The sequence below is a fragment of the Mercenaria mercenaria genome, chromosome 9 (assembly GCF_021730395.1).
Source record: "Mercenaria mercenaria strain notata chromosome 9, MADL_Memer_1, whole genome shotgun sequence".
NCBI lineage: Eukaryota > Metazoa > Mollusca > Bivalvia > Venerida > Veneridae > Mercenaria > Mercenaria mercenaria.
In genome coordinates, this window is record NC_069369.1 from 12,564,069 (window position 1) to 12,625,851 (window position 61,783).

General features: G+C 36.1%; 3 protein-coding genes across 4 annotated transcripts; 2 read left to right on the forward strand and 1 right to left on the reverse strand.

Annotated features, from left to right (window-relative positions):
• Window positions 1–5,388: 5,388 nt before the first annotated feature.
• Window positions 5,389–12,269, forward strand: LOC123546483 (uncharacterized). The gene is made up of 2 exons (XM_045332784.2): window positions 5,389–6,821; window positions 8,488–12,269. Exon 1 carries the CDS (start codon window positions 5,677–5,679, stop codon window positions 6,814–6,816), a length of 1,140 nt encoding a protein of 379 aa, XP_045188719.2. The 5' UTR covers window positions 5,389–5,676; the 3' UTR covers window positions 6,817–6,821; window positions 8,488–12,269.
• On the forward strand, window positions 7,656–9,663 carry LOC123525594 (uncharacterized). Its single transcript, XM_053550410.1, has 3 exons — window positions 7,656–8,148; window positions 8,238–8,380; window positions 8,488–9,663. The coding sequence occupies exons 1-3, from the start codon at window positions 7,656–7,658 to the stop codon at window positions 9,661–9,663; spliced, it is 1,812 nt and encodes a 603-aa protein (XP_053406385.1).
• On the reverse strand, window positions 12,073–58,865 carry LOC123546484 (probable ATP-dependent RNA helicase DDX41). 2 transcript variants are annotated; one of them, XM_045332785.2, is made up of 15 exons: window positions 58,786–58,865; window positions 58,085–58,118; window positions 55,497–55,589; window positions 48,258–48,438; window positions 44,407–44,481; window positions 39,163–39,223; window positions 36,099–36,308; window positions 31,832–31,985; window positions 30,991–31,127; window positions 26,834–26,996; window positions 16,862–17,065; window positions 16,438–16,534; window positions 14,415–14,564; window positions 13,529–13,711; window positions 12,073–13,241 (listed from the first exon to the last, which is right to left on the reverse strand). In XM_045332785.2, exons 2-15 carry the CDS (start codon window positions 58,100–58,102, stop codon window positions 13,105–13,107), a joined length of 1,863 nt encoding a protein of 620 aa, XP_045188720.1. In that variant the 5' UTR covers window positions 58,103–58,118; window positions 58,786–58,865; the 3' UTR covers window positions 12,073–13,104. The 2 variants fall into 2 exon arrangements, with proteins under 2 accessions (XP_045188720.1, XP_053406796.1); XM_053550821.1 differs by lacking the exon at window positions 58,786–58,865 and adding an exon at window positions 58,483–58,616 and having other exon boundaries at window positions 58,085–58,209.
• Between the last annotated feature and the right edge of the window lie 2,918 nt (window positions 58,866–61,783).

Consider the following 61,783-nt stretch of genomic DNA (forward strand, 5'->3'; position numbering starts at 1 on the left):
AAAGTTTATATAAGTTTATGTAAACCATGTGACTCCCAGGAAGGGGCCATATTTGACCCTAGGGGAATAATTTGAAAAACCTTGTTAGAGGACCACTAGATGATGCTACATACCAAATATAAAAGCCCTATGACCTGTGGTTTTGGACAAGAAGACTTTTAAAGTTTTTCATTTCGGTTGCCATGGCAACCAGAGTTCTATATGGAATTGAATTCTTTGAACAAATTTTAAAGAAGACCATCCAAAGAACATCCCTGTGAAGTTTCATCAAAATTGGCTTGATGGTTTAGGAGGAGATGTTGTTTAAAGGAAAGTGTGGATAGACGGACGGGCGGATGCCGGACGGTGAGCGATCACAATAGCTCACCCCTGAGCCTTTGGCTCAGGTGAGCTACAAGAGCTGTCACAGGAGACAGCAAGCTCGACTATTTCGATGCTGAATAGTGAAACTGGGCACATCTGAGGAAACTAGAGCTGTCACTGGAGTGTTTAATGACTCCAATTGCGGATGAAGATATTGCACAATAGCCTGAGTATATGTCAAAAATATTAACTTAAAGTAATAAGAGAGGTAAAGATAAAATGTATCAAAACACTATGTAAGTATATCCTAAGCAAAAAGGGGCATAATTCATTAAATATTGGTGCCAGAGTTATGCAGCTTGTGTCATATAGTGTGGGTGATGATGTTAAACAACTATTTTAAGTTTGAATCAAATCCATTCAGTAATAACAGAGACAGAGTGAAAGTGCATCAAAACTTTAACCTAAAATTCTAAGTAAAAAGGGGGAATAATTAATGAAAAATTGATGCCAGAGTTATGCACCTTGCGTCATATGGTGTGGGTGATGATGTTGAACAACTATTTTAAGTTTGAATCAAATCCATTCAGTAATAACAGAGACAGAGTGAAAGTGCATCAAAACTTTAACCTAAAATTCTAAGTAAAAAGGGGAAATAATTCATGAAAAATTGGTCCCAGAGTTATGCACCTTGTGTCATATGATAAGGGTAATGATGTTGAACAAATGTTTAAGTTTGAATCAGATCCATTCAGTAATAACAGAGATAGAGTGAAAGTGCATAAAACTTTAACCTAAAATTCTAAGTAAAAAGGGGAATAATTCAAGAAAAATTGTGCCAGAGTTATGCATCTTGTGTCATATGATGTGGGTGATGATCCTGAACAACTATTTTAAGTTTGAATCAAATCCATTCAGTAATAACAGAGGTAGAGTGAAAGTGCACCAAAACTTTAACCTGAAATTCTAAGTAAAAAGGGGAAATAATTCATGAAAAAATGGTGCCAGAGTTATGCACCTTGTGTCATATGATGTGGGTGATGATGCTGAACAACTATTTTAAGTTTGAATCAAATCCATTCAGTAATAACAGAGATAGAGTGAAAGTGCATCAAAACTTTAACCTGAAAATCTAAGTGAAAAGGGGGGATAATTCATGAAATATTGGTGCCAGAGTTATGGCCCTTATGTCAGATGATGTGGATGATGATGAGGAATAAGTATTTCAAGTTTGAATCAAATCCATCAAGTAATTACAGAGATAAGTTGAAAAAAGAGAAAGTGCACCAAAACTTTAACCAAGGTAGGGACGCGGAAAGATGCCGACGCCGGGGCGAGTAGAATAGCTCTCCTTATACTTCGTATAGTTGAGCTAAAAAACTGTATGTAAATACTCCATTTTATGATTATTTGTTTATTGTAAAATGAATATATGGTTTTTGGCAACTGGCTAGGTGACTGTTCTTTCTCGTTGATAACAGACTGGTAGATTTGGCAATACCTCTGTATACAGAATGAACAAAAATAATAAAGGGAGTTAAAAAATATGGATAATGCCGTAGATTTTTCAGTATCAGTGATGACTGGGACGATGATGATGATGATGATGGTGGTGGTGGTGGCCTTTTTTATCACAAATCAGGAGTATTCTGTAAAATAAGTAAATTTAAATTTGACATGAACCCTCCTGAGTAATTAAGTCATCTGTTTGACTGTCAAAGGTAAACATGTTAAATTTCCATGCCTTATAGAATACTCAATGGTTGCCTATTGACATGCTGTTTACCTGATAATTCTGTCCTATGTTTTGTTATAAAACAGTTTAAATTGATCTGAAACTCTTAAGAAGTATTTCTACATAGAGAGACATCTTTCAGTCAAAACACAGGCTTTTATATCTAAAATGAAAATGTAGTTATCCGTTGACTTAGGTATTTCAAATATTCACAAGAACACAGCCGTTTTTTAACAAGAATATTTAATGAACAGTGCGAGTTATTCTACTCACATTGACATCAATGTCATTGTCACACCTCAAAGTTTTGCATGCAAGGCTACTGTATAGATCAAAGTAATGGACTGAAACTTCACAAAAGGCTTTTCAGACATCAACCCTATCAAATAAACAAGTTAGATAACTCTTGGTAGAATCATGTTTTCAAATATCATGGGAGATAAATTGTTTTTGCCTTCACCATTTTCATTTAGCTAATCAACACTACTTCAATCTCAAAAATGTGTTGCGGGACTTCAGTAAAACTTTACAGGAGTGAATCATATAAAGCCTTAAGTTGTGCATATTGTTGTCAACACGCAGACATATTATTTTTTGCAGAGTTATGGCCCTTTAAAGGTTATTTGTACCAAAACTTTAAGTGCATATATTACAGGTTGTACGGTTGAATGATTTTTGAATCGAGTCATTGCTTACTGATTTTTATACATAAAGTCTATGTAGAGACTGCTTCTTCTAAAAAAAAACCTTGGCTGTATTTCAGTGAAAGTTAAGTTCAATTTTAAGCTCAAAATCAGCCAGTCATATGCTTGAGTTTTGGAGTCTTACAACTTTGTATCAAGTGGTCCGAGAGCTCACGGACTTTTATTGCAACAATTGAGGCCAAAAGAGGTTAATACTGTTTTGGAAACAATATTTCATATCCTCCATGAAAACCCATTTCTTAAGTGTCAAAGCCGGGCCTATCTATATTTTGTTCACTTATGTCTGTGATAGGGGAGGTAAAACTCACTTGTAAAAATATTAGGGGGTAGGGTAAAGTTTACGTCTACCAGTTTTTTCACTGTTTAATTACAGTACCTATCTGTTTCAATAAATGTATATATGTCAAACAATGTCAGCAAAAAGAAATTCATCAAAAAGAAATGAAGGTCAAACTTGATATTCAAGGTCAAAGGTCAAATTTATGTAAAAATCACAAAAACTGGCATATTTAAAATTTATTTTTATTCTTAAAAATTAGTTTGCTATCATAACCTTATCGCAAAAAGTCAAGGTCAACTCTGATAATTGAAGGTCAAAGTTCATTTTCATGCAAAAATGTGAAAAATGTTACCTTTACTTTTTGTAATCTGTTTAATATATCTTCACATTATTAGTCGCTGAAGTTAATTCGTTTTAATGTTTGTATGTCAGGCAAAGTCAGCAGTGCAGATGTAACCCCAAAACTGCCAAGGAAAAGCTAATATCAAAGGTCAAATTTGTGTGAAAAATCGCATGAATAGGTTCCTGTTTGAAATATAACAGATATTTTTTATCATTATTATGTCTCCCCCAGGAGACATATTGTTTTTGCCCTGTCCGTCCGTCCGTCCGTCCGTACGTCACACTTCATTTCCGAGCAATAACTGGAGAACCATTTGACCTAGAACCTTCAAACTTCATAGGGTTGTAGGGCTGATGGAGTAGACAACCCCTATTGTTTTTGGGGTCACTCCGTCAAAGGTCAAGGTCACAGGGGCCTGAACATTGAAAACCATTTCCGATCAATAACTAGAGAACCACTTGACCCAGAATGTTGAAACTTCATAGGATGATTGGTCATGAAGAGTAGATGACCCCTATTGATTTTGGGGTCACTCCATCAAAGGTCAAGGTCACAGGGGCCTGAACATGGAAAACCATTTCCGATCAATAACTAGAGAACCACTTGACCCAGAATGTTGAAACTTCATAGGATGATTGTACATGCAAAGTATATGACCCCTATCGATTTTGGGGTCACTCAATCAAAGGTGAAGGTCACAGGGGCCTGAACATTGAAAACCATTTCCGGTCAGTAACTTGAGAACCACTTGACCCAGAATGTTGAAACTTAATAGGATGATTGATCATGCAGAGTAGATGACCACTAACGATTTTGGGGTCACTCTGTGAAAGGTCAAGGTCACAGGGGCCTGAACATTGAAAACCATTTCCGGTCAGTAACTTGAGAACGACTTGACCCAGAATGATGAAACTTCATAGGATGATTGGTCATGCAGAGTAGATGACCCCTACAATTTTAGGGTCACTTTGTTAAAGGTCAAGGCCACAGGGGCCTGAACATGGAAAACCATTTCCAATCAATAACTTGAGAACCTCTCGACCCAGAATGTTGAAACTTCATAGGATGATTGTTCATGCAGAATAAATGACCCCTATTGTTTTTGGGGTCACTTCGTTAAAGGTCAAGGTCACAGAGGCCTGAACATTGATAACCAGTTCCGATCAATAACTTGAGAACCACTTGACCCAGAATGTTGAAACTTCATAGGATGATTGAACATGCAGAGTAGATGACCCCTATTGATTTTGGGGTCAGTCTATTTAAGGTCAAGGTCACAGTGGCCTGTTCATGTAAAATCATTTTTTGGAAATAACTTGAGAACCACTTGACCTACAATGTTGAAACTTAATAGGATGATTGGACATGCAGAGTAGATGACCCCTATTTATTTTGAGGTCACTTGATCAAAGGTCAAGGTCAGAGGAGCCTGAACAGTGACTTGAGAACCACTAGGCCAAGAGTGTTAAAATTTAGCGGGATGACTGGACATGCCAAGTAGATGATCCCTATTGCAGCCAACCATCAGTGTCTCTTTGACTTTCGCTCCTGACCCCTATTGACTTCTTGCCTATAGGACTTTGCATTGGGGGAGACATGCGCTTTTTTACAAAAGCATTTTCTAGTTAGTAATTGTTTGTAATTTATTTTAATGTATATATGTCCCACAACGTCAGTAATAAAGATATCGTCTGAAATGAGTAAAGTTCAAAATTAATGTGAAATTAAGGGTCAAAGGTCATTTTCAAGTAAAAGAATGAAAACAACAGCTCTTGAACTTTTCTCTTTGTTGATAATATCTTGTCGATATTAGTCAATGGTATCAGTTCAGTTTAATGTATAAATGTTAGGCGATGTCTGGTATGCACATATAATTTCAAAACATTCAAGGTCAACCATAATATCAAAGGTCAAAGGTCAAAAAAGTCAGTAAAATGTTGCAATAATATCACCTATTTGTAATAATTTTTATTGTTTAAAGGTATTTGTTTTGTCATTTTAGTAACTGATCATTGTTCATTCTATTTCGTCAAAAACACATTCGGTCTTAAATGAGATTGTACTGCGCATGCGTCGAATCAGTGTGCTGCATGCTGTCGGAATGACAACATGTCGTTTCAGTAGTCTATTTTTGTAAACGAAGTTTACAAGGTTTATTTCAAGGTTTTTAAAGGTATCAAGTATTTCGAGGAAATACAAAATTTGTAAAGTTTATTTTATCGAACGAGGTTCGATTTTCTGTTGTAAGACGTTGTTTATCGGAAAAAATTGTGTTTGTAACACGTGGTGTTGCATTTAGGATAATTTCAATATGGCGGAGAATTTTCCCGACGGTGAGTTAAATTTGAAATTAACTGGAAGTTCGAAAGATAGAAGTTCTGAACGTGGTTCAGAACGGTCAAGCAAAAACTCTAAGGGGTCTAGTGCTCCAAATAAGAAAGTGACTGTGTCGGCGAAAATTGATGATAGGCCGTCGTCGGGGATGTCCTCGGCGGTCGTGGAAACAGGTGACAGAATGTTATCTATTCTACAAGAAATCCAGAATTCCATTAAGGAACAGGATAATAAACTAATGACAGTGACAAGTCGTTTAGATGGTTTGGAACGGAGTTACGATTATGAGGGTGATGAAGACTATTTTGACTACCCTCCTTTCTCGGGAGATATGTGTAGGCAGGACGAAAATGAAAATCAGAGTGTAGCTTCTGCAGGGGGATCAAAACGTAAAAGTGAAAGTAGGTTTTCATCTATGGCAAAACATTTCAAACGACAAGAGGTTTGTGACGAAAGTATCGATGATACTTTGGCCGAAAATGTGCATGACTTGTTTAGAAATGGTATTGAGGAGGAAAGGTATTCAGAACTGGTGAAAGATGAGATAAACTGTAGACCTGAAAATTGTGAGTCTTTGGTTGTTGTGAAAACAAATCCATGCATTTGGGATGGAATCTCCCAAAACAACTCGTACCAATATGATAAAAAATTGCAAAACATAGAAACTTCTGTGGTTAAAGCAGGTACGATCTTGGCAAAGGCAGTAAATAAGATGGCTGTTTTGGAACAAGAACATGAAAAATATGGCGAGTTAATCGAAAATTGCAATGATGTGTTAGCTTTGTTGGGACACTCAAACAAACAGATAAATATGTTCCGTAGGGACTTGATGAAGCCAGAAATAAAATCAGAGTATTCACATTTGTGTAATCATTCACTGCCTTTCACAAAGGAACTTTTTGGGGATGATATTTCGAAAACAACGAAAGAGATTGAGGACTGTGCAAAAATAAGTAATAAAATCCGAGGAGGATTTAGAGGTCGTCCTAGTTTCAGGGGATCTTATAGAGGCAGATTTCCGACAAGGAATTTCAGTCGGGGACGAGGTTTGTTCCACGCACAGGCTGATACAAAAAACTACCCTCGTCGGAGAGGAACAGGGAAAGTTCGAATGTAGATGAGGTAAGACTTGATGTTTTTAGAGCAGGCAGGTTGAGGTACTATATAAATGAATGGAGAAAATTGACTAGTGATGAAATAATTCTAGACATGATTGAACATTGTCATATTGAGTTTAAACCAGAGTTTTACTGGTATAAACAAGAACAGTGCCCTCAATATTGCTTTAACAAAACGGAATCTTGTATTATTCAGAAAGAAATAAATAAATTACTAGATCTTGGAGTTATTAAAAATGTTCAGTATGAAGAAGGGCAGTTCTTATCTCCAATATTTTTGAGGAAAAAGAAAAATGGTGATTATAGAATGATATTAAATCTGAAAAAATTAAACACATTTATCCCTTATTATCATTTTAAAATGGATACGTTTGAAAAAGCATTAACGTTGAAAACAAAGGATATGTATATGGCAACATTAGATTTGCTTCATGCATATTATACAGTACCTCTAGCTGCAGTCGAGCAACAAAAATATTTCAGGTTCATTTTCAAATCTCAGATTTATGCTTACACTGTGTTCCCAAATGGTCTGGCACCGTGTCCTAGGCTTTTTACAAAGCTGTTAAAACCTGTCTATTCCAAGCTACGAACCTTAGGATATATCAGTTCTGGATTTATTGATGTCAGTCTTCTTTGTGGAAAAACAAAGGATGAATGCACTGAAAATGTCAGTGTTACGTACTAGAAATTGGTTTTGCAATATAGGTTTTATGTTAAACATGGAAAAATCTGTCTTTGAACCAACTAAGAAAATTGTTTTCTTGGGAAATATCATTGATTCCGAGCATATGTTAGTTTATTTAACAGAGGAAAAAATGCTCGTAGTAGAAACAGAATGCAGGAAATTATACAGTGCAAAGAAGTTACCATTCGTTATGTAGCCAAGGTCATTGGTATTCTAGTGTCAACTTTTTCTGCGGTAGAGTATGGCAAACTGCATTACAGAAATTTAGAAAATGCCAAAACTAGGGCACTGAAGAAAAATAAGGCTGATTTTGATGCAGAAATGGTAGTTACTACCAGCATGAGGGTAGAACTTCGTTGGTGGTATGTTAACATAAGAAATCAGGTTAGGCATATTAGTCATGGAAATCCAGAATTGACAATACAGACAGACGCGAGCCTTCAGGGTTGGGGCTTTGTGTTGAATGCTTGTAAAAGTGGTGGTAGATGGACAAAAAATGAGTCACAAAAACATATAAATGTGTTAGAACTTTTGGCTATCTATTATACCATTAAAGCTGTAGCAGACAAAATTCTTGGGAAACATATAAAAATTTTGTTGGACAGTTCGACTGCAGTGTGCTACATAAATAACATGGGTGGAAGTAAGTCCACCGAGTGCAGTTCACTTAGTAAGCAAATATGGTATTGGTGCATTCAACACAAAGTCTGGCTCTCAGTGTTCATATAGCAGGTACAGAAAATGAAGCTGATGTATTTTCACGCAGGTTTAATGACCAGTTAGAATGGGAACTTAATACTGATGTGTTCAGAAATATTTGTGAGAAAACCAGGGTTCCAAATATTGATTTGTTTGCATCTCGTCTTAATGCAAAAGTACAAGTTTTTTGTTCTTGGAAGCCTGATCCACAGGCTAAGTATATTGATGCATTTACTTTGGATTGGGGAAAATTTTCACGCTGTTATATTTTTCCCCCTTTCAGTTTGCTGGGACGCTGTATTCAGAAGATAACTATAGACATGGCAAGTTGCATAGTAATTGTTCCACTGTGGCCAACCCAGCCGTGGTTCACACCACTGATGAAATTGTTAGTACAGAAACCGTTGATTCTACCGTCACAAAGGGATCTATTGGCACTCCCGCAAGGAAACAAGGCTCATCCTCTGTGGAGGAAAATGATTCTAATTGCATGTCTTGTGTCAGGAAGATCTTCAGACAGCGAGGCTTTTCTAAGGAAGCAGCCAGAATCTTCATGTGTTCTTGGAAATCAGGAACTAAAAGACAATATCAAATGTATATATCAAGATGGTTACAGTACTGTCGTGGAGAAAAAATTAGTGAAATTTCAATTACTGTAGTGAATGTTATTGAATTTTTAACCATTTTGTTTACAAATGGTTTGGGTTATAGCGCAATAAACACTGCAAGAGGAGCCTTATCAGCTTTTGGATTGGTAGTAGATGGTTATCATGTTGGTTCACATCCTGATGTTACTAGATTTATGAAAGGAATATTTAATTTAAGACCAACAAAACCAAAATATGTTAATACTTGGGATGTTAACCTTGTGTTGAACTATCTGCGGAAATTAAGTCCAGTGAAACACTTGTCATTAAAAGAACTAACATTGAAACTTGTCATGCTTATAGCTATCACGAATGCAGCAAGAGCACAGACAGTGCATTTATTGTCTATAAATAATATGAACAAGTCAAGTTCACAGTTTGTATTTAAATTTGATTCTTTGCTAAAACAGAGCCGGCCAGGAGCTGATTTTTCTGTGTTTGTTCTGAAAGCTTACCCTCCAGACAGGAGGCTTTGTGTATATACAGTGCTAAAAGAATATTTAAAGAGAACTAAAGTAATACGAGATCAACATAAGAAATTATTGATAAGCTATATAAAACCATATGCACCAGTTACCCGTGATACTGTGTCAAGATGGATAAAGACAGTCATGTTTAGGTCAGGCGTTAACACAGATGTTTTTACACCTCATAGTGTTCGAGGAGCATCTTTGTCAAAGGCTAAATTTAACGCAGTTCCTGTACAAGCTATTCTACATAAAGCTGGATGGTCAAATTGTAAAACATTTTCAGAATTCTATGACAGGGAAGTAGCACCAGGCATTTCCTTTGAAGAAGGAGTCCTGAAATAAGGTTTGGTTTATTTTGACATTATTGAGCTTTAAACTTCTCATTTAAGACCGAATGTGTTTTTGACGAAATAGAATTGAAAAATTAAACGAGACTTACCTTGGTTAAGTCGATGTTTGATGGAAATTCTATGAGTCAAATGAACACTTGAGGGATTAAATGCCCTCCACTCCCATCCCATGTATGAGGTGGAATAATGTGTTCATTTTGACTGAAATTGAAATCGAAGATTTCAACCATTTTCAATAATGCCAAAATGGTTACTTTAAAGACTGATTCGACGCATGCGCAGTACAATCTCATTTAATCCCTCAAGTGTTCATTTGACTCATAGAATTTCCATCAAACATCGACTTAACCAAGGTAAGTCTCGTTTAATTTTTCAATTTTACTGTATATATGTCAGATGATGTGAAGCTGCAAATTTTGCATTCATACTAATTTTCATCAAACAATTATCCATTAAATGCCTTTCAGTGGTTGCAAAGTTTACTCACAGCAAATTTTGAATACAATATTCAAGTGGTGCATAAGAAAAAATTATTTAAAGTTGTTGTTTTTTTACATCTTTACCTATGGTGGCCTCTAAAAGGGACCAAGTGGAACCATCTGAACAAAACTGAGAGAGGACTTGTATATGGATGCTACATACCAAGTTTGGTAAAGTCAATCCAGTGGTTCACGAAAGGTTGTTTAAAGGAATTTTTTTTTTTTTTAGCTCTGGCAGCCCCTTAAAGGGGCCAACCAGAAACATATGAACAAACTAGAAAAATTGGTGATCTATCATTGCGGTTCATGAGAAGTTATTCAAATGTTTTCCAATTTTTATCTAGAAGCCAAGCAGGACTGTTTGAACAAATTCAAAAGGACCATAAAAAGCGCCTACAAACCAAGTTTGGAGAAGATCCATCAAGTTATGAGAAAAAGTTGTTTTAATGTATTTTTAGCTTCTGAAAACTTCTTTAAAAGGGGCCAAGAAGAACCATTTGAACAAACTTGAGAGAAGAAGCTATAGGACAAGTATGGTGGAGATCCATCAAGTGGTTCACGAGAAGAATCCATTTAAATGGGTTTTTTTCCTATTTTTAAGTTCTCACAGCCCCTTTTGAAGCCAAACCATTTAAACAGATTTGAGCGAGGTCTTTTTAAGCGTGCTATAGGACAAGTTTGGTGACTATCCATCAAGCAGTTAAAGAGAAGTTTTTTAAAAGGCTTTTTTTTTATTTTTAAATTGGGTAGTCCCTTAAAGTGGCCAAGCAAAACCATCTAAATATATTTGAGGAAGGACCATAATATAAAGATACTACAGACAATTTTGGTGAAGATCCATCTCAAGGTTCATGAGAAAAAGTTATTTGAATATTTTTCTATTTTTAGCACTAGCAGCCCCTAAAAAGGACCAACCCAAACCAACTGTACAAAAGTAGGGAAGTGCACACAAGTACGCAATAGAACAAGTTTGGCGGAGATCCATCAAGTGGTTCCAGAGTTCATACAGGAACAATTTTCAGAACTTTTTATTAATAAGGACTTTTTTCTTATTTTTCAAGACTTCTAGAAGATCTCTGTTGATTTTGGGGCGAGTTGCAAAATAGTCATGGTCACAAGTCGAATTAATTTCTGTCCCAATTTTCAAAGTAATTTGGCAGAATTTCTTTTTATACCTGTTTGTGTTGTAAAACTCTAGTGAGCGATACAGAACCATCATGGTCCTCTAGTTTATCAAAATATCTTTTTCTCACAGTGTAAGAAAATGAGTCAGTCAAAAGTCAAAAAATGAAATAATTCTTGTCTGGGCTTAACTCTGCCATCCATAAAGGGATTTTGAAATAACTTGGCATAAATGTTCACCTAATGTGACGGTACATCATGCGCAAGACCCAGACCCCTAGCTCCAAGGTCAAGGGTTAACAGGGTCTGTTTTGTGTCCGGTTCATAACTGCAATTCATCAAGGGAATTTGAAATTACTTGGCATAAATGTTCCCTATGAGACGATGTGTCATGAGCAAGACCCAGACCCCTAGCTCCAAGGTAAAGGTCACACTTAGAAGTCAAACGTTAACATGGTCTGTTTCTTGTCTGGTCCATAACTCTGTCATTTATCGAGGGATTTTAAAATTACTTGGCACAAATGTTCCCCATAGTGAGTTAATTTATCACGTGCAAGACCCAGACCCCTAGCTCCTTTGGACATTTTTATTATGCCCCCTAACGTGGGCATATGAAAATCGCACTGTCTGTGTGTGTGTGTGCGTCCATGTAAATTCTTGTCGGGGCTGAAACTTCAACATACATAGGATTTGAAAATAATTTGACACAAATATTGAGGTGTGTCGCGCTTATGACCCGGGTCTAGGTCATTCTCAGTAAAATAGACCAAAAGTAAGACTTGCTCAACAGAAGATTAAAGTTCAACTTTTCAAGTTTATTTACAAAATGCTTCAGGCCTTTGGCCTTTACATGTACATTATATGCAATTTCAATATAGTCATCATTTCATACTGCAGAATAAAACTGGAGAGAGGCAAAATAAAATTACTTTGCTTTAAAGTGCTTAGGGTCAGGCACTGCTGTAGATTTTTGAATAAGCTTCCATTATAAGAAAATGACTGTCATATACCGCAAAATTGAGAAATGACAATTAAAATATGATTCTAATAAGTAACATGTCTGACACATCTGAGATATAGAGGCTTAACCAATCCATTTTTTACAATTTCTTATCAAACACGCCTACCCTCTTTGTTGAATAGTATATAGAGGTTAAATGCCAACTGACACCTACTCTACTATTCTAAAGAGACAATAAGAAAGTCATGCATTCATCCACACACTTGTAAAATATTCCAAATTTCAAAGAAAATATTGCATGGATTGATTTTGACACAAATTTACTCTTAAGAGTTTCCCCATACCTTTTTTTCAACCAATCCAAAGCCACGTTTCAGTAACAAATTCTGATCATAGCACTGACCATGATCAAAGAAACTGTCATATTTTTTCTCTTGAAAATGTATCTACATTTATACTATTCATTTACCAGTAGCTTCAGGAAAGTCACTGATTGGTGACTGTTTCACAAATTTCATATGGTCACAACACTGCTGAAGGATTTTTCGTATCTCTGTCACCGTACTACTCTATTCTGTTGAATGTTTAAGTACCCATACTTGTATTATGATCTGTGCACAATAAGCATAACATTTAAAGTAAACAAATATTTTATTGCAAATTAACATCCTGGTACTGAACAAGTATTCATTCAACACAATATGCTGCCCGCAGCATCACACTACTGTCAAGACTAAAATAAAATATGTTTCCAGGCAGTTGATGCTGTTTGTCGGTAGCTGAGGCTGTTTGTCAGCAGCTGATGTTGTTTTCTCATTGACTGACAAATACACATAGCAAAATAGCCGTTATCAACTGATAGTGAAAACTCTCAGTAGTCGGCACTACTGGCAGCTAGGTAGTCACGGCGACCGATACCAGCAACCTGTTTGTTCTGTAAAGCTTCTAACTTGGGACAGTCAGCGATACGATGACCAAGACCACCACAATACATACAACCAGCTTCTCCTGAATTACAAACACATGTAGTAGTACTCAGTAACAAAAGATCTCACTTTATTGCATGTTTTTCAAAGAATTATTGAAATTATTTTGTTAATTCATAGTGAAAAATATCAAATACACAAGCTGGGAACCAATCAATCCTGCCTCTGAGCAGGGTCAGTCGAGTTCAACTCTTCAGTGAAGAAGGTATCAAAAGAAACTAACTAACTTACACAAGAGCTCCCATCTGAAAACCCATTATAAATTGAGAGACATGTCATACAAAATGTCAATACTGCAGGATGACTTACCACCGATGTCAAGATATTTTTCATTATCCGGCTGCATGGACAGCAGGAACGGAGGAACTTTCTGTTTGGCTTCAATGAGTAAATGTTTCAGATCCAGCAGAACAGTCTCATCAACTCCCTTGTTTATAAAAGTTGTTGCCACTCCAGTTTTCCCACATCTGCCTGTACGACCTATCCTATGCACTGAAATATATATAGCAGTATGCCAACATAGTGTCAACACTACGTTTACATGTAACTACATTTAACTTACCAAGTGAACAAGCAAATTTGATAACCTGGGTCTGAACATGTGTTAGAAAAAGACAATAAAAGTTATTTTAACTGTTGCATTGAACGTTTTCACAAGTGTAATAATACTGGTTAATAATTATTAGGTATTTTAGCAATTCACAAGACACACTGCAACATGCCTACTAAAGTCTCTGGGTAAAAACACTGGCAACTTCTTATGTTATCCAAATCAATAATTTTCATATCTGTCAGTAATGGAATAAGAAATTCTCTATTTAATCAACCCCGCCCCCTCATCATTTCACCAATAAGCTCAGTATGGAGAGCATAAGACTATGAACAGAGAGATCAGGAGTTTGATTCCCATGCACAGCATATGTTCTGTGCTGTTTATTGTGCCGATATGACAGAAGGGTGTCTGTTGAGTTTTCCATGAGAAATTCTGTTTACAGTCAAACTTCTGTGTAGCAGCCAGTCAAGGAAGCAAAACAATGTCGCTGTTTAAGTCAGGTGGAAATTAAACAAAATGTCTGTTTGGAAAGTTTTCTGACTGGCTGCTTTAGGCAAGTGGCTGATTAATAAAGGTTGCTGGTAATGCAAGTTTAATAGAAGAGCCACATGTGCACACCATTAGAGATATTTAAGTACTTACCATAATTTTCAATATCGTCAGGCATATCATAATTTAAGACATGTTTGATATCTGGAAAATCGAGACCTTTTGAGGCAACATCTGTGGCGACCAGCACATCCTTCTCCCCTTTCCTGAACTGTTCTATAGACTGGGTCCTCTCTTCCTGATCTGATCAGCAAATAATGACTCACAGTAACTTTGTTATAATAATTTAATGAGAAGAGTTATTTTAACCACACACATAAAACTTCACTGATTGTTAACTTTTAAATTAGCATGTAAGGAATAAGTTAATATTAAAATAAAAACTAAATTCATGTTTATTATAAATGTACAAATTTAGACCTATTTATAGAATGAACTTGCATATGGGAAATGCAGTCTTCATTAGCTGATAATCTGGTATATTTCTCAAGGATTTAAGAAATGGGGCAATAAAAATGAGTTTTAACATAGAGGTCATAAAGACCCTCAGCTGCTCACCTATCTTGACCATCTGACCAAGTCTTATGAAGATCTATACGTTTTTAGCTGTAGCATCCCCTAAGTATAGACAAGCTGAACAATTTGTTCAAATTTAAGAAAGGCTCATGCAAGGATGCTATACACCAAGTTTGGTGAAGATCAATCTTGCAGTTCATGAGAAGAAACTGATTAAAGTTTTTTTTTCTAGTATAATCTCTAGCAGCCTACAAATACAGTCAAGCAGAGACACTGGAACAAACTAAAGAAAATTTAAATCCAGGATGCTACAAATCAAGTTTGGTGAAGATCCATCAAGTGGCCCATAGCAATTCTCTAGCTATGGCGGCCTAAAAGTGCCATCAAGCTGAACCACTGAATATACTTGACGAAAGTCTATCCAAGGATGCTAAAAACCAAGTCTGATAAAAAACCATCAAGCGGTTTATGAGAAAATCATCAAAAGGTTTATATTTTTAACTTGGGTCTATTTAAATCCAGTTAAGCCAAACCATTTGTTTGTTTGTTTTGAATTTAACACCGTTTTTCAACAGTATTTCAGTTATGTAACAGCGGACAGTTAACCTAACCAGTGTTCCTGGCTTCTGTACCAGTACAAACCTGTTCTCCGCAAGTAACTGCCAACTTCCCCACATGAATCAGAGATGGAGGACCAATGATTTCATGTCTTTTATCAAATCCTGACAACGAACATAAGCCAGGGGATTGAACTAATGACCCCGTGATCCGTAGATCTGTGCTCTCCCTATTGAGCTAAAATAGTGGGAACAAACCACCTGAACAAATCTTTTGAGAAAGGACTATCCAAGGATGCTACTGACCAAATTTGGTGAAAATCCTTGTAGTGGTTCACGAGAAGAAATTATTTGAAGGCTTTTCTTGTTTAGCTCTAGTTTCCCTTAAACGCAGTCAAATGGAAGCGCTTTTACAAACTTGAGCAAGGTCCATGGTAGCGTGCTGCAGACCAAGTTTAGTGTGACTGTGACTAGAAGAACATTTCCTCTATGAATAGCCCTCTACCGCCTTCAGTAAGAGACACTGGTGTATCTGATATTTTCCTCTGTGTATGGAAACTGCCTTTTCTCCCTTCATTAATAGATACTGGTTTATCTTACCTTTCCCTCTATGTATTTCACCCGCCAACACCCCTTTAGTGAGAGATTATCGTTTATCTTACTTTTTCGTCCATGTATGGCAACTTCCTCAGCTCCCTTCAGTAAGAGATACTCATGGACCTTGCCTTTTCCCCATGTATGGCAACTGCTTCAACCCCCATTTTAGTAAAAGAAACTGTTGTATCTTACTTTTTCCTCCATGTATGGCAACTGCAGCCACCCCCTTCAGCAAGAGATACTCATGGACCTTGCCTTTTCCCCATGTATGGCAACTGCTTCAACCCCCATTTTAGTAAAAGAAACTGTTGTATCTTACTTTTTCCTCCATATATGGCAACTGCCATCACCCCCTTTGATATGGATAACTTGTGTATCTTACCATTTCCTCCATGTATGGCAACTGCCCTCCAGTCACTTAAGTAAGAGATTTTCCGGCAGCTTACCTTTCCCACCATGTATGGCAACAGCCTCCACCCCCTTCAGTAAGAGATACTCATGGATAGCATCAACATCCTGCTTCTTCTCAGCAAACACCAAAACCTAGAAACACAAATGTATACATATCAGTGTTCTTTCCAATTCCATTCTGAAGACATGAGAAAAGAGATGTTTGCAAAACAATTTAGGTTCACAGCATACTGTTTTTAACTACTAAGCAAACACACTATGCCTTTAATGCGTAAAGTTACCACCAACTTTGTGGACAATCAATGAGAATGAGAATATATATTGGCATGAAAAGTCATTACAGACTGACTAACATAACCTCTTAACACATTAATCTACTGATATAATATTGAAAATAATGTCAATTAATATAGAGGCTGAGAGCGTTCATAAAGACTTCAAACACAATCTATTCCTTACTGGAGGTGCTGTTTTCTGCAGGCATTCAAGGATATACACAATCTTTGCTTCCTGTTTAACATATTCCACTTCCTGTACAACGTCAAGACTAGCTGCACCTGCCCGTCCGACGTTCACCGTAATCGGCTTGACAAGAGCACTACGTGCAAAGTTCTGTATCTTTTTCGGCATAGTGGCAGAAAATAAAAGTGTCTGACGCTGACCCTGTCATCAATAAAATTATTAATATCAAAGAGCATCACAATAATAGGACAATTGCTTAAGTCTGAATGTAACTTAAACTAAATCTAAATGGTTGGTTTTCAATTCATTGAAAGTAACATGTGCATCTTGTACGTAGTATCACATATTACATAGAAAATTGTGAATAAACTCAATATACTGTGTTTTTTTTACTAATTTGTATTAGCTCAAACGTGACAAAACCTGACGCTTATTTGAATCACTCTCTGGTCCACTTCTTGGAAATACCCTTACTGGTGTAAAACAAGGCAGCATAGTCAAGACCCCTGTGGGGCTCTAACCAATCATTTCCGGACTGTGAGGGACTCCTTACCCACTAGACCACCACTCCCCTCTTAACTCAACATTAAGCTGCACAGGTTAGTGGGTATGTACTAATACCGAGAAGAAGGTAAATGGCTGTGTTATGCAGAGAGGAAATATTTGCAGAATTTGGCCCTGAGATTTCAGCCTGAAGGTCATAGACAACCTTTGCTGACTGCAGCTGTTTTATGATAACTTGTCACGTATCCTCAACGTAATTAAAAAAAATCAAGTTGCATTTAAGAGTTTGTTACCAGTCCATAACAACTTGCACGAATAATACAGTCATTAAATAACCCAAACATTTTACCGATGCTTGGATGCATTGAGTGCCTGTTAAAGAGAAGCTGACTGATTTTTAATGCTAAATGGAACATTACATTTTGGACAGACCCATCAAGCAGTAGATACAATCAGCTGGACACAATCACACAGTCCCATTACCTGGTACATTATGTAGTTGTCTGCCTTGTACAGCTCAGTAAAACTTCAGTATATATACTACTTAATGACCTTTTCAGTTTGCAGTGCTTTCAGTGTTAAGTTAGAACTGTTATAAACAAAACTTAACCAGTCAACGTTTTTGCTTCACTTTAGGAGGCATCTACAAGGTCCATAATTTCAAACAATTAACAGTTGTATATATATTCTTAATTCAGTACTTCAAGAACAGACATATTGCCTGTTTCCCAGGAAAATGAACAATATTTGTTTTAGAAACAAGCGGACTATGATGGTCCTGAATCGCTCACCTCTTCCCACAAGACCCAGTTTTGAGTTTGACGTCGTTTTTTCTATTATTTGACATAGTGACCTAGATTTTGAGCTCATGTGACCCAGTTTTGAACTTGACCTAGATATTATCAAGATAAAAATTCTGACCAATTTTCATGAAGATCCATTGAAAAATATGGTCTCTAGAGAGGTCACAAGGTTTTTCTATTATTTGACCTATTGACCTAGTTTTCAAAGGTACGTGACCCTGTTTTGAACTTTATCTAGATATCATCAAGGTCAACATTCTCACTAATTTTCATGAAGATCTCATGAAAAATATGGCCTCTAGAGAGGTCACAAGGTTTTTCTATTTTTATACCTACTGGCCTAGTTTTTGACCGCACGTGACCCAGTTTCGAAACTGACCTAGATATCATCAAGGTGAACATTCAGATCAATTTTCATGAAGATCCATTGAAAAATATGGCCTCTAGAGAGGTCAAAAGATTTTTCTATTTTTAGACCTACTGACCTAGTTTTTGACCGCAGTTGACCCAGTTTCAAATTTGATCTAGATATCATCAAGACGAACATTTAGACCAACTTTCATACAGATACCATGAAAAGTATGGCCTCTAGAGAGGTCACAATGTTTTTGTATTATTTGACCTACTGACCTATTTTTATAAGGCACATGACCCAGTTTCAAACTTGACCTAGATATCATCAAGGTGAACATTCTAACCAATTTTCTCGAAGATCCATTCAAGGGTATGGCCTCTAGAGAGGTCACAAGGTTTTTCTATTTTTAGACCTACTGACCTAGTTTTTGACCGCACGTTACCCAGTTTTGAAACTGACCTAGATATCATCAAGATGAACATTCAGACCAACTTTCATACAGGTCCCATGAAAAATATGGCCTTTACAGAGGTCACAAGGTTTTTTCGATTATTTGACCTACTGACCTAGTTTTTGATGGCACGTGACCCACTTTGGAAACCTGACCTAGATATCATCAAGGTGAATATTCTGACCAATTTTCATGAAGATCTCATGAAATATATGGCCTCTAGAGAGGTCACAAGGTTTTTCTATTTTTAGACCTACTGACCTAGTTTTTGACCGCACTTTACCCAGTTTCGAAACTGACCTAGATATCATCAAGATGAACATTTAAACCAACTTTCATACAGATCCCATGAAAAATAAGGCCTCTAGAGAGGTCACAAGGTTTTTCTATTATTTGACCTACTGACCTAGTTTTTTAAGGCACGTGACCCAGTTTCGAACTTGACCTAGATATCCTCAAGGTGAACATTCTGACCAATTTTCATGAAGATCTTTGAAATATATGGCCTCTAGAGAGGTCACAAGGTTTTTCTATTTTTAGACCTACTGACCTAGTTTTTGAAGGCACGTGACCCAGTTTCGAACTTGACCTAGATATCATCAAGGTGAACATTCTGACCAACTTTCATAAAGATCCCATGAAAAATGTGACCTCTACAGAGGTCACAAGGTTTTTCTATTTTTAGACCTACTGACCTAGTTTTTGAAGGCACGTGACCCAGTTTCGAACTTGACCTAGATATCATCAAGGTGAACATTCTGACCAACTTTCATAAAGATCCCATGAAAAATGTGACCTCTAAAGTGGTCACAAGCAAAAGTTTATGGACGGACGGATGGACGACGGACACCGCGTGATCACAAAAGCTCACCTTGTCACTTTGTGACAGGTGAGCTAAAAAGGGTACTAAATTGTACCCTCGAGTAACCTCAAATCGTGATACCCTTCATTTCGTGATACCGAAAATATTACATGTAGCTCGCGCACTGTTTTGTTTTCTGACGTCATAACCTGGAAGCCAACTTCAGAAACGTCAGGTCATCTTCTGCACCCAAAAAATGCTCCGTGTAGTACTTGGAGGCGGAGAAAACAGTTTTACTTTCCATACTAACGTGAAATAGTATAAATATATTAATGCAATAATTCACCCTACTTCTTCCATTAGATTATATATAATACATCGAGGTTTCCCTAAAATAGCATGTTGCAGCTGATTGTTTACATTTTGTACAAGAAGGTCAAGGCCTCGGAAGACTGGTTCAAAAGCTTTGATTAATTTAACGAAATGGAGAGAAAAGGGTACTTCCTTATATGGCTAGAGACTCGAAAAGACTTTTGTACAGTGTAAACAATCCTGAAGTATTGTTGTTGGTTAATAAGAAGGTCATGCTCATTTGTTTCAATCAAAGCATGTTATCAATACACAGGTAACAGTCATATTCATTGATAGATTGTTCATAATAAACTTCTTTGTAAAATTGCTGTAGGTATATAGAAGCCCACCTCTAGCAAAACGATAATACATGCAGTATTCTCCAACTATCCTCGGCAAGGCCAACGAGTGTTGATTTGTGCATGCAAATTGAATTATAACAGTATATTTGTGTCAAAAGTGACAGAAAACCAATAAATTTCGAATGTTATAGGGTCTCTGTTATTGTAGTACCTTTCATTCCGTTTAATTCAACCATTTCGCAAAGGTAACGAAAACTGTTCTACCAGTCTAAATGAAAGTCAGTTCCGGTTGATGTTTAAAAATGGCAGCGCCGATCAGTTAGCAACATAAAATACGTTTTGAAACTGTGGGGATAAAACAAGGAAAGATTTTCACTTTTTATCTAAGTAAAATAGTTTGAGCTTATACAATTTTTATTCACGAAATTGCGTGCTGTTTCCTAACCATAACGGAAACTGGTTACTCGAGGGTAATATAAGTGAATAAATCACCAATCTTCATCAACTGTTAAAATCTTTATTCCATAAATTAAAAACAAGAGGGCCAAGATGGCCCAAGGTCGCTCACCTAAGAAACACACCATAACAGTGCAAAACATGTTTGACCTAGTGATTTCATGGAAACAAATATTCTGACCAATTTTCATTAAGAGTGGACCAAAATATTAGTCTCTTGTGATAAAACAAGCATTTTCTTAGATTATGATATGACCTAGTTTTTGACCCTAGATGACCCATGTTCAAACTCGACCTAGATTTTATCAAGGCAATCATTCTGACCAAAATTCATGAAGATCAATTGAACAAGAGGGCCAAGATGGCCCTAGGTCGCTCACCTAAGAAACACTCCATAACAGTGTAAAACATGTTTGACCTAGTGATTTCATGGAAACAAATATTCTGACCAATTTTCATTAAGATTGGACCAAAAAATTGGTCTCTTGCGATAAAACAAGCATTTTCTTAGATATGACCTAGTTTTTGACCCTAGATGACCCATGTTCAAACTCGACCTAGATTTTATCAAGGCAATCATTCTGACCAAAATTCATGAAGATCAACTGAAAAATACAGCCTCTATCACATACAGAAGTTTTTTCTTTGATTTGACCAAGTGACCTAGTTTTTGACCTCAGATGACCCATATTCAAATTCGACCTAGATTTCATTAAGGCAATCAACCTGACCAAATTTCATAAAAATCAATTGAAAAAAACAGTCTCTATCGCATACACAAGATTTTTCTTTAATTTGACCTAGTGACCTAGTTTTTGACCTCAGATAACCAATATTCAAAATCGATTTAATAGATTTCATCAAGGCAATCACTCTGACCAAATTTCATGAAGATCATTGAAAAATACATCCTCTATTGCATACACAATGTTTTTCTTCGATTTGACCTAGTGACCTAGTTTTTGACCCCAGATGACCCATTTTTGAACTCGGCCTAGATTTTATCAAGGTAATCATTCTGGCTATATTTCATGAAGATCAGTTGAAAAATACAGCCTCTATTGCATACACAAGGTTTTTCTTTGATTTGACCTTGTGACCTAGTTTTTGACCCCAGATGACCAATTTTCGAACTTGGTCTAAATTTCATCAAGGTTATCATTCTGACCAAAATTCATGAAGATCAATTGAAAAATACAGCCTCTATCGCATACACAAGGTTTTTACGTGATATGACCTAGTGACCTAGTTTTTGACCCCAGATGACCCATTTTTGAACTCGGCCTAGATTCCATCAAAGTAATCATTCTGACCAAAATTCATGAAGATCAATTGAAAAATACCGCCTCTATCGCATACACAAGGTTTTTCTTTGATTTGACCTAGTGACCTAGTTTTTGACCCGAGATGACCCATTTTCGAACTCGGCCTAGATTTCATCAAGGCAATCATTCTGACCAAAATTCATGAAGAAGAATTGAAAAATACAGCCTCTATCGCATACACAAGGTTTTTCTTTGATTTGACCTAGTGACCTAGTTTTTGACCCAAGATGACCCATTTTCGAACTCGGCCTAGATTTCATCAAAATTATCATTCTGACCAATATTCATGAAGATCAATTGAAAAATACAGCCTCTATCGCATACACAAGGTTTTTCTTTTATTTGACCTAGTGACCTAGTTTTTGACCCGAGATGACCCATTTTCGAACTCGGCTTAGATTTCATCAAGGTTATCATTCTGACCAATATTCATGAAGATTAACTGAAAAATACCGCCTCTATCGCATACACAAGGTTTTTCTTTGATTTGACCTAGTGACCTAGTTTTTGACCCGAGATGACCCATTTTCGAACTCGGCCTAGATTTCATCAAAGTTATCATTCTGACCAATATTCATGAAGATTAAATGAAAAATACAGCCTCTATCGTATACACAAGGTTTTTCTTTGATTTGACCTAGTGACCTAGTTTTTGACCCAAGATGACCCATTTTCGAACTCGGCCTAGATTTTATCAAGGTTATCATTCTGACCAATATTCATGAAGATTAATTGAAAAATACAGCCTCTATCGCATACACAAGCTAAATGTTGACAGACGACAGACGACAGACGACAGACGACGGACGACAGACGCCGGACATCGAGCGATCAGAAAAACTCACCTGAGCATTGCTCAGGTGAGCTAAAAATACAGCCTCTATCACATTTACAAGTTTTTTCTTTGATTTCACCAAGTGACCTAGTTTTTGACCTCAGATGACCCATATTCAAATTCGTCCTAGATTTCATTAAGACAATCATCTTGACCAAATTTCATAAAAATCAATTGAAAAACACAGTCTCTATCGCATACACAAGATTTTTCTTTAATTTCACCTAGTGACCTAGTTTTTGACCTCAGATAACCCATATTCAAACTCGACCTAGATTTCATCAAGGCAATCACTCTGACCAAATTTCATGAAGATCAATTGAAAACTACATCCTCTATTGCATACACAATGTTTTTCTTCGATTTGACCTAGTGACCTAGTTTTTGACCCCAGATGACCCATTTTCAAACTCAGCCTAGATTTTATCAAGGTAATCATTCTGGCTAAATTTCATGAAGATCAGTTGAAAAATACAGCCTCTATCGCATACACAAGGTTTTTCCTTGATTTGACCTAGTGACCTAGTTTTTAATCCCAGATGACCCATTTTCGAACTCGGCCTAGATTTCATCAAGGTAATCATTCTGACCAAAATTCATGAAGATCAACTGAAAAATACCGCCTCTATCGCATACACAAGGTTTTTCTTTGATTTGACCTAGTGACCTAGTTTTTGACCCGAGATGACCCATTTTCGAACTGGGCCTAGATTTCATCAAGGCAATCATTCTGACCAATATTCATGAAGATCAATTGAAAAATACAGCCTGTATCGCATACACAAGGTTTTTCTTTGATTTGACCTAGTGACCTAGTTTTTGACCCGAGATGACCCATTTTTAAACTCGGCGTAGATTTCATCAAGGCTATCATTCTGACCAATATTCATGAAGAATAATTGAAAAATACAGCCTCTATCGCATACACAAGGTTTTTCTTTGATTTGACCTAGTGACCTAGTGTTTGACCTGAGATGACCCATTTTCGAACTCGGCCTAGATTTCATCAAGGCAATCATTCTGACCAATATTCATGAAGATCGATTGAAAAATACAGCCTCTATCGCATACACAAGGTTTTTCTTTGATTTGACCTAGTGACCTAGTTTTTGACCCGAGATGACCCATTTTCGAACTCGGCCTAGATTTCATCAAGGTTATCATTCTGACCAATATTCATGAAGATTAGTTGAAAAATACAGCCTCTATCGCATACACAAGGTTTTTCTTTGATTTGACCTAGTGACCTAGTTTTTGACCCGAGATGACCCATTTTCAAACTCAGCCTAGATTTCATCAAGGTTATCATTCTGACCAATATTCATGAAGATTAATTGAAAAATACAGCCTCTATCGCATACACAAGCTAAATGTTGACAGACGACGGACAACAGACGCCGGACGCCGGACATTGAGCGATCAGAAAAACTCACCTGAGCATTGCTCAGGTGAGCTAGAAATGAAATCAAATCTTATTTGTTTCTTTTGTTTAATAAATAATATATCCTAAACAGTGATTTGTTGTTGAATAAAATCGTTGTTTGGAATTCAGATGCACATGCATTATATCGTAAGGGCACAGCCAGAGTAAATATAATAATACGCGTCCGAACAAGAGATCACAGAGTGATCTTGGCGCCCACCAATGTGTCATTTTTGTGTGTTCCAAATTTCAAGACTTACTCACTAGCTCAAGGTCAAATTTCATTTCCGTACACAACACTGTGCATGTGGTCTAAATTCGAAAGCTGTAACTTGAGAAATGTGGAAGTAGGTCACTAGATCAATTTCAAGGACAAAGTTCTTTGTACACAAAACTATGCATGTGCATCAATTTTGAAGACTGTAGTTTGAGAAATTTGAAAGTAGGTCACTAGGTCAATCTTAAGGTCAAAGTTTATTTCGGTACACAAAACTATGCAAGTGGTCCAAATTTGAAGGCTGTAGCTTGAGAAATGAGAAAGTAGGTCACTAGGTCAAAATCAAGGTCAAATTTCACTTCACAACACAAATCTATGCATGTGGTCCAAATCTGAAGCCTGTTCCTTCAAAAATGTGAACGTAGGTCACTAGGTCAGTATCAAGGTCAAAGTTTGTTTTGGTACACAATCCTATTCATGTGGTCTAAATTTGAAGCCTATAGCTACAGAAATCTGAAAGTAGGTCACTAGGTCAATCTTTAGGTCAAAGTTCATTTCGGTACACAAAACTATGCAAGTGGTCCAAATTTGAAGGCTGTAGCTTGAGAAATGTGAAAGTAGGTCACTAGGTCAAAATCAAGGTCAAATTTTATTTCGGAATACAAAACTATGCATGTGGTCCAAATTTGAAGCCTGTACCTTCAAAAATGTGAAAGTAGGTCACTAAGTCAATGTAAAGGTCAAAGTTTGTTTCGGTACACAAAACCATGCATGTGGTCCAAATTTGAAGGCTGTAGCTAGAGAAATGTGACAGTAGGTCACTAGGTCAAAATCAAGGTCAAATTTTATTTCGGAATACAGAACTATGCATGTGGTCCAAATTTGAAGCCTGTACCTTCAAGAATGTAAAAGTAGGTCACTAGGTCGATGTAAAGGTCAAAGTTTGTTTCGGTACAATTACCATGCAGGTGGTCCAAATTTGAAGGCTGTAGCTTGAGAAATGTGAAAGTAGGTCACTGGGTCAAAATCAAGGTCAAATTTCATTTCGGAACACGAAATTATGCATGTGGTCCAAATTTGAAGCATGTACCTTCAAAAATGTGAAAGTAGGTCACTAGGACAATGTCAAGGTCAAAGTTTATTTCAGTGCACAAAACTATGCATGTGGTCCAAATTTGAAGGTTGTAGCTACAGAAATGTGAAAGTAGGTCACTAGGTCAAAATCAAGGTCAACTCATGTCAAGGTTCATCTTGCCACTCAAAACCATACATGTGGTCCAAATCTGAATGTTGTAGGTTATTGACAAGAAGTTTTAATAAGCTTTTCCATATATAAGTCTGTATGAACCATGTGACCCCCAGGGCGGGGCCATATTTGACCCTAGGGGGATAATTTTAACAAACTTGGTAGAGAACCACTAGATGATGCTACATTACAAATATCAAAGCCCTAGGCTTTGTGGTTTGGACAAGAAGATTTTCAAAGTTTTTCCCTATATAAGTCTATGTAAACCATGTGACCCCCGGGGCCATATTTGACCCTAGGGGGATAATTTGAACAATCTTAGTTGAAGACCACTAGATGATGTCACATACAAAATATCAAAGCCCTAGGCCCTGTGGTTTTGGACAAGAGGTTTTTCAAAGTTTTTCCCTATATAAGTCTATATAAACCATGTGACCCCCGGGGCGGGGCCATATTACACCCCAGGGAAATAATTTGAATCATATTGGTAGAAGACCACTAGATGATGCTTCATATCAAATATCAAAGCCCTAGGCTCTGTGGTTTGGGGCAAAAAGATTTTCAAAGTTTTTCCCTATATAAATCTATGTAAATTATAGAAATAAACAAAGGGCCATAACTCACTCAAAAATGTTGAACCAGTCTGATTTTCAGGGGGACACAACTAGGGTACCAATACATCATTCTGACAAAGTTTGGTCAAAATCCCCCTGGTAGTTTCTGAGGAGATGCGATAACAAGAAATTGTTAACGGAAGGACGGACGGAATGACGGACGGATGGACTGAAGGACGACGGACCACGGACGCAGAGTGATTTGAATAGCCCACCATCTGATGATGGTGGGCTAATAATAAATAGTGATACCTATAAGTATGAGAAGATTTCTTGTTGCTTTACCTTAAAATACGAGAATATCGTTCGGACATCTTCCTCAAATCCCATATCAATCATTCTGTCAGCCTCATCTAAACACAAGTATCTACAGATATCTAACGTGATCATCTTCTTGGCTAACATATCCATTAGACGACCTGGAGTAGCGACCATTATATGTACACCCCTGAAAATATTCAACACATAAACTGGTAGTTACATTTCTTATAGAAAAAATGATAGCCTAAACTGGCATAGTCAGGGGGTATTTGTTGAACTGTAACTTTTACTCTTCCACAAAACCTTCAAGCTGTAATACATTTTTTTTGGCTTTCTGTTAACAGAAATATTTATTGACTATATTATGACAATAAAATCTATATAAGATCTCATGGAAACGTAGAATGCAACCAAACAAAATAAACAAACTTGGATTTACTGAATCTGTTCATGAGAGGTAACGAAATGTGAGCAACACCCCTCATGTACCTTAGCATCTGAATGTGTTCATGAGAGGTAACGAAATGTGAGCAACACCCTTCATGTACCTTAGCATCTGAATGTGTTCATGAGAGGTAACGAAATGTGAGCAACACCCTTCATGTACCTTAGCATCTGAATGTGTTCATGAGAGGTAACGAAATGTGAGCAACACCCCTCATGTACCTTAGCTTCTGAATCTGTTCATGAGAGGTAACGAAATGTGAGCAACACCCCTCATGTACCTTAGCTTCTGAATGTGTTCATGAGAGGTAACGAAATGTGAGCAACACCCTTCATGTACCTTAGCATCTGAATGTGTTCATGAGAGGTAACGAAATGTGAGCAACACCCTTCATGTACCTTAGCATCTGAATGTGTTCATGAGAGGTAACGAAATGTGAGCAACACCCCTCATGTACCTTAGCATCTGAATCTGTTCATGAGAGGTAACGAAATGTGAGCAACACCCCTCATGTCCCTTAGCTTCTGAATGTGTTGAGAAGTAATGATCTGCATCTTTAAGAACTGCAATCACATGCACTTTGGACTTGTATTGTTGTTAGTGACACTAACTTGTGAATCCAATAAAAGGTGATCTTCATAATGATATATACAGGATAATTGCTCATTCCTGTTTAAGATCAAAATATCTTTTTACCAAGTAAACAGTAGATGTAGTATGTTTAATAGTGGTAGAAAATCAAAATCAAGATATCTTCTTTTACAAGTGGGTATGATGGTTGTTTTTGTTTTTTTAATTTGGTCAAAGAGTTTTGTTACTTTATGGTTGGCTACATACTATAACATGTGCCTGCAGATAATGTTCCAAATTAGGTCATAGTTACTGATTTTTCCGTCTTATTTTGAACAGTAGCATCACAAACTGACTATCTTTTATCTTGTACTATATTACGGTTGATCCACAAGTAATGTCATTGGGGCCATAATATTATGTATAATAAACAGAAAACAAAAATACATACCCAAAGTACCTTGATGTATTTGTAATATTTTCAAGAGTTATCATAAAAATATGTTGTATATTTATCAAGATATTGACATACAAATGTATACTGAAAACACAGTAACCACAATGGTTGCACATCACTTACGTAATTAACATTAGAAATTAACATTTTTGTCACTAAGCAGTGACAAGCTTTGGCACTACTCAGCAACCTTTAACTTGAGATTACATTACAAGATGCTGATGGCATAAAAATGTTACTTCACATCATTATAACATCATATGATTTTGCACACTATTTTGATACTTACTGATGACTGTCTCTGTTTTTCTGGCTTTTCTGTTTACGAAACTATCATTATTTTTGCTTGCAGTTGAAATGACACTGGTTGTATACTTCAAAGTTCAAGGTATTTAAAACTAGAGTTGTCACAGCAGTGACGAATTATACCCCCACAATATGGCCTTGTCACAGAACTAAGCCAATGTCAAAGCTGAACTTACTTGACCTTTGACCTACTGACCTCAAAATCAATAGAGGTCATCTGCTGGTCACGATCAACCTCCCTATGAAGTTTCAAGATCCTCTGCCCAAGCATTCTCAAGTTATTGTCCGAAAAAGGTTTAAATGTTCAGGGTCACTCTGACCTTTGGAACTCAAAATTAATACAGGTCATCTGCTGGTCATGACCAACCTCCCTATTAAGTTTCGTGATCCTAGCCCCAAGCCTTCTTAAGTTATTGTCCGAAAACAGTTTAAATGTTCCGGGTCACCGTGACCTTGACCTTTGACCTCAAAATTATTAAGGGTCATCTGCTGGTCATAACCAACCTCCCTATCAATTTTCATGATCCTAGGCCCAAGCATTCTCAAGTTATCATCCGGAAACCGACTGACTGTTTCGTGTTATTGTGACCTTGACCTTTGACCTACTAGCCTCAATGTTGAACTTGACCTGTATTCAATCATGTTACACCTGTGTACAAAAATTTATGATCCTAGACCCAAGCGTTCTCAAGTTATCATCCGGAAACCTTTTAACTGTTCCGAATCACTGTGACCTTGACCTTTGACCTACTGACCTCAAAGTAGAACTTGACCTGTATTTCATGATATTACACCTGTGTACCAAAATTTATGATCCTATGCCCAAGCGTTCTCAAGTTATCATCCGGAAACCATTTAACTGTTCCGAGTCACTGTGACCTTGACCTTTGACCTACAGACCTCAACGTCAAACTTGACCTGTATTTTATGATGTTATACCTGTGTACCAAAAATTATTTAAATCGGTCAAGCCTTTCACGAGTTATCATCTGGAAACCGTTTTACTGTTCAGGGTCACTGTGACCTTGACCTTTGACCTACTGACCCCAAATTCGAACTTGACCTGTATTTTCTGATGTTACATCTGTGTACCAAAAATTATTTAAATCGGTCAAGCCTTTCAAAAGTTATCATCCGGAAACCATGAAAACCAACGGACCGACCGTCCGACCAACCGCCAAGCTCACTCCTATATACCCCCCAAACTTCGTTTTGTGGGGGTATAATTAAACAAGTTAATAATATTTACACCTGTAATCAGAGTTGAATAAGCATACATCTTGATATTGTGATGAATAACTGCGCCACAGACACAGTGTGTCAGGTTTTAGTAGTCGGTGCGAGGTGTTACCAACGGTTAGGGAGGTAGTTTGCACCACCTGACAATGGCTAATCTTTACCTTGGAAACTAGCACTTAATTGTTTCCTTATTTATTTTTGTGTGTGTATTTTTTGTAGTTTTTCTTTATATTTTTTTTCACTGTATATACATTATATACTTAAGCATGGTTACATACTATTTACACCTAAATCAAACACACACCACAAACATTCTGTCCACAAACATAACTAAATTTGCACCGCTTTTCGTCAGGCTTTATCACATATACGCAGGTATATATGATGAACAAAATATCGCAAGTATTTCAATGCTTGGCCACCACAAGCTTTAACCAAGAACCATTCAAAACCAAATAATAATCTCCAAAACTCAGAGCAAAATATATATTCGAAACAATACACAACCAAACTGCAGAAAATCAATTTATACACCTCTAAAACTAAAAAAAAACAACATCAACACACAAATTCAAACAAGCAACCAAATTAAACATCAAATTCACAAAAGAACCAACAATTCCAACCACCAACAAACAAAGTATTAACTTTAAAACAAACCACAATTAAACAACCAAACAACCAAAATATTCGCCGAACAAATCAACAATTATGTACAATGAAATGTACTCCACCAATCTCCAGTAACCAAATCAAGAAAGAAATCTTTACTTTAATAATTGAGCCACCAATTGTATCTAACTAAATTCAAAACTGCATGTATAACACGCAACTTTCTCTCGCTAAAGTGCGAACAAAACTGAACTGCTATAACATTCTAAAGTATCTTTTAACAACTCCCGTGTATGACCCAGTTATCACGCCCTCTCTCTACTGCAGTGAATATTTTATCAGCGAGGAATAATGTAGCAACATGTAAATAAAGATAAACTTTTTTTCTCTCTGCATACAGTATATATTTCCAACTTATGGTTTAACTGTGTTTTGAAGCAAGCAACGACGAATTATTCTGACACAGTGACATTAGTTCTGGATTAACCCTCATAAATATAATGGCTAAATATATCACTGTCAATCTTCCAAACGGAAAGTGTAGACATTTACCTGCTAATTACTGACATCTGTTCTTTGACAGCTATACCTCCTATACAGAGGGCAGTTCGTAACGGAGGAAAACCATCCCTCTCCAAGTGGTCACAATACTCTCGGATAATCTCATGTGTCTGTTTAGCCAACTCTCTCTACAACAAACATTGAATATTTAAAGATTTTCTTTCTCTATGTAGATTTTACAAAAATAAATTTTCCTCTGATTAATGACACTAATCCGGTAACTACTTTAATAAATCCAGGCAGCACTTTACTTTTGTAAAAACTCTCCTGTATTTTAGAACAGTCAGTAAACCATAGCAATACATTACCATTTTATTTGTTATATGCTTGTGAAAATGCTGACAGAATAACAAGAAATTAATTTCCAAAACTTTCAAGTCTGTTTTTTTTTTGTTTTTTGTGTTTTTTTAGTAGAGACACGTGTTCACCACCTTTGAGATGAAATAAATGGGAAATAAATTTGTCCATAAGGACATAATTCTGTTGAATCAGCCCAATGAGAAGTCCATGAAAGTAAATGTCTAAACAATAATTATGACTTCAAAGTATTCATGATACTATCATTTATGTGACGAAGCCATTCAGCTGACATATGGAAGGTCAGCAGTTCTACCCGTGTGCCTGGTCATGCCTGAAATAATGCTCAGAGGGGCACCAGGGATCCCTCTCCACCATCAAAAACTTGAAAATCACCATATGACCTATAAATATGACAATGTGAGGTTAAACCGAAGAAACAAATTCTTGTAACTAACTAGAAGTTGTGACAACTCATACATATTTCACATTGTTCAAATTCACTGTTTAACTATGTTACCATATCTTTACATACCGATGGACAAACAATTAGACCATATGGTCCTTCATTACTGATGAACGGCATTCTTTTCTCCTGCTCTAGAACAAACATTATAATGGGCAATGTGAACACTAATGTTTTCCCTGAACCTGTAAACGCTATTCCTATCATGTCTCGACCAGATAAACTGTAACAGAAAATAACAAGTACTTTACAAACAGTTTCTTAAACTCTACACCCCTGCACATTCAGTTATACTGTCTACATAACATTTTGTTTGCTGGGATAAAATTTAATATTTTGTAGTCAAAACAAATGCAGATAATTCCATCAGGATAAAGACAAGAGCTGTTGGAGGACATCAACGCTCGACTATTCAACAGCCTTGTCAACTGAATGAATACAAAAGTCGAAAAAGGGGCATAATTTTGTAACAAGAGGGCCATGATGGCCCTATATCGCTCACCTGAGTAGAGTTAATTGCTTGATCTATTTTTTAGCTAAAGCTTTAACAAGAGGGTCATGATGACCCTGGATCGCTCACCTGAGTAATATGAGCTATGTGTTTCAAATGTCAAACTGATGCTAAAATATTAACAAAGTAGGTCAGTAGGTCACATTTATGGTCACTGAAAGTCAGTTTTAACATCGGTGTGCTAAACTGTACATGTCATCCAAATTTCAAGGCTGTATCTTAAACAACAAGAAAGTAGGTCAGTAGGTCAAGGTCACAGTCAAGTGATCCCTAATCGCTTGGGGTCATCAGGTAATTATAATTAAACAGTCTAGGAAATATGATCTGATAATTTTTTGAAGTATTTTTTCCTATATAACTCATAATTATAAGGGCTGGGCCCCTTTTCACTCCAGGGGCATAATTTCAACAAACTTGTTAGAGATCCACCAGGCAATGCTACATACAAAATATCAAAGGCCTAGGCCTTGCATTTTCAGGCAAGAAGATTTTAAAAGTTTTTTTCCTATATAAGTCTATGTAAAACTTGAGACCCCCTGGGGCAGGGCCTCTTTTCACCCCTGGCGCATAATTTGAACAATTTTGGTAGAGGACCACAAGGCAATGCTACATACAAAATATCAAAGGCCTAGGTCTTGTGGTTTTAGACAAGAAGATTTTTAACAGTTTTTTACTATATAAGTTTATGTAAAGCTTGTGACCCCCCGGGGCGGGGCCTCTTTTCACCCCTGGGGCACAATTTGAACAATCTTGATAGAGGACCATAAGATGATGTCACATGCGAAATATCAAGGCTCTATGCCTTGCGGTTTTGGACAGTTTGGAAAGTTTTTCCTTTCGGTTGCCGTGGCAACCGGAGTTCTGCATGGAATTAAATTCTTTGAATAATTTTGAAAGGGGACCATCCAAGGATCATTCCTGCGAAGTTTGGTGTAATTCTGCCGAGTGGTTTTCAAGAAGAAGATTTTTTTAGAAAATGTTAACGGACGGACGACACACGACGGACATTGAGCAGTCACAAAAGCTCACCATAAGCCTTTGGCTCAGGTGAGCTAAAAACAAGATAATAAGGAGAGTGGGTCAAGGTAAAGATTATGCAAGATTACTTTTGAAATCTGTAAAAAAAATATTACAGGTGGTCCAAATCCTTTTGCTGTAGCTTAGAAAACAAGAAAGTAGGTCAGTAGGTCACACTGATGGTCACTGAAAGTCTGTTTAAAGATCGGCATGCAAAGCTATACATGTCATCCAAATTTCAAAGCTGTATCTTAAAAAACAAGAAAGTAGGTCAGTAGGTCATATTCAAGGTCACTGAAAATCAGTTTTAAGATCGGTGTGCAAAACTGTACATGTCATCCAAATTTCAAGGCTGTATCTTAAAAACAAGAAAGTAGGTCAGTAGGTCATATTCATGGTCACTGAAAGTCAGTTTTAAGATCGGTGTGGAAAACTGTACATGTCATCCAAATTTCAAGGCTGTATCTTAAAAAACAAGAAAGTAGGTCAGTAGGTCAAGGTTACAGTCAATGACCCCTAGTTACTTGGGGTCATACGGTAACTATAATTAAACAGTCTAGGAAATATGATCAGATAATTTTTGAAGTATTTTTTCCTATATAACTCATATAAAAACTTGCGACCCCCTTGGTGGGGCCTCTTTTCACCCCAGGGTCATTACTTGAATACTCTTGGTAGAGGACCACTAGGCAATACAACATACTAAATATCAAAAGCCTAGGCCTTGCAGTTTCAGACAAGAAGATTTTTGAACTTTTTTCCTATACAAGTCTATGTAAAACTTGGGACCCCCGGGGCAGGGCCTCTTTTCACCCCAGGGTAATAATTTGAACAATCTTGGTAGAGGACCACTAGGCAATACAACATACTAAATATCAAAAGCCTAGGCCTTGCAGTTTCAGACAAGAAGATTTTTAAAGTTTTTTTTTCCTATATAACTCTATGTAAAATTTGGGACCCCCGGGGCAGGGCCTCTTTTCACCCCAGGGGCATAATTTGAAAAAACTTCATAGAAGTCCATTAGATGATGTTACATGCCAAATATTGAGGCTCTAACGCTTTTTTGTTGTTTTGGACAAGAAGATTTTCAAAGTTTTCCCACTATAAGATCAATGTAAACCATGTGACCCCCAGGGCGGGGGGCCATATTTGAACCTAGGAGGATAAATTTGAACAATCTTGGTAGAGGCCACTAGATGATGCTACAAGCCAAATATTAAAGCCCGATGACTGTGGTTTTGGACAAGAAGATTTTAAAGTTTTTTCCTTTCGGTTTGCCATGGCAACCAGAGTTCTGTATGAATTCAATTCTTTGAACAATTTTTAAAAGATGACCATCCGCGGAACATCCCTGTGAAGTTTCATCAAAAATTGGCCTGGTGGTTTTAGGAGGATGTTGTTTAAAGGAAAGTGTGCCAACGCCGACGGACTGGACGCTAAAGTGATCACAATAAGCTCACCCTGAGCCTTTGGCTCAGGTGAGCTAAAAATGGGAAACAGGGTTATGGAACCTGCACAGTGCTTATCGGCTCATGACAGTGGACAAGTGTGTGAAGTTTCAATCCATTCCCAGTAGTGGGTACTGAGATACCAGCTTACATATAAGAATTTAACCAAAAACTGCTAAGTTGAAAAAGGGGCATAATTTTGAAAAAATGCAAATTAGAGTTACTGAACCTTTGCACTGCATGTCATATCATGACAGTGAACAAGTGTGTGAAGTTTCAATCCTTTCCCGTTAGTGGATACTGAGATACCAGCTTACATACAAAAACTTAACCAAAAACTGCTAAGTGGAAAAAGGGGCATAATTTTGAAAAAAACAAAACAAAGTAGAGTTATGGGACCTGCTTAGTGCATGTCAGATGATGACAGTGAATAAGTGTGTGAAGTTTCAATCCATTTCCATTAGTGGGTACTGAGATATCAGCTTACATACAAAACCTTAACCAAAAATTTCTAAGTCGAAAAAGGGGCATAATTTTGTAAAAAAGACAAATAGAGTTATGGAACCTGTGCAATTTAAGTCAGTTTATCACAGTGAATAAGTGTGTGAAGTTTCAATCCATTCCCACAAGTGGTTACTGAGATACTAGCTTACATACAAAAACTTAACCAAATCGGGATGCCGATGCAGACGCGGACACCGACACGATGCATGGGTGAGTCCAATAGCTCTACTATTCTTTGAATAGTCGAGCTAAAAATGCCCTTTCTGTAACATCTGAGGAAAGTTCAGGCAATTATGATCAGCTGCACTGTTTCTGCTTACACATACATTCATAAGCTTTGTCTGACATATAATATTTATGGAACAGTTTATATGAATTTAAGTATAAACACTGAAATTAATCAAATCTAAAAGATAAATCTGGAAGTGTGAACTGCAACCAAACAAAATAACAGCAGATTCACTTTGATTCTGTTTGTGAGAGGTGACGAAATGTGCAATACTCATTACATTCTTTAGCAATAGCTATTGTAGAACATGAGGTGTTTCTAAAATAAATAAACCAACATGGGAGGTAATTGGATGTGTAATTCTCAATTACAATTATGCTATGACTTAATGACCCCAAAAATAATACATTTACTAACCACAAACAATCATGCAGCAGTTTGATAGGCAAAAATACTCTCCTAGCAATTGATCAGAAATCAAACTGTCTATTAAATGACAGACAAAAACATCAGCAAAACAATAAACCCTCTCTACATAAAACTGGGGACATGATAACATTAAATGAGCGTTGAATCAAGATTTAATTTCAACTCAAAGTATTTACAAGAAATTTGTAAAATTCTTACACAGTTGGAATGCCTTGTATCTGTATAGGAGTAGGATGTTGTATTCCTTTCTTCTTCAGACCATGTAGAATTGCTTTAGGAAATTTCATCTCCTTGAAGGTTTCAACTGGAGATGGTTTGTTTTCCCCCTCCACCAGAATGTGATATTTCTTGCGTATCTTTTCATGTTTCTCTTCAGGTTTATTTAGAATGTACCTTGGTGGACGCCACCTTGAAATATTAATAAGAAATTTTGAAAATATCATCTTCTCAAATGCCCCTCACTGAAGGCTTTAGCCACTTAGCTAAGTGAGGAGGGCATCAAGCTAGCTTGAAGAAGGTTGGTGGTGCTACCTGGATTCTTAATTGTGGCTTAAATAAAATGGAGTCTTCCTACAGCATAAAACTAAAAACTATCTGTAATTATGACATTACCTGTCACAGTTATTTCAATCTCAATGAAACAGACATGGATATGAAACACTTTGTTGCCTGGCAACACTGAAACAATTTTAGATCATACAGTCATTTTTCAGCCTTCCTATCATGAAGGAAAACACAGCTGCCCCTCCAGAAATTATTATAGACAAGGATGTCACCTGGGCATTCATCCAACTAGCAGGAAAGAATCCAATAACCAAACTAAGATATCAAAGTTTGAACCAACAGGACACTGTTATTTATAAGCATTGTTAAACTATGACTGCCTACCATCTTCCACAAAGAAATATAGGGAGAACTGCAGGAGCTTTTAGGATTTGCACAAAACTCTCTAATTAATTTAGATGCACACAACAGCCCATCCAACTGAGCTGGTTTTATCCACTTGATGATGCTGGTTTTATCCACTTCGAAGTACATTTACATGTAAGATACTTTCAAAGTAAGAAAGAACTAGAAAATGCTTTTGTAAAAAAGCGCATGTCTCCCCCAATGCAAAGTCCTATAGGCAAGAAGTCAATAGGGGTCAGGAGCAAAAGTCAAAGAGACACTGATGGTTGGCTGCAATACGGATCATCTACTTGGCATGTCAAATCATCCCGCTAAATTTCAACACTCTTGGCCTAGTGGTTCTCAAGTCACTGTTTAGGCTTCTGTGACCTTGACCTTTGATCAAGTGACCTCAAAATAAATAGGGGTCATCTACTCTGCAAGTCCAATCATCCTATTAAGTTTCAACATTGTAGGTCAAGTGGTTCTCAAGTTATTTCCAAAAAATGATTTTACATGAACAGGCCACTGTGGCCTTGACCTTTAATAGACTGACCCCAAAATCAATAGGGGTCATCTACTCTGCATGTTCAATCATCCTATGAAGTTTCAACATTCTGGGTCAAGTGGTTCTCAAGTTATTGATCGGAACTGGTTATCAATGTTCCGGCCCCTGTGACCTTGACCTTTAACGGAGTGACCCCAAAACCAATAGGGGTCATTTACTCTGAATGAACAATCATCATATGAAGTTTCAACATTCTGGGTCGAGAGGTTCTCAAGTTATTGATTGGAAATGGTTTTCCATGTTCAGGCCCCTGTGGCCTTGACCTTTAACAGAGTGACCCTAAAATCATTAGGGGTCATCTACTCTGTATGACCAATCATCCTATTAAATTTCATCATTCTGGGTCAAGTGGTTCTCAAGTTACTGACCTTATGGTTTTCAATGTTCAGGCCCCTGTGACCTTGACTTTTCAGAGAATGACCCCAAAATCAATAGGGGTCATCTACTCTTCATGACTAATCACCCTATGAAGTTTCAACATTCTGGGTCAAGTGGTTCTCAAGTTACTGACCGGAAATGGTTTTCAATGTTCAGGCCCCTGTGACCTTGACCTTTAATGGAGTGACCCCAAAATCGATAGGGGTCATCTACTCTGCATGTACAATCATCCTATGAAGTTTCAACATTCTGGGTCAAGTGGTTCGCTAGTTATTGATCGGAAATGGTTTTCCATGTTCAGGCCCCTGTGACCTTGACCTTTGACAGAGTGACCCCAAAATCAATAGGGGTCATCTACTCTTCATGACCAATCATCCTATGAAGTTTCAACATTCTGGGTCAAGTGGTTCTCAAGTTACTGACCGGAAATGGTTTTCAATGTTTGGGCCCCTGTGACCTTGACCTTTAATGGAGTGACCCCAAAATCGATGGGGGTCATCTACTTTGCATGTACAATCATCCTATGAAGTTTCATCATTCTGGGTCAAGTGGTTCTCTAGTTATTGATCGGAAATGGTTTTCCATGTTCAGGCCCCTGTGACCTTGACCTTTGACAGAGTGACCCCAAAATCAATAGGGGTCATCTACTCTTCATGACCAATCATCCTATGAAGTTTCAACATTCTGGGTCAAGTGGTTCTCAAGTTACTGACCGGAAATGGTTTTCAATGTTCAGGCCCCTGTGACCTTGACCTTTAATGGAGTGACCCCAAAATCGATAGGGGTCATCTACTTTGCATGTACAATCACCCTAAGAAGTTTCAACATTCTGGGTCAAGTGGTTCTCTAGTTATTGATCGGAAATGGTTTTCCATGTTCAGGCCCCTGTGATCTTGACCTTTGACAGAGTGACCCCAAAATCAATAGGGGTCATCTACTCTTTATGACCAATCATCCTATGAAGTTTCAACATTCTGGGTCAAGTGGTTCTCTAGTTATTGATCGGAAATGGTTTTCAATGTTCGGGCCCCTGTGACCTTGACCTTTGACGGAGTGACCCCAAAAACAATAGGGGTCGTCTACTCCAGCAGCCCTACAACCCTATGAAGTTTGAAGGTTCTAGGTCAAATGGTTCTCCAGTTATTGCTCGGAAATGAAGTGTGACGTACGGACGGACGGACGGACAGGGCAAAAACAATATGTCTCCTGGGGGAGACATAAATATATCACATTACACTTCTTGTTAATGACATTTTTAATCAGAGTTATTTATGTCTAGACAAATCCGTATAGATGTTGTTTGTAAAATATATTTCTGGTTCAATTATAAAGATATTAACACAGAATTCTAATAAACAGATAAAGTGAATCAAGGGAGTGGATGTACTGTAAAGTCTGCTCTTTAGTACAGGTTAGACCTGAACATACCCAGTTTTGATAGGATCCGTGTATTCAATTCCTTTGGCCAATTCTGATACTGCCTTCAATGCTGAAATAGAATAAAATATGTGTATGGTTTAACATTAATTGTTTTTTATTACAGTACTATAATACTTAGATGATAATCAAACAGCATTCCCAAGTTCAGACATATTAACTGACATAGTCTTTCCTCAAAAACACTTTCCTTCACACTGAATAGAACACTTGACCCAATGCCTAGTGGTCTGATAGGTCTGTGCACTGGCGCTTGAAGCTCTATCAATAAATATATGCATTATCATATCCCACCCACCTAATATACTTTTATTGATTGAGCTTCAAACACCTGTGGTCTGTGTTAGTCCCTAATTAAGGACTAATTAACCAGGTAGGTACGATGTTCAGTAAAAGATAAAATTGCATGCTAAATATACTGTAAAATAAAAGCAAGAGGCTGAAAAAACAGTATAAACAATATATTTAACAAATAATCAAGGCCTTCGAGTGGTTTATCGTCTGATTTACCACGGTTCAGAGTTCAGATGTGTAGGAATTGAACCACGAGGGCGTTAGCCCGAGTGGTTAAATACTGAAGCATCTGAACGATGAACCGTGGTAAATTAGACGATAAATCACAAGAAGGCCTTGATTATTTTCATTCTGACATGCTCATTGATATATTTTAATAAATATTATGCTGGGCTTCATTTACGCAAGGAGTAATGTATCGGACGTCATGCAGCAATTTGACGTCATAATGCTCTCGCGCGTCAACCGTTGTTTATCGCAGAATATACAGAGCTTGGTTTTCTTCTTTGTTTAACTGGAAATCAATTTGATCCATGTTAGAATGTACAACAGACGTTGGAGTTAAATAAACAATAACATAACTTTAAAAAATTTCAACTTTAACTAAATCTTAATCAAAGCTCTGAAAGGACTGATAGCCAGTGCTTACTGAGTGATATTTCAACCGATCATGATTTGAACAATGTTGGTAGAGGTCCACTAGACAATGATACATGCCAAATATCTAAGCTCTGTGCATGATGGTTCAAGACAAGAAGATTTTTAAAGGTTTTCCCTATACAACTCTAGGTAAAACTAAATTTGCCCCAGGGTGGGGCCAATTTCAACCCTAACCCTAAACCCTAACCTTAACCCTAGAGCGGAGTGATTCCGAATATTTCGAATGTGAATATAAAGTTCATAATTATTCTAGAATCCGTTGCTGCTTGTTTTTGTTGTTTAAAAGAGTAGTCCTCAGTTGCTCACACACTCGCACAATACCAAGATTATAACAAGAGGGCCAAGATGGCCCTAGATCGCTCACCTGAGAAACACACCATAACACACCATAACAGTGTAAACATGTTTGACCTAGTGATTTCATGGAAAAAAATATTCTGACCAATTATCATTAAAATTGGAGCAAAAATCTTGGGTATAAATAAGTATTTTCTTTGATTTGACCTAGTGACCTAGTTTTTGATCCCAGATGACCCATATTCGAATTTGACCTAGATTTCATCAAGGCTATCATTCTGACCAAATTTCATGAAGATCAATTGAAAACTACAGCCTCTATCGCATACACAAGGTTTTTCTTTGATTTGACCTAGTGACCTACTTTTTGACCCTAGATGACCCATATTCAAATCTGACCTGGATTTTATCAAGGCAAATCATTCTGACTTAATTTCAGGAAGATCAATTGGAAAATATAGCCTCTATTGCATACACAATGTTTTTCTCTGATTTGACCTAGTGACCTAATTTTTGACCCAAAATGATCCATTTTCATACTCGGCCTAGATTTCATTAAGGTTATCATTTTGACTTAATTTCAGGAAGATCAATTGAAAAATACAGCCTCTATCGCATATACAAGCTTTTCCTTTGATTTGACCTAGCAGGGTTTTTTCTCACCATTTTGGGAACATGACCCATACCCCTGGGATTGGGAATTTTCGCGGCATTTTTGCCAAATTGGGAAAAAGTACAAATTTCAATATCTGTTCTTGTTAAAGCCAAAATGAACACAATTGCTGATTTTTATGTTTAATTAACTGTAACTCAGTGTTGTGATAAGATTTACAGATCAATTTCACAGCTAGACTTTCATATTCTTGAAACAGTCAACAAGTTTTGACCCTGGTAAGTTGTGCTAGTGAAAGCGACTGATGACTTTGTGGATACATATCCTCATCAGACTGTCCAGCGACTCTTGGCTAAGTCAACTTCGTGCAGCCGCACGTAGGTTCTTCATCAAACTAACACTAACAAGCTTTTGATAATGATTAACAATTAAGGCTTTTAGAATTAAATAAAATATAATTGATGGATCAGATTGTCCTTCAACAGATTTTTAAAAACAATCACAGAATTAAGCACAACTATAATAATTCGAAGAGAAAGTCATCTTACATAAATATATAAAGTTGAATGTTTGAATGACTGTAAATCTGAAATCATTTTTCAACATTTTTTCCCAGCAATTTTTATCTTCTGACAGAAGTCACCAGGATATTCCACTGTGCTACAGAAGGCGATAATTGCATAACATTTCACCATTTAACTTCAAAATGAAAATTAAACACTAGAAAGCCGTCACACATAACAGAATAAAGTATGCTTGAACGTTCGTATCCGAAAAGATGTTGTCCGGATTCTGACTTATAACAGGTGCCCGCGAGCGTCGCTGTCTGTTGTTTTTCCAATATAACTCGGAAATTTGGTAATTTAAACTTAATTCTCTTCCTTTTTATTATCTAAATTCAATGCTAGACAAATATAACCCCTAAATGCAAAATAAATAATATCATGTAAGTTGAACGAACGTATTTTGTGTAAATTTCAACTTGAAATTTCGGAGTATAGTGACGCTTGCGGCCAGGCACTTTGAACTCAAATTTCGGCCTTATCAAAACATTTTGACAAATTATTTATGAAAACATAACTAGGGCATTGCATTTATAATTGATTCATTGTAAACTCGATAAGTGTTTATAACTTTATCGCTAAATTATTGGTTATTTTCATACCAATGTATTTTTTCAAATTTCAAGATGGCGGGCGACTTTCCATCGGGAAATTTACAAATCAAGATGCGGGAATAAAGACATATTTGCTGTTTTTCTCGGTAAAACAAATCGATTTTTCTTGGATTTTTTTGGCTTTGAATTGGGAATTTTGTTCTTTCAATTGGGAAAAAAAGATACTATTTTCAATTGGGAACATGACCGAATAACGGCTATAAAATCGGGCGAAAAAAACCCCTGCCTAGTGACCTACTTTTTGACCCCAGATGACGCATATTCCAACTTGACCTAGATTTAATCAAGGCAATCATTCTGACCAAAATTCATGAAGATTAATTGAAAAATACAGCCTCTATCACATACACAAGGTTTTTCTTTGATTTAACCTAGTGACCTAGTTTTTGACCCCAGATGACCCGTTTTCGAACTCGGCCTAGATTTCATCAAGGTAATCATTCTGACCAAAATTCATGAAAATTAATTGAAAAATACAGCCTCTATCGCATACACAAGGTTTTTCTTTGATTTGACCTAGTGACCTAGTTTTTGACCCCAGATGACCCGTTTTAGAACTTGGCCTAGATTTCATCAAGTTCATTATTCTGCCCAAAATTCATGAAGATTAATTGAAAAATACAGCCTCTATCGCATACACAAGTTTTTTCTTTGAATTGACCTAGTGACCTAGTTTTTGACCCCAGATGACCCATTTTCTAACTTGGCCTAGATTTCATCAAGATAATCATTCTGACCAAAATTCATGAAGATCAATTGAAAAATACAGCCTCTATCGCAAACACAAGATTTTTCTTTGATTTGACCTAGTGACCTAGTTTTTGACCCCAGATGACCCATTTTCAAACTCAGCTTAGATTTCATCAAGGTTATCATTCTGACCAAATTACATGAAGATCAGTTGAAAAATACAGCCTCTATCGCATACACAAGCTAAATGACGACAGACAGACAGACAGACAGACAGACAGACGACAGACGCCGGACATCGAGTGATCAGAAAAACTCACCTGAGCTAAAAAATAAATATGGCAGTGTTTTCCCTTGGCTTTTGAAAATGAGGGTCAATGTGACCCCCAGTTTTTCACATCTGGGGGTCATATCCAAATTTTGGGGGTCATACAGATATTTTTAGTATTTTAAATAAAACTTTGTTTTACTTATACTAGTGATTATACAGACTGAAGTGTTTCCTCATATTTGTCAATGAATAAAATGAGGGTAAAAACAGCTGATGTTTGACTTTTTATTTATACATGTGCTTTAGGTTTTACCAGTGTTATAGTAGAAACACAAGTTTTCTAATCAAATGTTAACTCGCAGACAAACAGGTGATCTAACTCAAACACAATGCTGCTAATATTGTCAAAAATTCTAGAAAGGTTACGATCTAGAACAAACATGTAGAAAAATCCGTTTTCGCCAGCGGCGAATTGGCTCAGGTGGCGAACGACAGCGTAGGCCCTGCTATGCTGCGTCCACTGTGACACATAGAATTTATTTTTACGGGTCATTTCTCAGAAAAGTGCGCCTCTGACTCAGGATTTGTGCGTCAGGGAAAACACTGAATAAAAGGTAAAGGTCTCGTTTATTATAGTGTCACCCCTATTGAAAGGGCCAGCCAATTTGGCTTATCAGACACCTTTATTGTGCGTACCAATTACCTCCCAACTCCTACCACTATGCCAGGCGCCAGGCGGATAGAAGTCGGTAACCATTCGTTTAACTAGCTCGCGGCTCACGAACCAGCCTGAATATGGGACTATTTTTTTACATGTCCAGAATATTTGTGTGATGCGGTCACATAGAAATAGAAGGAAAACTCAAACGACGCTAGGTTGAAACTTTGTAGTTGATTTAGAGCTATAGCCAGTTGCTAAAGCACTGGCTAAAAAGCTCAAACTGTTACTTAGGTTTCAGGCTTAATAGATTTCAAAAAGTCTCTCTATTTCGTGAGAACGGCTAGTTAACCTGTGTTTGATATCTGACCACTATATAATTACACTCATAGTAATAACTACCCCACATGAAATTAACAGACCAATGTCAACAAGGACATTTTGAAAATGTTATATATTGAGGGGGTTATATAAGCAATGCTTGATAGTTTAACACATGTTTTTTACATGACTCTGCTGCACTTCAAGGTGCATTAACCTTTGTAACGTACATGTATCAAATATTTAAGACAAACCTTTCTTTTCAGCAACACTTTCCAGAATCTTTTCTTCTTCTTTCAGTATTTTCTCTCTTGCTGTTTCTTTACGAGCTGAAAAATAAACAAAGTAAAAATAAGGCTCGAGTAAAGACATTGTAAGAGCAATATAATCTAAAATTTCTACTATTTCTTTAAGAAGTTACAAATTTTGCAAACAAATGAAATCAAAATTATAGTTGTTGAAAACTAAAGTTCCAGAAACCACAAGTACCACTTCCACTATAACCTCTGGTAAGGACATCTCCAAAACACAAACAACCTCAACAATGGAAAAGAAACCTCTCCAGATAAACAACCTCTGTACAACAAACTCATTTTAACCTTTACCCTGCTAAATTTCTAAAACAGACTGGTCCATCATTCAATTTGGGCAGTGCCACTTATTATTCAAAGGGGTATTCACTGAAAATTTACTGACTAAATAGCGAACAGTGCAGACCATGAGGCACGGATGTGCAGGCTGATCTTGTATTTACAATCATAAAGACAACTACCGGACTGTGTTACAGCAAATATAGACAACTATATGACAGTGTAATACATGCTGCAAATATACGGTAGACAACTGCATGACTGTGTAATAGCAAATATAGACAACTGCATGACTGTGTAATAGCAAATATAGACAACTGCATGACTGTGTAATAGCAAATATACACAACTACCTGACTGTGTAATAGCAAATATACACAACTGCATGACTGTGTAATAGCAATTATAGACAACTACATGACTGTGTAATAGCGAATATAGACAACTGCATGACTATGTAATAGCAAATATATACAACTACCTGATAATGTAATAGCAAATATACACAACTTCATGACTGAGAAATAGCAAATATACACAACTGCATGACTGTGTAATAGCAAATATACACAACTGCATGACTGTGTAATAGCAAATATACAAAACTACCTGACTGTGTAATAGCAAATATAGACAACTGCATGACTGTGTAATAGCAAATATAGACAACTGCATGACTGTGTAATAGCAAATATATACAACTACCTGATTGTGTAATAGCAAATATAGACAACTGCATGACTGTGTAATAGCAAATATACATAACTGCATGACTGTGTAATAGCAAATATACACAACTACCTGACTGTGTAACAGCAAATATACACAACTGCATGACTGTGTAATAGCAAATATATACAACTACCTGATTGTGTAATAGCAAATATAGACAACTGGATGACTGTGTAATAGCAAATATAGACAACTGCATGACTGTGTAATAGCAAATATAGACAACTGCATGACTGTGTAATAGCAAATATATACAACTACCTGATTGTGTAATAGCAAATATAGACAGCTACATGATTGTGTAATAGCAAATATAGACAACTACATGACTGTGTAATAGCAAATATAGACAACTGCATGACTGTGTAATAGCAAATATATACAACTACCTGATTGTATAATAGCAAATATACACAACTACATGACTGTGTAATATAATACATAAACAAAATAAGTGTGATAGCAAAAATAGACAACTACATAACTGTGTAATAGCAAAAATACACAATTTCATAATTATGTAAAGAGGAAATAAAGACACCTACATAACTTTGTGATAGCAAATATAGACAACTACATGACTTTTTAATAGCAAATATAGACAACAACATGACTGAGTAATAGCAAATGAATGACTGTGTAATAGCAAATAAAGACAACTACATGATTGTGTAATAGCAAATATAGACAGCTACATGACTGTGTAATAGCAAATATAGACAACTACATGATTGTGTAATAGCAAATATAGACAACTACATGATTGTGTAATAGCAAATATAGACAACTACATGATTGTGTAATAGCAAATATTCTTCCGGGGTCTTCCTACACCATCAAAGCTGATGAGTCGCCATATGACCTATAATTGTGTCGGTGCGACATTAACCCAACAAATCAAAATCAAAATACAAACAATAGACATTGTGTAATAACAAATACAGACAACTACATTACCGTGTAATAGCAAACATAGGTAACTGCATGACTGTGTAATAGCAAATATAGACAACTGCACGACTGTGTAATAGCAAATATAGACAGTTACATGACTGTGTAATAGCAAATATAGACAACTACATGACTGTGTAATAGCAAATATAGACAACTACATGACTGTGTAATAGCAAATATAGACAACTACATGATTGTGTAATAGCAAATATAGACAACTACATGACTGTGTAATAGCAAATATTCATCCGGGGTCTTCCTACACCATCAAAGCTGATGAGTCGCCATATGACCTACAATTGTGTCTGTGCGACATTAACCCAACAAAATCAAAAACAAACATGACTGTGTAATAACAAATACAGACAACTACATTACCGTGTAATAGCAAACATAGGTAACTGCATGACTGTAAGTAATAGCAAATACAAACAACTACATGACTGTGTAATAACAAATACAGACAACTACATGACTGTAATAACAAATACAGACAACTACATGACTGTGTAATAACAAATACAGACAACTACATGACTGTGTAATAACAAATACAGACAACTTCATGACTGTGTAATAACAAATACAGACAACTACATGACTGTGTAATAACAAATACAGACAACTATAAAACTGTGTTGTCACAGCAAATACGTACAACCACATCATTGAGTAACAGCAAATATAGACAACTACAGTAAAGACTGTCTACAGTGACCAGCCTTCGGAGAATTTCAAAACGGTTATTGTAGACAGGGAGTCCCTATACATAATCTGACTAGGAGAGGTCTTGGTTTAAGACAAATAAGACATATTTTAGTTAGCATTTGATTAAGGACCTTTAAACACTTTGATAAAACATGAAATATCTTAAATGACCTTTCAGTCTGCTTCACTTAATTTTCATCGATAAGACAGTGTCTCCCTTTGAGAGGAGGGGTCAAAAAGTCGTTTTAAAGGTTTGAAGTCTTGGTTTGGGGCTAAGAAATCATGGTCGCTGTACGCATCAGACAGGGGGTCGCTAGAAACAAGCCAATTTGAATGTGAAATGGATCGGGAGGAAACAGAAAGGTCGTTGTAGACAGAAAGTCACTGAGAGCAAGGGGTCGCTAAGACAGTCTTTACTGTACATAACTGTGTAATAAAAATATTCACTACTACTTGACTGTGTAATAGCAAATAAAGACGACTCCATTTCTGTGTAATAGCAAATACAGACAACCACATCACTGTGTAATAGCAAATATAGATATAGACAAGTATGTAACTTAGTAAAAGAAAATATACACAATTACTTGACTTTGTGTATTGGCAAATACAGACAACTACATGACTGTGTAATAGCAAATATACACAACTACCTGACTGTGTAATAACAGGTTATCAAGAAATATGCACAAATTCTGCAGCGGAAATATTGTGCAACTTAAGGAGTGCAATATTATTCCACGAAAGAAAAAGTTTGTCATGTTCAAATGATATCCATGACATTTCTTTCTGCAAATCACACTTGGTGTGGACCTTAACAACTGAAAACTACCATGAATAATTTCAGGTCCCTTATTCACAACAGTATTTCAGTTTCAGCTGAGTTTGACAATGAAACTTTATTTGTCATTTACATCTTAATTGCATGTTTAAAATTAAATGTTAAGTTAATGACTATTTTCAAGTGACTATTCAGTGCTGAGTATCAGTCTCAATTGAAATCTAACCTTAAAGTTCTAGCAAAACTTGCTATCAAAATTTCAATCTCAAACTCAGCCAAGACCAAAAAATGTTTTGTACAAATGGGACCAGATGAGTAACTATTTCATACAAACACACACCTTCAGCTTTACGTTTCAAGTCACTATGCTGATCTAACAAACTGATGTTAGATTTAGGACCAAGGTTAATCTCATCATCTTCTTCCTCCAGCCCTCCTTCCGATGTCCCCTCTGACGTGGACCCTGTCTCCTGCTCTTTCAAAGCTGCCACACGACCCAGTCGCTTTTCAGCTTGCTTAAGCTAAAGTGGAACACAAAATGGTAATATTATGAATAAACTTATTGGTCTGTGGGCCAGTTTCTGAAAGTCCTCTAGTTTTTCAATTTCGTAACCCAGAAATTAGGCAAAGGTTCATCCACTTCAGCCATTAATACATTCATTCCGGGATTGTTTAAGACCGGATGTCGCTTTCTACCGTATGTCAAATAAAAATTATACACATTTTAGTAAACCTTGTGTGTGAAAAATGCAGATTTCTCTCTCTTTGAAAGTATTGTTGGCTACACACGAATTCTTAACAGATTGTTTCAATACTGACTTTCAGATATTAGAGTTTTGCTTATGTAACTGTTCTAAATCAATTAAAGCTTCACTGTAACAAAGTTTTCCAAATTTTGACGATTTTTACCAAAATTTAGGGGTCAAAATACCCCACCCACCCGAGCTACATTTTTGCCATCTTAAATAACTCATAAAATTATCAAAATTACTATATTTTTTAATAAGACATCATCAAATAATTGTGTTAAGATTCACAATTTTATATATTTTCATGAGAAAATATGAAATATTGCAATCACTTTAGGTTATAGACAACGTGCATGCAAATGTAATACATATAAATCACATGCTGTTTCTAAATAAATCAAGCCTATTTGTGTTTCATTCAGAAAGGTTTTGGGTACCAATAATTTTCTTCTATTTTAGATGTCAAAGTAAGCTTACATGTATAATTTTAACCTTTATTTGATAAAGATACTTTAAAATGTAACATACGTGACAGCCGCCACTCAAATTTTCCACCTTGAAGAATTAGCAACATTAAAAATACTCCAGCAATTGCATTTGTATGCTTTTAATTAAAATAAACTATGCACACATGACCATTATAATTTTGTTGGACTTAACCCTGTAACTATTCTCAATTATAGGATGTTGACAAACTACAATAAAACAACGGTGCCTCTTTCAGCATCACTGTAAAGATAGCATAGATTTAATAGCATTTTATGGATTCTGCTTCAAAAGATAGCATATTGATAATTAACAATAGACTTGGTTACAGTTTGTACACAGTCTGAATATTTTTGTCTTTCATTCAAAATAAATGCAGAACGTGAGGGTATCTAAGAATCAAATGTACGTTACCTAGGTTTTAGTTTATACTTATTTGTTATAGCTCGATTGTAATGAAAGCTTCAAGCCTTTTGAAACCACTCTTTGAGTCCGCTTCCTGGAGAAACCAATACTGGTGCCATATGAGAGGTCATGGTCGTGATCCTAGTGAGGCTCGAAACCAGAACCACTGGATTGAGCGGCCGGCACCTAATCCACTAGACCACCTCTCCTACCTAGGTTTTAAAGGTCACCTATTCAATTTTATATTTCGTATATAATTATTCTAGGCTAATACATAAATCATGCTTACTGGCATCGCAAAGCACCAACTCAGTCAGTTTTTACAGCATTACAAAGATGAAATGAATAATATATTATGAAACATACGTTACCAAGATTACACAGAACATTAAGTAATATTAAAGCTACATTAAGTAACATTAAAGCTATTATAGTTTTGGGGTTTCGATGGACTTAGGCGGTTTCAACACAGAGGATTTTATATTTTAATGCGTTGTTTTGATATTCACGGAAGGTAAGATTGTATTCATCACTGAAATTATCGGTTTATATGCATTATGTGTTCAAAGTTGCTGATATAATTCCTGAAGTAAATAAACACGGCACATTTTGAACTTATGGAGCATCATACATATACTGTACAACATGGGTACATGTAGTGAAAGAAATGACACTTTTTGTAAAACATGCTAACAATACCAGTAATTATTGCTCATACAACCAAATAAAAAAAACAGATACGATACACGACTTTTTGATTCCAGGACTTGTTCAATTTATAGCTGCGAAGCTCTGTACTACCTGTTCATTATGTCAAGCAAATGCATGACTACAGATATATTCATAACAGTTTGGCACTATTTCAGAGGAATACGCATTGAAAGGATTTTGTTGAATGATGTATGATATATCTGACTATTTCTATTTCAAACAAAACAGATAAAACTTTCAAGCACAACCTAAAGGTACATCAATATATATGCATCTTAAATTGCTTTGATAGGTTTAGAACTGTATATGCTCATTTCTAGGATACACTGTATATGTAACATCTATCAGGCAGCCATTCTGATACAAATTATTACATTTTAGCTACATTCAAAATCCTTTGAATGAAAATTGAGAGTAACATGTTTAGTTTTAAAAGAAATAAAAGCAGTATTTAAATCATATTACTATTATGTCTTTTATGGTACGCATTTTGAAAATGGCGCCATCTTGATTAAAACAATAGAAGTAGTTCATATTGGTAACGTAGTTTTCAATTGAACATCATAAATCCTTTAAAATGTTTAAAAAGACATAAGTGTTTGTACAATGATCTTTTTCACTACCTCAGAAGAAAGTGACAATTTCATGATATGTTCCATTCTCCATTTCTCATTATTCCACTAGGATACACTGTATATGTAACATCTATCAGGCAGCCATTCTGATACAAATTAATATTACATTTTAACTACATTCAAAATCCTTTGAATGAAAATTGAGAGTAACATGTTTAGATTTAAAAGAAATAAAAGCAGTATTTAAATCATATTACTGTTATGTCTTTTATGGTACGCATTTTGAAAATGGCGCCATCTTGATTAAAACAATAGAAGTAGTTCATATTGGTAACGTAGTTTTCAATTGAAATTATTTTAACTTCTATTACAGCAATGATTACTTAAATCTTATCCATATGTATGTTTGCAAACTTACTTTTGGCGACCAGTTTGAAAATGACAGGACAGTATCTTTATTAGATTGATCTGGATAACAAAACTTCAATCCTTGGAAACTTATTTGGTTTGTTTTATAATACTGAATATCTAAACAGTAGTAGCTCATCAATATTTGTACATGTAGCAGATTTCAGGTGGTCATTTTGTGAGCGGTAAAATCCTCTGTAACATGTTTCAATCAATATCAAGTGATTCGTGTTATAGTTTTGACTTTTAAAGAGCTACGCCTCTTTCATATGTGCATGTGTGATCAAATTTAAAGCAGTTATTTGGAAATCTGGAAAGTGGTGGCCGTCTAAATTTGTATAGTCTGCGTAACTAAATAACCTAATTTGTTGGTAGTTTAACAAACATAAATTTTGGGTGATTTAATAACTACGTACAAAATGACTACTAAGAAGACCTAAGCTAGAAGAGAACTAAAGTCATCAAAATATAAAAACTTTTGTTGCATTAACTCATATGTATAATAATTTTGGATTAATCTGAAATAGCTGTCATCTTGAATAAAGACTTATATTGCTGGATCTGCTTCCATTTTGATGTTCTCCATAGGGAACTTCCATAAAACGTTTGCGGTCGTTTTAGTTTTTGCAATACTTTCATCATTTTTACTGCACTAGCAAACAATAGGTCTGTCAGTATGCAATTCACCCAGAAATAAAACATAAACCATAGGTTTAGCCAACTGATATTAAAGTGTAAAGGTGTCTGAAATTTTAGTTAATTATTCATTCATTTCGTTTTCATTACTGTAAACATTAGGATCCTGTTCCTTTATAAAGGATTAAAAGTTCTAAAGATTTCCCGCATAAATATATGTACTAACGTGGTGGGTGGAGTACATCAACCCCTACTTTTTACATTTTATTCAGTATATAATACATATTGTAGCATTCTTTGACAACAAAAGTAAATTATTGATTATTTCAGACATTAAAAGATAAGATTTGTTATAAGAAATGTCGCATAAATGTCTCTTTTACCATCCAAATCGGCGATATCCCTATGCAATGCTAAATCGTATTTATTAGACACCAACGTTTTTAAAATCGTCATTAAATTTTACTGACATGTCGCTCAGACCGACATCCACCCTTAAAAGTTTCCTGAATGATAGTATAACATCATGGTATAGCTCAACCTTTGCCTAATTTCTGGGTTACGACTTTCAAATTTTTTGGCCTTGGCCCACGGACCATATATACATTAGTATTAGTTTTTATTATTTATTCTGTTAAAAAAAACAACACAACATTTTAAAAGCCTGAAACTTCTTGATAACTTTTAAACGTGCTGCTCATGAAACTAGAGCTGTCGGAGAAGACTGTGCACTTGACTATTTTGATGCTCGGTAAGTGAAATAGGGAATATGTGAGGAAACTAAATGTGATGAATGTACCCTCCCCCCCACACACACGCACTGAAACAGTACATTGCAATTTGACGCACACAAGATTGCATAATTATGTGGACTGTATGTATATAGACTCTATGTATATAGTAAAGTAACAAAAAACAAAGTCCCATAACTCTGCAGAATAATTTTCTAAAAGAACCTAACATGCACCATGCCGGGAGTAACAACAATTTAATGAAACTTAACACAAGTGATCAGTAGTAACCCTAGTTGTGCAAGGTGCATGTTAAGTTCTTTCAGAAAAAAATTCTGCACAGTTACAGGACTTTGTTTTTTGTTAATATACTATAAACATACAGTCTGCATATGCAATCTTTTGCACGCCTAATCTCCTGAACCCATGCACACAATTTAATGAAACTTAACACAAGTGATCAGTAGTAACCCTACCGGTAGTTGTGCATGGGGCATGTTAGGTTCTTTCAGAAAAAAAAATTGCAGAGTTATGGGACTTTGTTCTTTGTTACTATACTATATACACAGAGTCTGTATATGCAATCTTGTGCGTGCCTAATCTCCTGAACCCATGCACACAATTGAATGAAACTTCACACAAATGATCAATGGTAACCCTAGCTGTGCATGGTGCATATTAGGTTTTTTCAGAAAATGTTTTTGACCTTAGATAATCCAGTTTTAAACTTAATCTAGATTTAAGAGAGACAAACATTCTGTCAAAGTTTAATGAAGATCAAGTAGAAAATGTTGTCCCTTAACAAGGATTTTCCTTCTGACCTTAGGTAACCTAGTTCTGAATTTCACAGAGGCATAAATATATGATGATCAAGTAGAAAATGTGGATACAAAATAGTTAACAAGGATTTTCTATGACGTGACCTTGTCACCTAGTTTAAGACTTCAAGTTTCCAAGTTTTGAACTTGAAACAGACTTCATACAGACACACTTCTGGCAAAGTTTTATGGAGATCAAGCAAAAAACGTGGCCTCAAAGAGTGTTAACAAGGTTTTCCTATGATCTGTCCAAGTGACCTATTTTTTAACCTCTTGATAAACCAGTGTCAAAACTGACTTAGTATTTCGTAGAGACACACATCTTGATACAGTTTTATAATGACAAGGTAGAAAATGTAGCCTCTTAAGAATAAACTAGGTTTTTCTATTATTTGACCTATTGTCCTAGTTACTTACCTCATATAACCCAGTTTCAAAGTGGACCTAAATTTTACAGAGAACCATTCTGATAAAGTGTTATAAACATCATGTAGAAAATGTGGCCTCTACAGAGTTAACAAGAGTGCCAGAATGTCACAATATACGCCCGTCACAGCAAGTTTCTTTACACTAGCACCTGTATTTGCAAATGGAATTTTAATTTTGTGGTAGTAATTATTGTAATTCTTTTGTTTTTCTAAATCCACATAAAAACTCCTTACCAGGTAGAGATACCTTAAAATACACCTAAAATTTGAAAGTAACATCTATGTTGTACCACAGAAAAGTGGTCTTGGTTTTTCCCTACGGTCAATTATAAAAAAGTTGCAATATAAGTTATTTAAGTTATTTACAGTAACAACTAAGGGAAGCTAATCTTTAAAAAAAAAAAAAAAAAAAATCCCCCCCCCCAAAAAATTGTAAGTCCACAAAAAAATCCTTACCAGGTAAAGATAGGTCAAAATACACCTCAGAACTGGATGTAACATGCATTTTGTACTACAGAAAAGTGGTCTCGATTTTTCCCTACGACTAGTAATAAAAAAGTTACGATACAAGCTATTTATAGTAACAACAAAGGGAAGTAATTCTAAAGAAGGGACCTGCGCATGACACTTCGTCTCATGATGGTGTACAATTGTGCCAAGTTACATCAAAATCCCTCCATGCATGAAAAAGAAGTGCGCCAGACAAAGTTTTCATTCTTGTATCCTTTGACCTCTAAGTGTGACCTTGACCTTAGGCCTAGGGACCTGGTTCTTGCGCACGACACTCCGTCTCATGATGGTGAACAATTGTGCCAAGTTACATCAAAATCCCTCCATGCATGAAAAAGATATGCTCTGGACAAAGTCATTCTTGAATTTGACCTTTGATCTCTAAGTGTGACCTTGACCTTAGACCTAGGGACCTGGTTCTTGCGCATGACACTCCGTCTCATGATGGTGAACAGTTGTGCCAAGTTTCATCAAAAATCCTCCAAGCATGAAGAAGATATGCTCCGGACAAAGTCATTCTTGATTTTGACCTTTGACCTCAAAGTGTGACCTTGACCTTAGACCTAGGGACCTGGTTCTTGCACATGACACTCCGTCTCATGATGGTGAACAACTGTGCCAAGTTTCATCAAAATCCTTCCATGCATGAAGAAGATATGCTCCGGACAAAGTCTGTGGACGCCGCCCACCCACCCACCCGCCAGGGGCGTTCCCATAATACGTCCCGTTTTTCAAACGGGCGTATAAAAAGGATTTTCCATTACCGGTAGTTTTTAACCCAGTTTCAAATTTGATCTAGACTTCATAGAGATAAACATTTTGACAGAAAGTACAAAATGTGGCCCCCAGAGTATTAACAAAGTTTTCCTATTAACTGACCCATGAACCTAGTTTTTGATCCCAGTTGACCCATCCAATAATTTATTTAGGGTAACATTCTAACCTAGTACCATTAAGACTGAGCCAAAAGTATGACTTCTACAGTGTTAACAATCAAACTGTTTATGAAAATGAAGACAATGACGACAGATGATGGACACATCTCGCAAACACAATAGCTCACCTTGAGCTAAAAACTAAAATACAAATCTAGTGGCATATTAAGACATGTTAAAAATTTACCTGTGTTTTTTTCCTCTGTTTCAAGGGTACATATGGAACATAGTTATCATCCTCCTCAGACTCATCTGACTTGTCTCCCCCTGTATTACGTCTCTATTAAACAAATAAGGTATATCTTGTTAGCTTTATATAATGAATATTTAAGAAATTTTAGTTATTAACAATTCATGTAATCTTTGATACAGCATTTTTCCAATTTTTTTTTATTGCATCAGTATTCTTAAACTCTGTAATGATACATCATTGACTTGACCATCATTGACTTGACATCATTGTCAATACAATGATATTGCAGTTAATGATGACAGCCCTACTTTGGAAAGTCATTAATCTGGTAACTGGTAACTAATTAACATGTGGTAACAGGCATTTAAAGGTTAGTATGTCTTAACCAAGGAACAGTGGTAGGACACTCTGAAGTATCAGCTTTATAATTAGCATTCTATTTTTGTCATGCTGGGGGACCTGTGGAGTTTCCACTTCTTCCATTTCATTCTTGATTTTATTTCATTTTAGTGCTTTCCCAATAAATGTCATATTTTGTTGACATTTGTAAAATCGTTGGACACAAATACCAGTCACCAGCCCAAAGAGCTATAAAAAAAAATTAAAAATAATAGATCGGCAACTTGAAAGGCATGTAGAGCAAATCTCGCCAACATCACATGGGAACTGAATGAGATCTCGTTTTACCGGTGTATGAAACAGACAGCAGAAAGATAAAAAATTTGTGTCGTGTTAGGCTGTGTAACTGCAGCGACATATGTTAGAAATAAACAGCGTGACATAATTACTGAAGCATATTAGCCACTCAAGCCGTGTTTTGAAGCAACTTAACTTAAGCAGTTGGTAAACTTATTTGGATTTAGTATTGAAATGCAGATTTTTGTGAAATTATTCCCTTTGCATATTAAGGAGGTAGGTTACCTTGTTACCAGGGTAAATTCAAATTAGTTGAACCGCAGCAATTTTTAGTATTTCGTGTAATTTAATGTTTTAACTGCTACAATCTCAATTCCGTTTATCTCTGTCTCTTCAAGTACAATTTTTATCCAGGTTTGAAGTACATGACCCTCCAAAGGTATTTCATATTGAAAGAAGAAGGAAAATACAGATATTCAACACTTTTCAGTGTATTTTGGTTTCATTGTTATCAGTAGAAGTCTGCGTAATTGATAATTTTACTAGCATGCGTGTTAGCTTTCTAATAAAAGCTTAAAATGTATATGTCGCGGGGCTCGTGTTTCCATGGTAACGCATTTTCTCTCATTTTTAAATGACTATGTATGAACATGGGTTTTTCGACGGCTTCAGTGCCATTCTGTTAATGACCAACATGGAATATTTGGGTAATATATTTAGCAAAATACCAAGCACTTTACATGGTACCCTATTTTTCTTAAAGTTTAAAGTAACCATGGCAACAGAGATGTTTAAAATAGCTTATATCTTGCTTTTTATGGTAAATTCTTATAAAAAATATTAAATGAAATTATCTTTCTTGTTAATGTAGCTTTAAAACATCTTATATCTAACGTAAGTAATGTGTTTGTGTTATTTGCATTTATTTAAACAAACTTCACAGCTTAAAATACTTATAGTAGTAATATTTATTTGAAAATGGCTGTAATAAGTATCCTTTCATCCAACTATATTCCCAATAACATCAGTTACTATCATCAATTTTCTTACCTTCCGCGTAACATTTCAATATAACTAAATAAAAGAAGCAAAATATTGATCATTATTCAGAGCGATAGACTCACAAAAAATATTTCAACAAATAATTGCTGTTTAAAAATAGTTTAAATCAAGAAAATGCATAAAATTACGTACTTTCAAAATAAAAGCTATTAATTTTGTGCGGTAACTGACATGTAACGTCACGACGTCATTTTGAAGCGTTTCTGCGGCAATTTATTCATTATTTCTGCATTATAAAACCATTAAGCATCAGATCAGAGGCAGGTTCATGATTTTTTGCAGAAGAATAGATATACAAACACATTTAGATTGTCGTAAACGTCGTCGTAAATCTTCACGTTAGCTTACGGTTGGACATGCGCACATGCACATATTAAGGTAACCTACCTCCTTAAGGGACATTTTCTTAAAATTTCAAGGGGAAAAAGCCCTTTGCAGGGGAACATATAATTAGTTTTGGGGAAAATACAGTTATTTTTGGCTAGAGGAAACAGACGATAATCGGGAGCAAAAAATAGGGCAGAAATCAGGGTTCCTATCAAACCCTAGGTCTTGTGATCCTTAGACACTCTAACCCATCCCTACAGGGTTAACCCAACAGCATGGCTGATGGAAGTGGCCTATAAACCTATAACTACATTGTAGTTAGAACTATTACTTTGGAAGAATTAGACAGTGATAAAGCTATAACACAGAAAAAGTATCGAAGTATAAGCTAGTTTAAGCATGAAAATTATCATGTAGAACAATTTTCCATCCGAAAGTAACGTATCCGACTTCATGCCGTTGAAAGCAGTGACACTTCTCGGCATCTGATTGGAAGACAAGATTTTATATGACATTTGACAGTAAGAATATATTACTCTCATATGATATTTACTAACTTTTCTAGCAGAACTCATAGTGAAATTTGCATATTCAGGAGGCAGTAAACAGTTTTCTGAGCTTCTCGGCCTAGAGTCGCCTACCTAACTTTCAAAACCTCACACAAAAGTCTGTAACCACACACCTGAAATAAAGATATTGCAACATTAACATCACTGTATGTCTATCGTTACAAACCATCTGCAATACATCTCTAATATCTAGTTTTCTGTTTACAAGACCTGAATTTTGTGCTCTCCCGGTCGCGGAAACTGATGACGAAAAAAGCTAAATTTGCCAATTTTTCAGTCGCTGCAGAAAATTCCCTGAAAATGATAGCCCCAATTGCTACACTGTTCCATACTCCAGTAACACTGTAAAATCTGAAAATAAGCTGAAATATATGGGCCATCCGTACCGTTTTTTCACTATTACACTTTTCCTGAGGCCCCTGCTAAAATGACAACCCCACTTTAAGCTAGCTCAGAGGAAGCATGTATACGCTCCTGCAAGTCATTACGTCATACTATCAAGATCAAGGCTACCCAACTGATTTTCTTTAAATAAGTGAAACTCAATTCTAGCCGCTGAAACTTCAATTCTAGCAATTATTATTATTTAGAAGTTCAAATATGCACTTCATTCCGTAAATTGCCTCTTATTCGTAAATTTCACCCCCGGCCAATTCGACACTAACAGCTGAAAACTGTTTACTGCCTCCTCAGCGCTTGAAAAAAATACATCTTTTCTACGACATGGCTATCCTCCCGTATATCGGTTCGATCGACCAGGCCACGGTGTGTGGTTGCGCACAAAGTTGAAAATTGACATGCAAACTTAGAAATGTATTCTTAATAAAAGCCTAGAAAGATTTAAAAAGAAAATTCATCACTTTAAATTTTATGTCTTGATTTTACCTGTCACTTGAGATTTCCACGCATGTAGAATCGGGCGAAATCAAGACCCGTATAAGTTTTTCGCTTCAAAACCACCCTAAATATAAATATTTTTTCTTGAAAATTGACATGCACATGTAGATTTATACTTTTAATAAAAGCTTAAAAAGATTTTTAAAAATATTCATTAGTTTACATTTTAAGTCTAGATTTCGCTAATTTGATTAGATTTCGCGAAATCTACTAGATTTCGCTATTCAGTCATACCGGAAATTAAGCGACAAGAAGTGACAAAGCATCAAGAAGGTTTGTTATAGGTTACATTCTACCAATTCAATTCCTTATTTATTTCATATTAATAACAAAACATTCAGACCTCATTTTCAGCACTTTAGAGCATTTCAATGATATGAAAACCATATATGGTCATTTAGTATAACATGTCTTCTTATCAAAAATAGAAAAATATTGACATGTTATGTTGAATATAAGAAAAATAATCTGTTCTGAGAAACATCACCCTCTAAAAATGCCCCCATGAAAATAGCCGTTTAGCAGTTACGCGTAGGTAGACATTTTTCGCAAAGAATAAAAATTATTCCAAGAAATTTACAATGAAAATGGTGTAGATCTATTCTCAATACTATAAGCAATAAACATAAGCCAAAAATTTAACTGTCACCTCCTCATGTCACTCATTATACCAGATTTCATCCATAGCATGGAACTACATTTTGGACTACTTCACATGTAACACTGAGTAGTCACTTCCGGTTTGGTGTAATCCGTCCTATATTTTCATTTTTGTATATTTCAATCATAGCTATTGAACAAGTTATAATAAAGATAAACATTCTGGATGCTTCTTACCTTAATGCAGGTCCGAAAGCGACAAGAAAAACTACCGTGCAAGATCTGATTCTAGAATATAATTAAGTCATTTAAAATTAATTAATGATAAAAACATATCTTTTTAAATGATATAATGTCTTAAAGGTCATTCTTAAACATTACAATCATCATTATGAATTAAAAACGACTTTAACTAACAGTAAACTTTTTGACGCTTCATGTCGCTTCTTAAATTGTCGCTAAAATCTTTTTGGTTGCTTTTTAGTGTGACTCCTTATGAACAATCATATTTTTACATTTATCAAATAGCTACAGTATAGGCTTTTAATCTTCATAGAAGGACATGCTTATCCATTGTGTATATGCGATGTAACACTACAATAACAATTCCTAAGCAGTAGAGCCACTGAAATTGTTGCATACAGGCATTGACTATGAACTATAGATCCATATGTAACAACAGCATTTTTTATTCTCCATCTGATAAACATAATTATTATTATGTCCAGACAAAAGTATTGGCTATATCTACATGATACTGAATTACAATCAAGTTGATTGTGATACTGAGGAGCAAGTCTGATGACTTAGAACGTATGTTAAAAGTGTGTTAGATCTTACAAGGTGCAGCTAGTGTTCATAGAATAAACAGTATATAATGTCCCGTAGCTAAAATGGAATCAAAGGATATTGTGCAAGATAGCCGCTCAACGGAATGTCTAACACCTGACTGAAAAATGGATAAATAGGCGTATGCCAGATGCAGAGTGTTCTTGAATAAATGATTTTTCGTAGTAGTGTTATAATTGATTTCGTATTTATAAAGACAATAATGAAGTGTTGAGACAGCATTTTTCTGGGGTAATCAATATACATGTATTAGCAATAAATATCACAACCTGACTTTTATATTCATAAACTTCTCATGCATGGCAATTTTCCAGTAATTGTAAAATTATAAAACGTTTATCAGAACGCTTTTTGACAACACTATTTTGAGACATACCTCGTGTTTGTTGTTCAGTTGTTTTTTTAATAGTTAGACGACACGCTTTCCTCTCTCATTGTGTCTAGCGGATTAGGCGGAAGACTCCTTGGTAGTTATAGTTTTTAAAGCCAACTGGGACTGAGCTGCTATGAAAATTTGCCTGTATTTCTCTTGTTGCAAGTCCTTCTAAAAAGTTTCGTGTACATGCCTTTAAGGTTCGTTAAGATTTCTTTTCATAACTATTTACACGAGTATTTTTTATGTTCTACATATCGTGTCTTTTTTTACCAATGCGTAAGTTAGGGATTTTTCTGGTGGGGATAACTTTTATTGGTACCGTCCTGTAACGATGGAGGCTCCTGGTGGAGGCTCTTATATGAATGATGTTTTGTGCATACCATTTACCAGTTTTAACTCCCCGGTGTTATATGTGGTTATATTTTTGGTCCTTTGGGATCATAGAGTTCATTCATTTTTACTATAATCGAATTCCGCTTAAGCCAGTGCTAGGGGGCGTGAGGGGTGTTGCACATTTCATTACCCCTATGAACAGACTCAGTCAAACCGAGTCTGCTATTATGTTGCTTGGTTGCGTTCTATGCTTCCAAAAGATCTTTTCACATATTTTATTAACTATCACAACAGCAGTCTTTATCTGATTTTACTATAATTGATTTCCGCTTAAATCGGTGCTAGGGGGCGCGAGGGGTGTTGCACATTTCATAACCTCTCATAAACAGACTCAATCAAACCGAGTCTGCTATTATGTTGCTTGGTTGCGTTCTGTGCTTCCAAAGGATCTTTTCACAGACTTTATTACTTCGTATTTTGTCTGAGTGTTTTTGTGTATATATTAATCTTTCAGACATACAAATCACACTGTTTTTACGCAACACTAAGTTTATTTGCCAATATGTTTTGAATTACTTTTATCAACACATTTGCAAGTTTACATACATTTTAGTAGAACTTTGTTAACAAAA

Bases quoted from the DNA above. Each gene is read 5' to 3' on its own strand.
- LOC123546483 (XM_045332784.2), top strand. From the start codon at position 5,677: ATGGCGGAGAATTTTCCCGACGGTGAGTTAAATTTGAAATTAACTGGA.
- LOC123525594 (XM_053550410.1), top strand. From the start codon at position 7,656: ATGCAGGAAATTATACAGTGCAAAGAAGTTACCATTCGTTATGTAGCC. The intron at 8,149-8,237 runs GTAAGTCCACCG...TTCATATAGCAG, and splicing joins CATAAATAACATGGGTGGAA to GTACAGAAAATGAAGCTGAT. The intron at 8,381-8,487 runs GTACAAGTTTTT...TCCCCCTTTCAG, and splicing joins CATCTCGTCTTAATGCAAAA to TTTGCTGGGACGCTGTATTC.
- LOC123546484 (XM_045332785.2), bottom strand. The intron at 17,066-26,833 runs GTAAAGCAACAA...TATTGATGACAG, and splicing joins CGATATTCTCGTATTTTAAG to GGTCAGCGTCAGACACTTTT. The intron at 13,712-14,414 runs GTAAGTACTTAA...TATATATTTCAG, and splicing joins TGACGATATTGAAAATTATG to TGCATAGGATAGGTCGTACA.